This window comes from Bubalus kerabau, chromosome 11 (genome assembly GCF_029407905.1).
Source record: "Bubalus kerabau isolate K-KA32 ecotype Philippines breed swamp buffalo chromosome 11, PCC_UOA_SB_1v2, whole genome shotgun sequence".
NCBI lineage: Eukaryota > Metazoa > Chordata > Mammalia > Artiodactyla > Bovidae > Bubalus > Bubalus kerabau.
The window spans coordinates 80,876,958-80,949,046 of record NC_073634.1 but is presented as its reverse complement, the minus strand read 5'-3'; the positions used below and the strand labels follow the sequence as shown (position 1 = coordinate 80,949,046).

The 72,089-nt window shown below is 45.0% G+C and overlaps 1 long non-coding RNA gene across 7 annotated transcripts; it reads left to right on the top strand.

Annotated features, from left to right (window-relative positions):
- The first annotated feature begins 40,102 nt into the window (after nt 1-40,102).
- Nucleotides 40,103-67,479, top strand: LOC129623420 (uncharacterized). Of its 7 annotated transcripts, none has more exons than XR_008700540.1 (3): nt 40,103-40,168; nt 40,627-40,762; nt 46,255-46,592. It is a non-coding gene; the product is annotated as an uncharacterized LOC129623420 (long non-coding RNA). The 7 variants fall into 7 exon arrangements; XR_008700539.1 differs by lacking the exon at nt 40,103-40,168 and adding an exon at nt 40,186-40,404; XR_008700537.1 differs by lacking the exon at nt 40,103-40,168 and adding an exon at nt 66,718-67,479 and having other exon boundaries at nt 40,456-40,762; nt 46,255-46,444.
- The last annotated feature ends 4,610 nt before the right edge of the window (nt 67,480-72,089 follow it).

Here is a 72,089-nt window from a genome sequence, read left to right as displayed (position 1 = left end):
CTCACAGATTTTGATCAGTTGCTCAGTCATGTCTGACCCCTTATTACCCTATGGACTGTAGCCTGCCAGGCTCCTCTGTCCATGGGATTTCCCAGGCAAGAATACTGGAGTGGGTTGCCATTTCTTTCTCCAGGGGTTCATCCTGACCCAGGGATTGAACCTGTATCTCCTGCATCTCCTTCATTGGTTGCTGGGTTCTTTATCACTGAGCCACCAAGGAAACCCCACTCAAGACATGGTAGATTCTTAATAAATATGCTGTGAATGAGGAAGAAAAACCCTCACAGATTTAGGAGAATGGGTTAAACACATTCACAATAAATCTTTTTTGTTTTTTTAATGTGAAGAATCTGATGTTCAGAGAGGCTCAGAAGCACACCTAAGATCATACAGCTAAGAATGAGCCTCACTGCTATTTAAAGCAAGGTTGTATAACTAAAATCTTTATAAGATGCCATTGTGCCCCAAAGGAGCAATGGACATCTGCCAAAGAGGTCCTGAATTTCTTTTCTTTAATTAATTAATTAATTTTGGGGGCTGGGCTGGGTCTTCGTTGCTGCACTTGGGCTTTCTCTACTTGTGGCAAGCAGGGGCTACTCTTTGTTTCTGTGTGTGGGTTTTTCATTTCAGTGGCTTCTCTTGTTGCAGAGCAGAAGTTCTAGGGTGCAGCCTCAGTGCTGTGGTATAGGCGCTTAGATCCACATGGCTGGAGGCATGTGGGATCTTTCCAGACCAGGGATTGAACCTGTGTACCCTGCAGTGGCAGGAGGATTCTTAACCACTGGACCACCAGGGAAGTCCCTGGATTTCTTTCTGTTGTAATATGTCCTTCAACTTCTAACAGCATCCCCTGGGAAATTTAGGTCTATTCCATGCTTGGGTGCAGAACGGAGCCCTGGAAGGCCCATGGAAGGTCACCTGGTTCCTGTGGCTGACTTAGACAAGGTGGAAGATAACTGACCAAGTTCCCCAGTTCTGGTTTTGGAAATAATGCTGGATATATAATGTGAGCCATAATTAATTAAGAAATTTCTAGTAACTACATTAAAAAGGGAAAAATAAACAGGTAAAATTAATCTTAATCATATATTTTACTTAACCCAATATATCCAAACTATTATCATTTCAACATGCAATCAGTATAAAAACTATTAATGATATATTTTGTTATGTTTAATTAAAATACACTAAAATTTAAAATTCAGTTCCTCAGTTGTTCCAGTCACATTTCCATAGAGGACAGTAATAGAGAGTACAACACTAGACAAGCATTTAGGGCTGGTGGCAGTTCTTTGTGAGTCTCCGCATATAGTATCTCATTAAGGTGTTTGGAGCCTCTCCTCCATGGCAGCTCACATGCTTACTCAGTGGCTCAGTGTTCCAGAAAACAAGTTAGAAACTGAATACCTTTCATAACCTGAAAGTTACATCGCGTCTCTTCTGTTGTATTCTATGGTTGTCCATAAAGTTTTATTGGTACATAGCTATGCTCATTTGTTTACATACTGCCTATGGCTCCTTTTGTACTACAGTGGCAGAGTGGAGTAGCTATGAGGCAAAACCTAAAATATTTACTGTCTGGCCCTAGACAGAAAAGGTTGGCTGACCCTGGTTGTAGAATAGTAAACAGTTTTTAAACATCAGAGTAAAGTTAAGACAATGGTACTTTCTTGCCTTGGAAATATCCTCAAAGCAACAAAGAGAACAGAAGTCAGACATATAAACTCCATCTTTAACAAAAAAAGGAAACATCTATAACCTTGAACCACAATCTATGAGGAAATGCAGTGGAGATCAAACAGGGCCAAAGGAGAGACCAAGAGATTATACTTGTGCCTTGGATGTCACAGAGGAAGCTGGCAGAACACAATTCTTCAAAGTGGATGGCCCATCATGAAGAGCAAAAAATCAGCAATTCCTTACCTGGAACAATGACACTATCCTAAGTAGAATGAGGGCAGGGGCACTCTTGAACCTGATTTGACACCAAAGATAGGGATGTTAGTTGCTCAGTCGTATCCGACTCTGCAACCTATGGGTTGTAGCCCACCAGGCTCTTCTGTCCATGGAATTATCCAGGCAAGTATACTGGAGTGGGGTGCCATTTCCTACTCCTGGGGATTTTCCCCCAGGGATCAAACCTGGGTCTCTTGCATTGCAGGCAGATTCTTTACTATGTGAGCCATCAGGGAAGCCCTAGGCTTTCCAGGCAGTACTTGTGGTAGAGAACCCAGCTGCCAATGCAGGAGACATAAAAGACATGGGTTTGATCCTTGGGTTGGAAAGATCCCCTGGAGGAGGGCATGGGAACCCACTCCAGTATTCTTGCCTGGAGAATCCCATGGACAGAAGAGCCTGGCGAGCTACAGTCCATAGGGTCGCAGGGAGTTGGACACAACTGAGTGACTTAACATGCACGCACGCACAGGTATAGTCAGGGATGACAGGGCTGTATCCTAGGGCATTGGCATACTGTGAGAGGAGTGGAGTAGAGAGATGCTGTTCTGCAAGCAGCATCCCCAAATCTCTATTGGCCAGGAAACAATAGGAGCTAAAAACTGACACCCACAACTCTTTATTCCTTTGGAGTTGTGTCTGTTTCCCAGTGCTGGCTGTTACAAACTGCTACCATCTTGGGGACTTAAGACAACAGAAATTTATTCTATCACAGTTCTGGAGGCCAGAATTGTCAAATCCAGGTGTTGTTGGGGCCACGTTCTCTCTGAAGTCTCCAGGGAGGGGAATCCTTCCTTGCCTCTCCCAGCTTCTTGTGGGCCTGGCATCCTGTGGCTTTTTCACAGTTCTAGTCTCTGCCTCCATCTCCACATGACTTTCTTCCCTGAATCTATTATTTTAGGTATATGCCTATGAGTGGAATTGCTGGGTCAATGTGGTGATTCTATGTCTAGTTTTTTTGAGGAACCACCAAACTTTTCCAGAGTGTCTGCACCATTTTACATTCCCACCAACCAGGCACAAAGTTTCCAGTTTCTCCATGCTGTCACCAATGTGTTTCTGTGTTTTAATTACAGCAGAGAATTGGACTGTGAAGAAGGCTGAGTGCGGAAGAATTGATGCTTTTGAACTGTGGTGTTGGAGAAGACTCTTGAGAGTCCCTTGGCCTGCAAGGAGATCCAACCAGTCCATTCTGAAGGAGATCAGCCCTGGGATTTCTTTGGAAGGAATGATGCTAAAGCTGAAACTCCAGTACTTTGGCCACCTCATGTGAAGAGTTGACTCATTGGAAAAGACTCTGATGCTGGGAGGGATTGGGGGCAGGAGGAGAAGGGGACGACAGAGGATGAGATGGCTGGATGGCATCAAGGACTCAATGGACGTGAGTCTGAGTGAACTCTGGGAGTTGGTGATGGACAGGGAGGCCTGGCGTGCTGCGATTCATGGGGTCGCAAAGAGTCGGACACGACTGAGAGACTGAACTGAACTGAACTGAACTGAATAGGTATGAGGTGGTATCTCATTATGATTTTGATTTTCATTTCCTTAATGACTAGTGATGTTAAGCATCTTTTCATCTGCTCATAGTCCATTTGTAAGCCTTCTTTGGAGAACTAAAGTCCTATGCTCATTTTTTTTTGTTGTTGTTGTTGTGAGGAACAGATTTTATTTTTTTTATTTTTTAAATTTTATTTTATTTTTAAACTTTACATAATTGTATTAGTTTTGCCAAATATCAAAATGAATCCGCCACAGGTATACATGTGTTCCCCATCCTGAACCCTCCTCCCTCCTCCCTCCCCATTCCATCCCTCTGGGTCATATTGGGTTGTCTTTTGGTTAATTGATTATGGGAGTTGTTTATATATTTTGGATATTAAACCCTTATCAGATATGTGATTTGCAAATGTTTTCTCCCATCCTGTCAGCTGGCTTTTCATTTCGTTGATAGTGTCCTTTGATGCATAAAAATTCTTGATTTTAATGAAGTCCAGTTCATTTTTTTCTTTTGTTGCCTGTGTGCATGTTGATTTTGATCTTTATAGTGACTATTTGTTCATGTTAGGTAAGCAGAGTGGGTTTTGCTGAACATTTAGATCTTTGATCATGACTAGACTAGACTGAAAAACTTGTTTATGGAGCTATTTATGGACCCGCAGCACATTCACTCTGCACAGCTGAGCAGGCTGGACAGACCAGATGTCACCTTTGTCTCATCAAGGAATACTCTTTGGGACCAGTATTCTTTCAGTGAGTCCCAAATGGCCTTTGTTTGTCTAAGAGGCTGCCCCAATGATGAGGGGAAGTTATCTCCAGTCTGTTTTAAATCCTCTTTGAAAGTCCCTCTTATCTAGAACTTACCTTCTTAGAGATACATGAACACATAGAGAATAAACAGTAGCTAGTTTGTACTTTATTCTTCACCAGCTAAATTGAATCTTCTAAGGATCCTATCAGTTCAAATTAAAACTATTTTCTGTATCATCCAGAGGGCATCACCTGAATTGTACAACCAGTGATGTATTTTCAACTGAATTGTCTTCATTTATTCTAATGCCTGTAAGAGGCATAACATCATTAGTTTTATGGTTGATTTTTCTTCCCAAAGATAAACCTTTGTGTCTGTTTCATTTTTCAGTTTCTAAAGTGGACAATGAGTGTAGACAATAAGGTATGGCCGTTGTGTGCCTGTGTGTGTATTCAGATAAATGCCTTATCTGTGTAGGCAGGTGGATTCTCCAGGTACACCAGAAATACAGAAAGTCATCTTTTTTCCCTTTCTGAGCTTCAGATGTAATTTCTTGCCACATTTAGGAAACAAAAACACACTTGCAAAGTACATCCAAGAACCTATGGAAATATTTTGGGGGCCAATTCCAGATATGCTTTCTTTCAGAGTAGATTTAATTTGTGGAAACTGACGGTATAATGACAACTGGTATAGAAGTTAGAGGCAAACTGGACATGCATCTCATGGTTTCATTACACTCATATTCTCACACAAGAGATATCCACGTGGAAGAAGTGGTCTGAAAGAGCAGACTTGGAAAATATTTAAATAAGCCATTAGTCCTGCCAATTCATCACTAGGGCATCTTGACCGCACATTTGGAAGTATAAGAAACAAGTCATAAACCTCTGAACTCTGGGAACAATTACATCTGGCATGAGAAGAAGCAGGGTGGGGCCCTTCAAGCCAGCCATAGCTGATCCTCAGGGTGCATTTCCAGCTGCTAAGGGAGGGTAAATGAGCCAAGGAGCCTGCCCAGCCATTTGTCAGCAGGAAGGGAAGGTCAAGGTCACAAGAAAGGGCAACAGATAACCGGATAGGGTAGGCACAGGAGTACAAGTGCCCAAAGATGGCTTTGTGCAAGGCAGAGTCTGATGAGCCAGAAGGAAAGAGAAGGGGTAGAGCTTTTCTTTCTAGACACCCAGCTAAGAATGCGTGTGGTGTGAATAACTGGAGCTGGGGATCCAGAAATTCTGTGCTAAAACCTGTAATTCTCCAACTTTACTGTGTTTCAGAGTAACTTGAGGATCTTGGTAAAACACAGACTCTGATGAAGCTGGTCTGGGGTGGGACTGAGGTTCTAGATTCCTAACAGACTCCCAGGTGATGCAACACTGCTGGATTCCCTTTGAGCAGCAAGGCTGTAAAGTGTAAACAAGGTAGAAAAAGAATTAAGAAGGAAATGAAGGTGGGCTGGAGCGTCATAGACCCCAATACTTTCCTTGCAGCTCATGCCATGGTCATGTCACTTCTAGACGAGATCCTTTGCATTCCGGGGCAACTGAATTTCCTTAGTAGGGCCAATGACAGAATTCTCCTTTGTGACAATTGTAGCCTTTTGCTGTTTTTGAATCTGTGTGATGAGGGTGACACAGAATGTTGGAGCGATGAAATCCTTGAAGTGGAGACACTGGTGTTCTAAGGAAAGGCTGGAACAGAACTAAGTGTATGAGTGAGCATACGTAAGACATCCTTTGAGCTGCCTATCGAGTTTGCATTTTCTGACAGCAAGATGGAAGATTTTGGAGTCTGTTCTGAGGCCATTCTGGCCCAAGCATCACTGGAAAGTACAATTACTCAGAAACTGTAGCACGACTGTGAATGGTGCCAGATTCTTACTGCACACACCTGCACTCTTAAGGCGGTGGAGGGGTGTTTGGTGGCATCCTTACTCAGTTCCGTGTTAATTCTGTACAAAACAAAAACTGAAGCTGAGATAAAAATCAGAAACATAAACAAATCTCATCTTCCAGCATTTGTGACATCTCATATAATTAATGGACAAAAGTGAAAACTTAAATTGCACTCATAAAATGAAAATAGTTATTGGAATAAACTTTATTCCCCCCATTTAATAGGAATCATTAGACTTTTATTTTACATGGACAAGGCAGATCAAGGGCATTAAAGACCCATTATTTAAAGTCAAAACAATGTTTTATTGGGTTTTCATGAATTAAAATAGATAAAGTTCCTTTCAAAGTTCAGAAACAAAAGTGAATAAATTTAGGAAGAGGATGTAGCACAGGAGAGAAGAAAGTTAGTGTATTAGAAGTTCTGTAGTTAAAATAATAGTTCTTTGCCACTCCTCCAACTCTTGTATTTGATAGAAAAACAGAGATGAATCATTTTCATTAGCTAAGCATATTCTAATGTTCTATTAGCTAAATGGAAATCTTATTATAGTCCCTGGTGGAATAATTGAAGCTAGTATTCTTTATGTGGCTCTGCATATAAATATCTAACTTCAGAATTTTAACCAAGATCCAAATCAAACAAAATTAGTTAATTTCATCTTTCAGTAAGACACCGTTCAACTAACACACAGGTGTACTCTTTGGAAAGAAGCCAGCTAAAAAATACTTGAAACTCACTACAGAGAAATTACCAGAATTTACTAAAGACCATAGGTTACAGTTTTAATTACTTAAAGAGCAGTTTATTCAAATAGCCGGGAGGAGTTTAATCTCAGCTGAAAATATTTGGGTGGGTTCCATTTTAGTTTCACTTTATTCTAGAATCTAAATCTTGTGGGGGTTTTTCCTTCTCAAAGTACCATATTGCTTTTTGGGACATGCCAATAAATACAAAGTTCTTATTAGTTGAAATATGGGCAAACAAGAAATACTCACTCACTGTCTAAATATTCTTGATTCACATGTCTAAAGTACTTAGGATGAATGATACCCAGGCCTCTTTGTTCTGCAAATAGAGCTGAAAATCTCCAAAGGTTAGATTTTCTTGCAGAGCTTCCAATAATAATACTTGATTACACAAAGAATTGATGTAATAATAGTTTCAGATAATAATGCTTAGCACTTGAGCATTTGTCATCTTCAAAGTGTTTTAACTATTTATTCCTCATAAAACCCCTGTGAAGTGAAGAAGTCAGCAAGCAGTATATTATTTTCACTTCATAGTCTCGAACTCAAACCACTGAAGCATGTTTGTCTCCTCCTATATCACTTGGATCCAGCTGAGTTGGATGAACTGTGAGAAATGTCTCCTTCATCACTTCATTTTGTCTCACATAAACCATGAAGCTGGTAGAGAGCTGCTCTGTTTTTATTTCTGTTTCTTCTTACATTATAAATACTAGCTCAATTATCTTAATGTCACAAAAATATCTGGCGAATACCTTCTATAATACAAGTGGAACAACTCCAAGGTCCCTGCCTTCTAGTTCAAGAACACAAGATTTGAGACTGTCCATATCAGTTATTATGGAAAGTCCCTTTGCTTGAAAGTTAGTCTGGCTAGAAGAGGAACTTTGAAGACTTAAAAGCATTTAAACCTCATCCAGATTAAAGTGTTTTGTAGTTTGAACAAATCGGTCCAGATTTAAGGGGAAAATATGTCAATACTTTTAGTAAAATTGGGCTATAATCTGTATTTTACCATCAATTTGAGAAAAGGATAATAGAAGGCAATCATTGCATAAAGCCTGCTGCCCTTGACTCTGAGTTTAAAGCTATAGTTGAGGCTTGGTTTAGAGAATTATGAGGAATAGTCTTGGACTTAGCTAGGGCTTCCCTGGTGGCTCAGCAAGAAAAGAATCCACCTGCAATGTAGGAGACGCAGGAGATGCAAGTTCCATCCTTGGGTTGGGATAATCTCCTGGAAAAGGAAATGGCAACCCACTCCAGTAGTGTTGCTTGAAAAATCCCATGGACAGAGGAGCCTGGTGGGCTACAGTCCAAAGGATTGCAAAAAATTGAACACGACTGAGTGACTAAGCAAGCAAATCAGCCAGGATAGGGTAGGTTTTAACATGATAGCAAATTAATTGCAGCATTGCAATGTCTTAACATGGCAAAGGTTTACCCCTTGTGTTACCTGTCCATTGTGAGTCAGTAAAGGGAGGAGGTGGGAGAGGACTCTGCTTCTGGGATCCAGCTGATGGATACTCCATCACCATCTTGTTGCTACATTGTTTGGAACATCCCTTGTTCATCAGTGCAAAAGAAGAGAGAAGCATAGAGAATCACATCTGCTCTTCTACGATTGGGTCTGAAAGTGACAAGAGCATTTTTGACCAGAGTCCACTGGGCAGAAGTAGGCTAGAAGGAGAGCCCATGGACCTCGTGGTGATCATTACTGACCCTGCCACAGTTACTACATGATTTTCATAATATTTTATATAGAAATGTATTATAATTTATATACACAAAGCACATTATGTATATAATACAGTATTTTGGATATATGTAGTGGTTCTACATTGCATGTATATTGACTGTATTTTTCTTAGATTTGTTATGCAAAATTGAATATAAAGTAAATATGTCTTTCCCTTTTAATGTCCATGACCATTTAAGTGGGTAATCCACTGGGAAAATCATTTTCCCCAATAGAAAATATAAAGAATAGTTAAAAAAAAAAACTCATTCTAACATCTGTATTTTAGAACACTTCACCTCTATCCCTATAAGTCTGTTGAATGAAGAGCTTATCTCATATTTTTTGCACATTTAACCAAAACCCAGAACTGAGATAGTTCTGACTATGGAACTGAAAGTGATGCTGCTAAGGAAGGGTAATATGTTATATCTCAATCATTTACCGCATGCAATTGAGAGACAAACCAGGATTCCCTTACACTATGATGAGGCATACAATTTACAAGTCCAGAGTTACATATCAAGGAATAGTGTGCTAAAACAATAACCTAAACATTGTTTAATATCAGTGAAGAAAAGGGGGCGATGAGATCTATTTTAAAGTTATTTTATAGTTGGTAAACCACTGTAAGGAAGCACGACTGAACATCTATAGATGTTAACTGGGTTTTGCCTGGTTTTTGAGTTCACTCAAATTTCTAAGGGATGTCTGACATTTTGCTCCAAGAAACATAATTAAAATGCAAGAACTCCAGATCCATAAGTAGAATGACCATGTCTATTAAGAGTTTACTGTATGCCAGATATATTGCTAGATATTTATAGCATTATCTTATTTAATATAGATCCCACAATGATTATATGAAATATTGGATCCATTTTATTGATGAAGAAATTAAGACACAAACACTTTAAATGAACTTGTCCATAGTCACAGGCTGTAAATTACAGAAATTTATATATTTATTAACCAAATGGATGAAAGGATCTGGCCTGATGTGGAGTCCAGTTAGACTTGACTCCATTATTACCACATCACTATCACAAGGCTTCTTCAAGTGCATCTGCTTAAGGGGTCTGGATGACTCTCCTAAGTCAGCTTGAAAGGTTGTTGTTGAACCACAAAAAGACGCCGGGATTCTTGGCCTCTGGAGGAGAGGAATTCAATCCGGGGCCAGAGAGGAGGCTTGATCGCTCAGAGCTTTTGTGTAATAAAGCTTTATTAAAGTATAAAGGAAATAAAGAAAGCTTCTGACATAGGCATCAGAAGGGGGCAGAAAGAGTACCCGCTTGCTTAGTGTTAGCAATGGAGTTATATACTCTCCAATGAATCCAAAGAATGTCTGGAGGTTGTAAAGACCTCACCAGATCTACTCCCATAATTTACATTTTAAGTTAACAGGATTAGCCCGAAGGTTTAATCCAGAGACTGTCCTCAGGCAGGATACATTATTGTTATATAATCCTTGTAAAGACCAGACCTACTCCCATAATTTACATCTTAAAATAACAGGATTAGCCTGAAAGTTTAATCCAGAGACTGTCCTCAGGCAGGATACATTATTGTTATATAATCCTAAGGAATGTAGAGGAAAAAAAGTTTGTTCTTTCTTCCTCCTTGAGAATTCCAGACCCCTCTCTCCTTGGGGACCCCTAGACTTCTTATCAACCTGCCTAGGAAATGACGTTCTCAAGCCTAAGAGGAGGCTCAGATCTCAGAGAAGCTGGAGAAAATCTGAATTAGAGGCTAGGTATTCTCCAAAGACATAGCTCTTAGTCTTTTCTTCATTCTTAGCATCTTCATATAATTCCTCTTCATTTTTTAACGTACAGTTTGTGATTTTTTTTTTCTGTTTGCTGTTTCTTCCTTTTGATCTTACACTTCTGTACCTTCCATGTAAAAGCTATTCCTCTCATTCCTGAGTCTCTTTTTCTTGTAAGAGATCAATTTCTATTCCTTATTAAGATGTCACAATGACATTAAGATACTTCCAGATGGGGCTAGTGTTTTTTCAATCCCTCAAACCTTGTTCTCTTCCCACATCATCAACAAGTGCTCCCAGGAGGCCAAAAGCTTCTTTGAAAATGGTGTCTGCTGCCCCCCTGGATTCTGCCTGGGTCCTAACACTAGGACATTGAGCTTGGAGGGCAAGCATCTCTCGGTGTACCAAAGGAACTTGACTTCCACCCTGTTCATTTCTGCACACTTCCTTAGTCCAGCTCACCTCCTAATCACACCCAGTAGAAACACAAGTCCTAAGATAACCAGGAAATGTTAAATATCCCAGGAGCTACCCTGTAGGAACACCTAAGGGAGGACTTACAGAGTGAAATAAAGCTGGAAGAGTGTATGCTTTGGAATGAGGGCATCCTGGATTAGAAGCCCAGCTCCCAGGCCACTCATCAAAACTGAAGCTGAAAGTGGTCTCAAACTGTCCTCTGAAATCTGCTTTAAGTGCAAAGGAATTTGCCTGTGAGAAATTTGTCAAGTCTTTGAACTCTGTAGGCAAGTCTGTATCCTGTTCTGAGCTCCCCAGCTCACTGTCCACCACCACACATTCAGCTCTCACTGTCAGAGAAGATCTGGAACTCATTCCCAGGGGAAAGCCATCTCTAAGGGGCACTTGAAGGTAAATCTCTTTTGGGGTCTCGTGCTTTAAGCAGGTGCATGTGTGGACTCAATAAATGTATTTCATTGAATGAATGACTGTTGCTCACAGAGGACTGTTCCTCACAGATAATTGTTCCATGAAGAGGGACTTGCAGTGTAGGAGGTCTTGCTGGGCCTCCGAGAGTCAGGGGGGACTAGGGGAGAGGGCAGGAGTGTCTGGGCCACTTATTCAATGCCAGGGCTCCAGCCACAAGGCACATTGGATCTGCCAGGGAGCCTCAGAAATGCTGCCATAATTTCCCAAGGAGAAACTCAGAAATGGGGCATTTAAGCTTCTTTTCTTAGGGGCTTATTTCTGCAGGTGAAACCCACCTCATAATGATGGCTCTTGCCCCCTTGGGTTTCTTTCCCCTTTGCTTCTATCTTGGGCCAGCACAGATGTCTGTGGGCTGAAGAACAGGGGTGACCTTGAGCCAGGGTGCCTTCCTCCCCAGTGCTAGACCCTATGCCCCCTGTTATAGCAGCCTTGAAGCTTCTTGCTTCTTGGGTTTTCTGTCCTTAGAGTCTTGCTCGGGGCCTGGGGTTTGAGTCATGATCACATACTAGAAGCAGAGATCAAGATCCCACGGTTGCAGGTCTGAACAGCTTTAATTAGAGGCTTCTCCAGACCACCTGTCTGCCAGTTTCCCCAAGCCCCTGCCGTCTGTATCCCAGAAGGGTCCTTGTCACTGTGGGTGGCAAACCACAGCAGGACGCCTGAAGGTAGTCAAGTGGGCCAGAGACAGCCCTCAGACCTCAGCTGGTTTTAATCCTATAAAGCTGAAACTTAATATATGAGGCAGGCAAGATAAAAAGTGATTTTTTGTTGCATCAGTGTGTTCCACATTGGATTCCAGATTCCATTGAGTTGAAGTCAACGACAATAGTGAAAAGAGTAACAGTAATAATAGCCATCAGAGCAGTCAGATGATGACGAAAGCAGGAAGCAAGGGGAGCATGCTGACACTTGTCTGGCAATGCTTGGTGTGTGTTCACTGTCCTGGTTGAGTAAACAGGCCCAAGGGCTCAGTGGCTATGGTCCTCCTCGTCCCAGCCGCTCTGCTGGAGGCGAGGCTGACATTGCACCATCCTCAGGCCTGTGTCTGGTTGCCTGAAGCTGAGCCTGGGAGTCCAGTCATAATCCTGTTGCCTTCTCCGCAGCTAGGTTGGCCTGGAGGTTCCTGGAGGCCCTGGCTGAAAGGGCTGAGGGCATTTGTCAACGTTTCTTCTCAAGGAGACTCCGGCAGCTGGAGTCAGGGTAATCAATTCACAACGGAGAGCAAGCCACCAATAGCAGACAGAAGACTCACCAGAAAAGGCACTTCCTTGTTTCCTCTCGCTACCTGATAAACTCATGCATCTCTAGGGAGCTCTTTCATCCGGCCCCACAGTGGCCGTCCTGAGCTAGTCCACCTTGCCATGCCCTCCCCAGAAGCCCATTCTTCCTTCTCACCTCCCTCCTTCCTCTCAGAGCCAGCATTTCCTTTCCACACCCTCCCCTCTTCTTTCCAAGGACAGTCACTGTACTTTGCCCTTGACTTTTTCTCCATTTGTCCATATTTGGGGTGTCAAGTCTGTTGTGTATTTTCATCAGCTCCTCCCAGTTGGCCTATGAACATACTCATCACTCCTGCCTTCAAACAAAGTAGAGTCATGACCTCATATGTCTTCCATATCCATCCTTACCTTCCATTTATACCCCCCTATTTTTTTTTTTTACTGTTTTATTTCTTCATTTTTGAGGTAAAAAAATATGTAGCCTAAAATTGACCATTTTCAGCCTTTTGAGTATATAATTCTGGGGTATTAAGTAAATTCTCCTTGTTGTGCAAGCGTCGCCACCATTACTTGCTCTCTGAGTCGCTGTAATCGGGCTGCTGCCTACATCACTGCCTTAAAACTGTGCCTACTGAGCTCATAAATGGCCTCCTGACTGCTGAATCCAGGGGAGACCCAGCCAGAGTTGCCTAAATGACCTCTTTGAGACATGTGAAATTGCTTCCTTTTCAAATGGCTGCTGCCTTTCACTCCTCTTCTTCCCGGAAACCATCCGGCCACACACACTCTCCATCATGCAGTCCTTGTCCTCTGCTTCAAGTATCACAGCTCCTTACGAATCCATCCACAGCACTCTGTGCCTCCCCCACATGTCAGTGATCTCTTGTGCTTTGGTCAGGTCCCTACCATGAAAGGCATAACTGGACACTCCAGTCCCAAGGTGGAATGTACTAAGCCCAAGGCCTACTGCAGCTGAGAGAGGATCCAGAGAATATTATGCAACCAACACCCCCAGTCCCCTAAAGAAGCTTCTCCAGTATCCATCAGCTAAAATCTGCAGGTTACCCAAGTGCTCCTGGTGGTAGAGGAACTTGGCAAGTTGGGACATTTGGTCACTGATAGCTCAGACTGGAGATAAGTTAGTTTTTGTAGTTCTTATGAAGCAAAGAAGAAGTTTCCTGATCAACACAACGGGCAAAATAGTTGGCATGCCTATGTGGGAAAATATATTATTTTTGCATCTTTATACCATTCTCAAAACTTTTTCTGATTCATGTAAGTAGAGCCTCAGTTCCCCAGCTTCCAGCCTTATAACCCACTATTTGAAGAACAGCAGGAGGGAATCATGATGTTCCAGGAAGCCCAGTGTGAGAGTAAGGGAATCGAAAAGAGATCTGAGGTCAGATATGGGCAGGAGGTAGAGCTGATGGGAGGCTGGTCCATAGGGACCTACATCCTTCTTTTCAAAATTGAACATTGACATTAACACAGCCAGACGATGACTGGAAATACACAAGCCCACTTGCTCAATTGGTGCTTGGAGATCTTTATAGAATGTGATGGACCCAGAAGAGTCCTTGTCTAAGACTAGCTGACTCAGGGGCTTGGCGTTGGCAGAACCAACAAAACCCACCCACTCACTGCCAGAACATTGTGGCTACAATCAGCTCTGGCAGTAATTGTTGGCGTATTAGGAAAGGACTTTTGAAAGTTTAATATGGGTGTAATTGTAAAGTGTTTTGTGATCAGGTCTCTTGGGGAATAGAACCCAAACCCCTGGAAGTGATTGATAATTCTCTGGATAATTCCTGTACATCTTTTAAGGCTGAGCTTATGTGTACCCCTCTTTATGAGGTCTTCCCATCCCACACCAAATGAATTTTATAGCCCTTTCTCTGCACTCTCTTTGTATACTCTTCTGCTGTATAATTTCTTTCCATTTGTCATAATCATCTGTCAACCTCTACGTCATCTACTGAACTTCACACTCCTTGAGGACAGTCCATCTGTTTCTGATGCCTACCATTGTTTCTGGCACGTAGAAAGTCCTCAGGAAATTTTTGGATAAATGAGTGAATAAGTGATGAATAAATGAATAAAGATCTAAAGTGATTGGTTCTCAGGGCCAGACTGGGAAATCATTCCTTAATGATGGACACCCATTGTTGGGTGTGCATGAAGCCTTAGGTGGTTAAGGAACATCAGAGTGATGTCAACCAAGAGAGACATGGGGGTATGTAACCAGGAACTCAGAGAAGGAGCACATGCTCGAGATGACATGAAACATGGGTGCTCCCTGAATGACAGCCTCTTTCCAGTGTATGACCCACACTCACCAGAGCACTGAGCTGGTCAGGCCAACTCGTGCTGGTTTTGTTTTGTGTAGTTCTGAATTATTTTACTACTTCCTCTCCCCCTAAAAAAAAAAAAAAAAGGACTGATTGACTTAAGAAGAGTGTCTCTGATAAAAGCATGCTTATAACCTAATGAATTCAATACAAAACACTTAGAGAATGATTGCAGGTCCTGTCGATGATGATGGCAGGTGCTGGTTCGCTTATCCTGGGTCAGCTCCTTACCTGGTCTGAGCTAGAGCCCAGGGTTGCCAATGTAACATCCCCTCCACTGTACCGAATGGTCAGAGTGCTGGCCCGAAGATGGACAAACATTAGTCCTGTCAATTTATTTACTTATTTATTGTTTTTGGTCCCACTGGGTCTTCACCTGCTCACAGGCTTTCTCTAGTTGTAGTGCACAGAGGCTACCCTTCATTGCAGTGTGTGGTCTTCTCATCTTGGTGGCTTCTCTTGTTGCAAAGCCCAGGCTCTAGGCTCAAGGGCTCAGTAGTTGCAGCTAGCAGGCCCTAAAGCATGGGTTCAGTAGTTGTGGTTCACAGGCTTAGTTGCTCTGAGGCATATGGAATCTTCTCCAATCAGGGACTGAACCCATGTCCCCTGCATTAGCAGGCAGATTCTTATCCACTGTACCACCAGGGAAGTTCAGTCTTTTCAATTTTTATCAAACTGTTTTTTTGTGTGTGTTTGCTTGTTTTGTTTTCAAAAGAAGACTCCAGCAAAGGGGAGAAAGTATTCAAGTTGTGTGACTGTTGGGGCAGAATGAGAAAAAGGCAAAATCTTCACTGAAATGAATCTCTATCTCCCTGGCTCTGAGAGCTGAAGGTTTGTCCTGGAGCAGGGAAGGAAATAGAGCCCAGCTTGCTTGAGCCTGGTGGGCCTCTTAGCACCCCAGGTTGGAAGATCTGGGGCTGGGACACCCTCCCTCTTTTGCATTATTTCATTAGGCTGTTGACAAATAAACACATGGAAACAATCCATAGCCGGGAAGTGATTACATTTTCCTTCAAAGGCATGGCAGGCCCTGTGTCTTCTGTGAAAAATTATCTTAATCCCTCATTGACATCTAACCCACCCTCACATTTTCCAAAGTTTTGTAGTCATGCTTTTCAGAGGGTTTGATGGCTGTTCTGTTCCTTCTACAGGACTATGTGCAGTGTTCACCCCGCTCCTCTCTTCCATCCTGGAGTCACTCAAGGCAGGGGGGACAGCAGAGCTGATCTCCGGTACCATCATCCTCACGATGGAAGCCCTCCCCACCCCAGCCATGGTGACCCACTGAGTAACCCCACCCCAGCCATGGTGACCCACTGAGTAACCCCACCCCAGCCATGGTGACCCACTGAGTAACCCCACCGCCAGGAGCCATTGCTGCAGAGGCAGAGTTCGTTCTCTTTGCTCAGTTATATGGGCAAATCCAGAACCTTCTCAGTCAGACTTTAAACACTCAGTGTATCAGTACTTCTCTATTACCCTCTTCCCAAATACTCTGCAGGCTATACAATGGGTCCCAGTCTATGCCTTTTCATTCCCTGATTGAGGGTCCAGCGGCCTCAGTGGTGTATAGTGAACTAATTGTGAGCCTATAGAATGGTGGTTGTTATTCAGTTGCTCAGTTGTGTCTAACTCTTTGTGGCCCCATGGACTGTAGCCTGCCAGGCTCCTCAGTCCATGGGATTCTCCAAGCAAGAACACTGGAGTGGGTTGCCAGTTCCTCCTCCAGGGGATCTTCCCAATCCAGGGACTGAACCCATGTCTCTTGTGTAGGCAGGTGGATTCTTTACTGCTGAGCCACCAGGGAAGCCCAACTAGAATGGTACTAGTTATGTACTGGGATGGTCAAAAAGTCTGAGTTTTTCTGTAACATTGTGTGGCAATACCTGAATGAACTTTTTGGCCAACCCAATACCCTCTTTGGAAGAAGGGCAAAATGGTCACACCGGTCATTTTTCGTGTTCAGATGGTATCAGAACTCTCCTCAGGTTGAAGAGTTCATTCCCGTAGTGTCAACAGCAACCTAGAGTCAGGTTAACTTGGCAGCTTGCACAGCAATTTTCCACAGGGTCGTTGTAAGCGGGGACAGGAGGTGTTTCTGAAGGTGTATCATTCCACGTGTGTTTATGCAGGCTCTCCGAAAGCGCACAGGGCCTCAAGCTGACAGTCCATTTATGCACAGGCCTCCTGATAGACCATGTACCAGTTAAAACGTCCAATGTGGAAAGTATTATAACAGCTATGCAACCACCTTTGATTAGAAGCAGCTTTTGCTTCAGATATGATCGGGGTTACCAGAAAATTGGGCTTGTGCAGGGGCTGGCTTAACAACTGTATTCTTTTTTCGGCTCTTGTTTATCATTTTTTAACCTTGGGAGGTGAATTCTAAGGCTCTGCATTCCCTATACAGTGTCCCATGACATTTAGATGAAGGAGCACAGATATACAGACACGTGAAAACCATTTAGAGTAGCAGGTTAGTGTTGGAGCACGGAACTTTCTGAATGTTTCATTCTCAAGCTTTGGCTCCTTACTTGGGAGGTGGAGATCTCTTCCACAAAAACAACAAACCAAGGCTAGCCGAGGACTCAGGTAGCCCATGTTTGATGGCCTTGGCATTCTGCGTCTGGAGTTCCTTAACTACCCGGGATTACTGAGTGTGGAGCCATGCCCTCCTGCGGGTTCCCTTGTAATCTTATCTGAAGTACAACATGGTTTTACAGTGAAAAGTAGCTGGAATACTACTACTGGTCATGAGTTTATGTGAGGAGTAAAACTGGTTGGCAGAGGGGCTTGCTGGACTGGAATACAACCCTCCTTCTGCTTGCTGAGGCCCTGCTGTCTGCATCAGCTCAGAGGATGGGACATCCTTTTTGGAATTTGTTATCTCTGGGCTTCCCTGGTGGCGCAAATGGTGAAAAATCTGCCTACAATGCAGGAGAACTGGGTTCAACCCCTGGGTGGGGAAGATCCCCTGGAGAAGGAAATGTCAACCCATTCCAGTATTCTCTCCTAGAGAATCCCATGGACAGAGGAGCCTGGTAGGTACAGTCCATGGAGTAGCAAAAGAGTAGGACATGACTGAGCGACTAACACATACACATTTCTGGGCTTCTTTTTCCTGGAAGTGCTGCACAGTGTGCCTGCCATGTCGCTCACCACGCCTGGTTTTCCCAGAGACCTTGGCCTCCTGACGTTTCTCAAGCTTCTGTACTCCTACCCAAGGAGAGAGGACCAGGGTGGAGGAATTTCTCCCCTATTGCCATGCCCCCAAAGCCCCTCATCTCGCCTATTCATTTTTCAGCCTCTTGAGTGATAGTCAAATATACACATGCCAAGAATTTTCTTGCATATCCACACCCTATAGGAATGTGATAGATAGTACAACAGCATTGTGTGACATTTACTTCTGCGGGATTTCCCCCCGCCCGCCCCCCACCCTCCCCATAGTTCCATGTTTTGCCCATCCCTCTCTACTCAGCCAGTGTAAACAATGGGCTGTTCTGTGCTCACTCCCTCAGGAAAGGGCTGGGGAAAGCAGGAGGCAGAGGAAATGAAGAGTTGTCTTGACATATGTTTTCAGAAGCTGGTACTCTTAGGGGAGGAGTGAGGACTCTGTGTGTAGACAAGATGGAACAGACACTCTGAATGAGCACAGAGATTCCCACTTCTGCTTTCATTAGAAAGGGTCCCCCTGGGTGAAGGATAGGCAGAGTGTCTACAGAGTGTCTGTAGTCTAAGATTCTCTTGCCACAACATGGCATGAAATGAGTCCTGTGCCCTCCAGGGTGGCACAGGAAAGCTAAGGTGATAGTTGGAGCTAAAGTACTTTTGTGCCTGGAATGAGGGATGTCCTCCTTAGGACTTGTGTGGGCTGGAAACTGACAACCAGATGGGATGATGGGCACTTTGGCAATGTCTGCAGGGCATGTGACCTCCTGTCTGGCCCCTCCGCACTATGGAAACTTCCCAGGATATACACACAGTCCAGAACAAACAGAGGTATTTGAGGTGACCCTTCTGCCACCCCAGCACAGTGGAGCTCAAACATGAAGTTATAGGAAAGCAGGTGAATTGCGTACCTCAACAGTAAGCAGGGATCCAAAGCTGCTGTTGCTGTTGTTATTCAGTCACTAAGCCGTGTCTGACTTCTTGTAATCCCATGGACGGCCCCACACCTGGCTCCTCCGTCTTCCACTCTCTCCTAGAGTTTGCTCAAATCGTGTCCATTGAGTCAGTGATGCAATCCAAAGGATCTGTGTAAACCAGATGATGCTCTCTCTGTACTTTCCTTCTTCCTCATGGTACCCCATCTCTCTGCCCTTCTCGCAGTGGTTGTATCATGCACCCATGTTCCATCAAGGAGACCAAAGAATGTGGTGGGGCTGCTACAGTAGGGTGTCAGGTGAGGGACTGCAAGCTTGAACCCAGATGTCACTGGATGTAAAAAGAGTTTGAGGAAACGTCTGGGCATGTCAGCTGAATTTAGATCTTCTCCGACTCCCTCACCATGTGGCCAGAGTGAGATGTGGGCACATGTTTGAGCATTGAGAGGGAGTTCTGGGCCCCTGCTGCCTCAGGCAGTCCTCCACGGAGACTCCAGCTTTGTCTCAAGAGTCTGGACAAGAAGCTTCTTTGCTGCGGGTACTCCAGGTCCGGCTCTCTTGACTTCTGAGCGAGGTCTTCATAGCACCAAGGACTTCTCAGCCAGCAAGGCTGGTGCATCCAGGCTGCAACAGGATATGCAGAAGTGAGCTCTGGGCTGGAAGCAGGCCATCATCACCGAAATCTGAGTCCTGGCTCTGGGAGTGGCTTAAAGAGTGACTAGAGTATTTCCCCAAACTTCTCTGGGTCCCTGCTCCTTCCTTGGGAAATGAAGAGATGGGGCTAGAATAATCTGTCAGATTCTTCCAGCTCTTCGATGTCTGTAACTGACAATCCAGTATTCCCCCTCTCCCTATTTGGGGAAGCAGTTTAGCTCTTTTAAAAACCTCATGGATGGGTGGATGAGATGGGGAGGGAGGTGGTGTGGTGGATGTTCAAATGGGAGAGGGCATGGATAAACCTATGGTTGATTCATGTTGATGTTTGGTGGAAACTAACATAATACTTAAAACAATCATCCTTCAGTTAAAAATAAATAAATTAAAAACAAAAAACCTCGTGGAGATCCTGTCTCTTTTTAAATTCCTTAATGGGAACCCTGTTCTAGATATTTTGTATAAGTGGAATCATGTAATATTTGTCCTTCGTGTCTGGCTAGCTTAACTTAGTGGAATGTTTTCAAGGTCCACCCACACTGAAGCATGTTTCAGAACCCCATCCCCTTGTATGACTGCATACTATTTTAGTACACCACGTTGTGTTTATCCATTTGTCTGTTTGTGGATACTTGACTTGTTTCCACTTTTTCAGCTGTTTTGAAAATACTTCAGTGAACACTGGTATGCAAGTTCCTTTGGTCAGTTTTCTTAAATTAAACTGTCTGTTTCATCATCTGTAAAATAAGCACCAGAGAGTAACTGCCTCATAGGCTGATAATGGAGGTAAAAGGAGATCATGCATGTTTAGTCTTGAGTATGGGGACTAGAGGGACTTCACAGGTGGCTCAGTGGTAAAGAATCCACCCACCAAGCAAGAGATGCAGGTTCAATCCCTGGGTCAGGAAGATCCCCTGGAGAAGGAAACGGCAACCCACTCCATGGGAATCCCATGGACAGAGAAGCCTGGTGGGCTACAGCCATGGGGCTGCAAAGAGTTGGACAATGACTGAGCACGCACCAGGAGGGTATGGTGACTAGCACAGTCCAGGCTCAACAAATGCACCCATAAGTCTGTGAAGAAATTGGACTTGTTTTCCAATAATTCTAGTTTTCCAAGAGCTTACCTGCTATGTAAAGTTAGGAAAAGCTCTGTTTCTGTCTTACCATCTAATTATTATTATTGATAATACAAATCTCACAACTTTCCCCCCCTCATGTCTTTGTTCGTTTCCCCTGCTCGGTCTGTGAATTAAAGCATCTAGGACATGAGTCTGAGCAAGCTTCAGCAATTGGTGATGGACAGGCAAGCCTGGCGTGCTGCAGTCCACAGGGTTGCAAAGAGTCAGACACGACCGAGTGACTGAACTGAACTGAACTGATCTAGTTATTGGATGCACTTCTCAGATGATTAGCCTTCTACGGAAGCATGGGAGACAGGGGCATCAGGAGGAAGGGAGCACCACTGGGTGCGGGGGACTGTGACATGCGGTTTACTGTGGGCTCATTTTGTGATTTTTATGAATGGGTCTGTGCATGGGCTGGGGGATCCAGTCCACCTTAGTTTCTTGCTGTGATGATGGTGCTCATCATCATATATCCTCCCTTTGTCTAACTTATTAAGTGCCAGATGTCTTAGGGATATTTTCTTACTAATACAGCAAACACATGAGATATGATTTACTATTGACATTTATCAGATGAGGAAAAGTGAGACTCAGAGAGGCTAAGTTAATTAGCTCTGCATTGACAATAGTAAAGGCAAGTAGAAAGCTGTGCCAACACTTCTACCATCAGTCTTGCCATCTGTCCACACCCCTCCCTGCCTGATGGCCTGTGTTGATAAGAGAGAGCACTTCAGCGGCACTCTAGTGCTGACTGTGCTGCGTCCCAGTGATGCCTGGCTTGCCGCAACGAGAGCACCCTTCTGTCCCTTCAGTGTAGGCAGCTGTGCTTTCTGTGGTTGTAGTGGAAGAATTCCATGTTTTCCCCTCGGATTTAGCTCAGAACCTCTGATTCTAATGGGGCTCTGACACTTTCCTGCTGATTTTTCTTAACCAAGGTAACTATTCTAAACCTTTATTTTTCTCATGATACCCTGAACAACTCCTTCCTTTATTACTTTAAGGATATGACCTCCTTTTAAAAAAGTTTATTATTTTTTTATTGGAGTATAATTGCTTTACAATGTTGTGTTGGTCTTTGCTGTGAACAAAATGAATCAGCCATATGTATACACATAACCCCTTCCTCTTGGGCTGCCCTCCTACCTGCCTTCTCCCCATCCCCATCCTACCCTTCTAGGTCATGTCAGAGCACCGAGCTGAGCTTCCTGTGATGTATAGCAACTTCCCACTAGTAGCTTTTACACAGTAGCGTATATACATCAATACTCATCTCACTATTTATCCTACCCTCCCCATCCCCCCACCATACTCACAGGTCTGTTCTCTATGTCTGTATCTCTATGCCTGCCCTGCAGATAGGTTCATCTGAATCATTTTATGTGTGCGAGTGTGTGCCTTTTCATACTGTTCTTGGGTTCTCAAGGCAAGAATACGGAGGTGGTTTGCCATTCCCTTCTCCAGTGGACCACATTCTGTCAGAACTCTCCACCATGACCCGTCTGTCTTGGGTGGCCCTACATGGCGTGGCTCATAGTTTCATTGAGTTAGACAAGGCTGTGGTCCATGTGGTCAGTTTGATTAGTTTTCTGTGATTGTGGTTTTCATTCTGTCAGCCCTCTGACATATAAGAGGCTTATGGGGGCTTACTGATGGAAGAGACTGACTGTGGGGGAAACTGGGTCTTGTTCTGATGGGTGGGGCCAGGCTCAGTCAGTTGAGTTCGGTTGCTCAGTCATGTTTGATTCTGCGACCCCATGGACTGCAGCATGCCAGGCCTCCCTGTCCATCACCAATGCCCAGAGCTTACTCAAACTCATGTCCATTGAGTTGGTGATGTCATCCAACCATCTCATCCTCAGGCATCCCCCTCTCCTCCCGCCTTCAATCTTTCCCAGCATCAGGGTTTTTTCCAATGAGTCAGTTCTTCCCATCAGGTGGCCAAAGTATTAGAGCTTCAGCTTCAGCTTCAGCATCAGTCCTTCCAGTGAATATTCAGGACTGATTTTCTTTAGGACACTGGTTGGATCTCCTTGCTGTCCAAGGGACTCTCAAGAGTCTTCTCCAACATCACAGTTCAAAAGCATCAATTTTTTGGTGCTCAGATTTCTTTATAGTCCAACTCTCACATCCATACATGAAGTGAAGTAAAAATAGCTCAGTCATTTCTGACTCTTTGAAATCCCATGGACTAGTACAATACATGGAAATCTCCAGGCCAGAATACAAGAGTGGATAGTGTTTCCCTTCTCCAGAAGATCTTCCCAACCCAGGGATCAAACCCAGGTCTCCCACATTGCAGGTGAATTCTTTACCAGCTGAGCCACAGGGGAAGCCCAGTGGAATTGCAGGCAGATTCTTTACCAGCTAAGTCCAAGGGAAGCCAAAAGGGAATCCATATAACTACTGGAAAAACCATAGCTTTGATTAGATGGATCTTTGTTGGCAAAGTAATGTCTCAATAAAGGATGGAAATGGTATGGACCTAACAGAAGCAGAGGATATTAAGAAGAGGTGGCAAAAATACACAGAAGAACTATACAAAAAAAAAAAAAAATTCACAACTCAAATAATCATGATGGTGTGATCACTCACCTAAAGCCAGACATGCTGGAATGTGAAGACAAGTGGGTCTTAGGAGGCATCACTATGAACAAAGCTATTGGAGGTGATGGAATTCCAGTGGAGCTATTTCAAATCCTAAAAGATATTGCTGTGAAAATCAGATCAGATCAGATCAGTTGCTCATTCGTGTCCGACTCTTTGCGAACCCATGAATCGCAGCACACCAGGCCTCCCTGTCCATCACCAACTCCCGGAGTTCACTCAGACTCACGTCCATTGAGTCAGTCATGCCATCCAGCCATCTCATCCTCTGTTGTCCCCTTCTCCTCCTGCCCCCAATCCCTCCCAGCATCAGAGTCTTTTCCAATGAGTCAACTCTTTGTATGAGGTGGCCAAAGTACTGGAGTTTCAGCTTTAGCACCATTCCTTCCAAAGAAATCCCAGGGCTGATCTCCTTCAGAATGGACTGGTTGGATCTCCTTGCAGGCCAAGGGACTCTCAAGAGTCTTCTCCAACACCATAGTTCAAAAGCATCAATTCTTCAGTGCTCAGCCTTCTTCACAGTCCAACTCTCACATCCATACATGACCACAGGAAAAACCATAGCCTTGAGCAGACGGACCTTTGTTGGCAAAGTAATGTCTCTGCTTTTGAACATGCTATCTAGGTTGGTCATAACTTTCCTTCCAAGGAGTAAGCGTCTTTTAATTTCATGGCTGCAGTCACCATCTGTAGTGATTTTGGAGCCCAGAAAAATAAAGTCTGACACTGTTTCCACTTTTTCCCCATCTATTTCCCATGAAGTGATGGGACCGGATGCCATGATCTTTGTTATCTGAATGTTGAGTTTTAAGCCAACTTTTTCACTCTCCTCTTTCACTTTCATCAAGAGGCTTTTGAGTTCCTCTTCACTTTCTTCCATAAGGGTGGTGTCATCTGCGTATCTGAGGTTATTGATATTTCTCCCGGCAATCTTGATTCCAGTTTGTGTTTCTTCCAGCCCAGTGTTTCTCATGATGTACTCTGCATATAAGTTAAATAAACAGGGTGACAATATACAGCCTTTTCGAACTCCTTTTCCTATTTGGAATCAGTCTGTTGTTCTGCACTCAATATGCTAGCAAATTTGGAAAACTCAGCAATCGCCACAGGACTGGAAAAGGTTAGTTTTCATTCCAATCCCAAAGACAGGAGATGCCAAAGAATGCTCAAACCACTGCACAATTGCACATATCTCATACGCTAGCAAAGTAATTCTCAAGTTCTCCAAGCCAGGCTTCAACAGTACGTGAACCGTGAACTTTCAGATGTTCAAGGTGGGTTCAGAAATGGCAGAGGAACCAGAGATCAAATTGCCAACATTTTTTGGATCATCAAAAAAGCAAGAGAGTTCCAGAAAACATCTACTTCTGTTTTATTGACTATGCCAAAGCCTTTGACTGTGTGGATCACAACAGACTGTGGAAATTCTGAAAGAGATGGGAATACCAGACCACCTGACCTACCTCTTGAGAAATCTGTATGCAAGTCAGAAAGCAACAGTAAGAACTGGACATGGAGCAACAGAGTGGTTCCAAATCAAGAAAGGAACATATCAAGGCTGTATATTGTCACCCTGCTTATTTAATTAATAGGCAGAGTACATCATGAGAAACACTGGGCTGGATGAAGCACAAGGTGGAATCAAGATTGCCAGGAGAAACCTTAGGCAGATGACACTACCCTTATGGCAGAAAGCAAAGAAGAACTAAAGAACCTCTTGATGAAAGTGAAAGAGGAGAGTGAAAAAGTTGGCTTAAAGCTCAATATTCAGAAAACTAAAATTATGGTATCTGGTCCCATCACTTCATGGCAAATAGATGGGGAAACAATGGAAACAGTGACAGACTTTATTTTTTTGGGCTCCAGGATCACTGCAGATGCTGACTGAAGCCATGAAATTAAAAGATGCTTGCTCCTTGGACCAGATGTCATGATCTTAGTTTTCTGAATGTTGAGCTTTAAGCCAACTTTTTCCCTCTCCTCTTTTACTTTCATCAAGATGCTCTTTAGTTCTTCTTCACTTTCTTCCATAAGTTTGGTGTCATTTGCATATGAGGTTATTGATATTTCTCCTGGCAATCTTGATTACAGCTTGTGCTTCATCCAGCCCTGTATTTCTCATGATGTACTCTGCATATAAGTTAAATAAGCAGGGTGACAATATACAGCCTTGATGTATTCCTTTCCCAATTTAGAACCGATTTAAAAATTTCTAAATTTCCCGATTTAGAAATTTAGTCTGTTGTTCCATGTCCAGTTCTAACTGTTGCTTCCTGACCTGCATACAGATTTCTCAAGAGGCAGGTCAGATGGTCTGGTATTCCCATCTCTTTCAGAACTTTCCACAGTCTGTTGTGATCCACACAGTCAAAGGCTTTGGCATAGTCAATAAAACAGAAGTAGATGTTTTTCTGGAACAATCTTGCTTTTTTGATGATCCAAAGGATGTTGGCAATCTGATCTCTGGTTCCTCTGCCATTTCTAAACCCACCTTGAACATCTGAAAGTTCACAGTTCACATACTGTTGAAGCCTGGCTTGGAGAATTTTGAGTATTACTTTATTAGTGTGAGAGGTGAGCAATTGTGCAGTGGTTTGAGCATTCTTTGGCATCACCTGTCTTTGGGATTGGAATGAAAACTGACCTTTTCCAGTCCTGTGGCCACTGCTGAGTTTTCCAAATTTGCTGGCATATTGAGTGCAGCACTTTCACAGCAACATCTTTTAGGATTTGAAATAGCTCCACTGGAATTCCACCACCTCCACTAGCTTTGTTCGTAGTGATGCTTCCTAAGGCCCACTGACTTAACATTCCAGCGTGTCTGGCTCTAGGTGAGTGATCACACCATCGTGGTTATCTGGGTCATGAAGATCTTTTTTTGTATAGTTCTTCTGTGTATTCTTGCCGCCTCTTCTTAATATCCTCTGCTTCTGTTAGGTTCATACCATTTCTGTCCTTTATTGTGCCCATCTTTGCATGAAATGTTCCCTTGGTATTTCTAATTTTCTTGAAGAGATCTCTAGTCATTTTATTGTTTTCCTCTATTTCTTTGCACTGATCTCTGAGGAAGGCTTTCTTATCTCTCCTTGCTATTCTTTGGAACTCTGCATTCAGATGGGTGTATCTTTCCTTTTCTCCTTTGCCTTTCACTTCTCTTCTTTTCATGCTTCCCCAGTGGTTCAGAGGGTAAAGCATCTGCCTGCAATGCCGGAGGCCTGGGTTCAGTCTCTGTAATGGCAACCCATTACAGTATTCTTGCCTCGAGAATCCCATGGATGGAAGGGCCTGGTAGGCTATGGTCCATGGGGTCACAAAGAGTTGGACACAACTGAGCAGCTTCACTTCACTTTCACTTTCTCTTCTTTTCACAGTTCAGTTCAGATCACTTCAGTCGCTCAGTCGTATCTGACTCTTTGCGACCCCATGAATTGCAGCACGCCAGGCCTCCCTGTCCATCACCAACTCCCGGAGTTCACTCAGACTCACGTCCATTGAGTCCGTGATACCTTCCAGCCATCTCATCCTCTATCATTCCCTTTTCCTCTTGCCCCCAATCCCTCCCAGCATCAGAGTCTTTTCCAGTGAGTTAACTCTTTGCCATGAGGTAGCCAAAGTACCAGAGTTTCAGCTTTAGCATCATTCCTTCCAAAGAAATCCCAGGGCTGATCTCCTTCAAAATGGACTGGTTGGATCTCCCTGCACTCCATGGGACTCTCAAGAGTCTTCTCCAACACCACAGTTCAAAAGCATCAAATCTTCAGTGCTCAGCCTTCTTCTCAGTCCAAATCTCACATCCATACATGACCACTGGAAAAACCATAGCCTTGACTAGAGGGACCTTTGTTGGCAAAGTAATGTCTCTGCTTTTGAATATGCTATCTAGGTTGGTCATAACTTTCCTTCCAAGGAGTAAGCGTCTTTTAATTTCATGGCTGCAGTCACCATCTGCAGTGATTTTGGAGCCTAGAAAAATAAAGTCTGACACTGTTTCCACTGTTTCCCCATCTATTTCCCGTGAAGTGATGGGACCGGATTGCATGATCTTAGTTTTCTGAATGTTGAGTTTTAAGCCAACTTTTTCACTCTCCTCTTTCACTTTCATCAAGAGGGTCTTTAGTTCCTCTTCACTTTCTTCCATAAGGGTGGTATCATCTGCATATCTGAGGTTATTGATATTTCTCCCGGCAATCTTGATTCCAGCTTGTGCTTCTTCCAGCCAAGCGTTTCTCATGATGTACTCTGCATATAAGTTAAATAAGCAGGGTGACAATATACAGCCTTGATGTACTCCTTTTCCTATTTGGAACCAGTCGTTGTTCCATGTCCAGTTCTAACTGTTGCTTCCTGACCTGCATACAGGTTTCTCGAGAGGCATGTCAGGTGGTCTGGTATTCCCATCTCTTGAAGAATTTTCCAGTTTATTGTGATCCACACAGTCAAAGGCTTTGGCATAGTCAAGAAAGCACAAATAGATGTTTTTCTGGAACTCTCTTGCTTTTTCCATGATCCAGCGGATGTTGGCAATTTGATTTCTGGTTCCTCTGCCTTTTCTAAAACCAGCTTGAACATCTGGAAGTTCACGGTTCACATATTGCTGAAGCCTGGCTTGGAGAATTTTGAGCATTACTTTCCTAGCGTGTGAGATGAGTGCAATTGTGCGATAGTTTGAGCATTCTTTGGCATTGCCTTTCTTTGGGTTTGGAATGAAAACTGACCTTTTCCAGTCCTGTGGCCACTGCTGAGTTTTCCAAATTTGCTGGCATATTGAGTGCAGCATTTTCACAGCATCATCTTTCAGGATTTGAAATAGCTCAACTGGAATTCCATCACCTCCACTAGCTTTGTTCATAGTGATGCTTTCCAAGGCCCACTTGACTTCACATTGCAGGATGTCTGGCTCTAGGTGAGTGATCACAGCATCGTGATTATCTGGGTCATGAAGATCTTTTTTGCATAGTTCTTCTGTGTATTCTTGCCACCTCTTCTTAATATATTCTGCTTCTGTTAAGTCCATACCCTTTCTGTCCTTTATCGAGCCCATCTTTGCATGAAATATTCCCTTGGTATCTCTAATTTTCTTGAAGAGATCTCAGTCTTTCCCTTTCTGTTGTTTTCCTCTATTTCTTTGCATTGATCCCTGAGGAAGGCTTTATTATCTCTTCTTGCTATTCTTTGGAACTCTGCATTCAGATGCCTATACCTTTCCTTTTCTCCTTTGCTTTTTGCTTCTCTTCTTTTCACAGCTATTTGTAAGGCCTCCTCAGACAGCCATTTTGCTTTTTTGCATTTCTTTCCATGGGGATGGTCTTGATCCCTGTCTCCTGTACAATGTCACGAACCTCAGTCCATAGTTCATCAGGCACTCTATCTATCAGATCTAGTCCCTTAAATCTATTTCTCACTTCCACTGTATAATCATAAGGGATTTGATTTAGGTCATACCTGAATGGTCTAGTGGCTTTGCCTGCTTTCTTCAATTTAAGTCTGAATTTGGCAATAAGGAGTTCATGATCTGAGCCACAGTCAGCTCCTGGTCTTGTTTTTGTTGACTGTATAGAGCTTCTCCATCTTTGGCTGCAAAGCATATAATCAATCTGATTTCAGTGTTGACCATCTGGTGATGTCCATGTGTAGAGTCTTCTCTTGTGTTGTTGAAAGAGGGTTCTCAGAAAATCTTTAATCCAATTTTCTGTTAATGGGCGGGGCTGTATTCCCTCCCTGTTGTTGACCTGAGGCCAAACTATGGTGAAGGTAAGGAAGATAATGGTGACCTTCTTCAAAAGGTCCTGTGCAAAGGACTTCAAAAGGACTGTAAAGAAAGCTGCTGCTGCTACTGCTGCTTCTGCTAAGTCGCTTCAATTGTGTCCGACTCTGTGTGACTCAGGAGATGGCAGCCCATCAGGCTCTGCCTTCCCTGGGATTCTCCAGGCAAGAACACTGGAGTGGGTTGCCATTTCCTTCTCCAATGCATGAAAGTGAAAAGTGAAAGTGAAGTCACTCAGTCGTGTCTGACTCAGTGACCCCATAGACTGCAGCCTACCAGGCTCCTCCGTCCATGGGATTTTCCAGGCAAGAGTGCTGGAGTGAGTTGCCATTGCCTTCTCCATAAAGAAAGCTGAGCACCAAAGAATTGATGCTTTTGAACTGTGGTGTTGGAGAAGACTCTTGAGAGCTCCTTGGACTGCAAGGAGATCAAACCAGTCAATCCTAAAGGAAATCAGTCCTGAATATTCATTGGAAGGACTGATGTTAAAGCTGAAACTCCAATACTTTGGCCACCTGATGTGAAGAACTGACTCATTGGAAAAGACCCTGATGCTGGGACAGATTGAAGGCAGGAGGAGAAGGGGACGACAGAGGATGAGATGGTTGGATGACATCACCAACTTGATGGGCATGAGTTTGAGCAAGCTCCAGGAGCTGGTGATAGACAGGGAGGCCTGGTATGCTGCAGTCCATGGGGTTGCAAAAAGCTGGACATGTATGAGTGACTGAACTGAACTGAACTGTGTGTGTGTGTAAGGTGGCATCTCATTGTGACTTTTGATGAACATTTCACTAATGATTAGTAAGCATCTTTCCATGTGCTTATTGGCCATATGTGTGTCTTCTTTGGAGAGGTGTCTACTCAAGTCCTTTGCCCTTTTAAAAATTGGGTTGCTTGAAATAAATTTATTTTTAAAAATACAAATCTGACCACATCTCTTCTGCTTGAACTTTTCATTTTTTCCCACTGCCTACGGAAACCTGGCTGAAATAACCTCTTCCTTTGTTCTCCTTTGACTCATCGGAGCCTGTATTTTCTGCTGCATAATCTCTTCCTTTATAACTCAGGCCCACCTCACTCATCAGTTCCACTGGGAACTTGTTTTCGTTTACCCTAATTGGATAACAGAATTTTCTTAGAGCTTGCTTTGATTGTTAGGTTTATTATTTTATATCATAAGTAGCTGTTTTCTTCATCATACTGTGAGCTTCCTGGGGGGACGTCTGTATCTTATCCTTCTCCATTTCCCCAGTATTCATCTGAGAGTCTCCTATGTAATAAGAGGCTTAGTAGGTTCGATGAACAAGTAAATAATATGACAAAATTTCTGTAGAGTAGCAGTTTGCAAACATTTTGTCCTCAGGAGCCCTTTATACATTTCAAAATTATTGTGGACCACAAAGACTTTTACTTATGTTGGCTTCTTTTTTAATTTTTACTTTTTGATTGTGCCATGCAGTATGTGGGATCTTAGTTCTCTGACCAGGGGTTGAATCCATGCCATGTGCTTTGGAAGCATGGAATCTTAACCATTGAGCCATCAAGGAAGTAGCCAGAATTTCTAACTTAATGTGAGTTTTATCTATCAATATTTACCATATTAGAAATTAAAACTGAAAAACAAAAAATGATTAATTCACTAAAATGCCAGTCAAACAAATTGTGCTAAAATAGTGTATTTTAATGAAAAATAATTCTAGTTTTCAAAAATAAGTGAGAAGGGGGACATTGTTTTACATTTTTGCAAATGCTTTAAAAATATGGCTTTATAAAGGACTGTTCGGTTTTCATATTTGTTTCTACATTTAGACTGTTGAGATATATTGTTGTGGTTGAAATAGTGAAGAAAATTCAGGCTTGTACAGACTCATCACTGGAAAAGGAAGGACTATTTTAAAAGCTTTTTCAGATAATTGTGAATAGTCTTCAGTGATTCTACACCAAAAGTCAACCAGTGGTGTTTTTGAAAACCTAGCTGCCATGTGGAATTTGAAATCACGTTAACTAATTTTTGTACTTGGTTACACTATTGATGCTTTGGAACTGTAGTGCTAGAGAAGACTATTGAGAGTCCCTCGGTGGATCAGACAGTAAAGCGTCTGCCTGCAATACCAGAAACCCAGGTTCAATCCCTGGGTCGGGAAGATCCCCTGGAGGAGGAAATGGCAACCCACTCCAGTACTCTTGCCTGGAAAATTCCATGGACTGAGGAGCCTGGTAGGCTATAGTCCATGGGGTTGCAAAGAGTCAGACACGACTGAGTGACTTCACTTGGATATCAAGGAGATCAAACCAGTCAATCCTAAAGGAAATCAACCCTGAATATTCATTGGAAGGACTGGTGCTGAAGCTGAAGCTCCAATCCTTTGGCCACCTGATGCAAAAATCTGACTCATTGGAAAAGACCTTGATCCTGGGAAAGATTGAAGGTGAGAGGAGAAGGCAGTGACGGAGGATGAGATGATTGGATGGCATCACTGACTCAATGGACATGAGTTTGAGCAAACTCAGGGAGATAGTAAAGGACAAGGAAGCCTGGCACACTGAAGTTCATGGGGTCACAAAGAGTCAGACACAACTTATCGACTGAACAATAGCAACACTGTTCCACTGGTCTTTCTTTCCCTTTAAATAGAAACTTTGCACATTTACAGTTTTGTAGCACACTATATGGCCATTTTGAAAACACTGGCATGCTGAGTTATACCAATCTTCTGAATGTTTGACTGAGGCATTTCATTACACAGTATCAAAATGACATTCATTAATATCACCATTCACCTCCCCAGAAAAGTGTTTAAGTGTTGGAAAGCAGTCATGTTCTGAATGGCAAACACAAGTTTTCCAAATGTCTCATTTTTATTTAAAAGCTTGAATCTTATCATTGGCGATAAAAACCATGAGTTCTCCTTGAAATGATAGGTTTACTTCATTTATTTTCAAAAAAAATATCTTGTCAAGTACCCAAGTCTGAGTAACTAGAGTCAGTCTTTCTGTCAAGTAAAAGTGATGTACTGTTAAACAAAAATGACATTTAGCTTGCAACTGTAACAGCAGTACAACTGTTTGTTTTTAAATTTTTATTGGAATATAGTTGCTTTGGGCTTCTCCATTGGTTCAGAGATAAAGAATCCGTCTACAATGCAGGAGGTGTGGAGATTTGGGTTTGATCCCTGGGTCAGGAAGATCCCCTGGAGTAGGAAATTCAACCCACTACAGTACTCTTGCCTGAAAAAAATCCCAGGGACAGAGGAGTCTGGCAGGCTACAGTCCAGAGGGTCACGTCCAGAGGATGACTAAGCAACTTAATATTCAATATCTTATATTAATCTGTAATGGAAAGTAATCTGAAAAAAATATGTATGTATAACTGAATCACTTTGCTGTATGCCTGAAACTAACAAAATATTGTAAATCAACTATATTTCAATAAAACATTTAAAATTAATAATAATAATAAATAAATAAACCAAATAGTTGCTTTACAATGTTGTGTGAGCTTGTGCTGTACAGCAAAGTGAATCAGTTTTTTTCTCGAGCCAACCATGGTACTTTGGGACACAGTATATGTGTTAGCTAATCACGTCCCATTTCATTACATGGAATATTGAAAAGATCAGCTTTAATAAAATTAATAATTTTTACTGCTCATTCAAGAACATTCTTTTTATATATTTTAATCCAGTAATAATAATACTCACTATATTATTTCAACATTTAATCAATATGAGATAATTATCAAGAAATTTTACATTTTTTTATTGTGTCCGGTCTTTGACATCTGGTGTGTTTTTTACACTCACAGCCCTTCTCAATACAGACTAGACACAAGTGTGCATAAGCCACTAAGACTATCGGATTAGATAACACAGCACTAGATCTTTCAAGAACATTTTGAATCAAAGCTGTTATTTTTTTCCTGTGAGTGTAAGTAGGTGAAGATCAGATTCTGATGCCCTAACTTTGGCATTTTGCTGCTTATGTGAGGCAACAATCCAGAACCACTTATTCCAAGGATCATGTTTGTATCTCTTCATTTTGGACACATCTAAGACTGAGTCCTGTCCATGACCTTGCAGAAAAAAGTTAACTGGGTCACTTCCAGAAAGCAGCCTTGAGAGCTGATTTCAAAGCTGGCTTTGTATTGTGGGGTATCTGCGAATCCCACTGAGGGGAAGAACCACAGAGCTGGCTGATGGCTTGGGAAGCAGTTATGAGCCTTGCTGCAGCTTCCACGTGAAAGCCAAGATCAGGACAAAAATGTTAGTCAGCCCCAGTGCCAGTGAGCTTATAACATGTGGGTCAACGGAAGGGGTCCTCTGTGGGAAGCGTGGACAGGCCAGGTGGCAGCAGTCTTCTACGAGCCTGAGTCCCCAGCAAGCCTGTCCTTGCCTCAGTTTCCATCAGGAGCCAACACAGGGGAGGTTGTGTTTTGGCCTGTCCCATGCTGGTGTATGGCTGCATGTTTCTAGGTTCTTCCCCCCGTCTTTTAAAGCTTTTAATTTTGTATTTGGGTAACATAAGCAGAAGATATTAAGAAGAGATGGCAAGAAAACACAGAAGAACTGTACAAAAAAGATCTTCACGACCAAGATAGTCACGATGGTGTGATCATTGACCTAGAGCCAGACATCCTGGAATGTGAAGTCAAGTGGGCCTTAGAAAGCATCACTACAAACAAAGCTACTGGAGTTGAAAGAATTCCAGTTGAGCTACTTCAAATCCTGAAAGATGATGCTGTGAAAATGCTGCACTCAATATGCCAGCAAATTTGGAAAACACAGCAGTGGCCACAGGACTGGAAAAGGTCAGTTTTCATTCCAATCCCAAAGAAAGGCAATGCCAAAGAATGCTCAAACTACCGCACAATTGCACTCATCTCACACGCTAGGAAAGTAATGCTCAAAATTCTCCAAGTCAGGCTTCAGCAATATGTGAACCATGAACTTCCTGATGTTCAAGCTGGTTTTAGAAAAGGCAGAGGAACCAGAGATCAAATTGCCAACATCTGCTGGATCATGGAAAAAGCAAGAGAGTTCCAGAAAAACATCTATTTCTGCTTTCTTGACTATGCTGAAGACTTTGACTGTGTGCATCACAATAAACTGTGGAAAATTCTGAAAGAGATGTGAATACCAGACCACCTGACATGCCTCTTGAGAAACCTGTATGCAGGTCAGGAAGCAACAGTTAGAACTGGACATGGAACAACAGACTGGTTCCAAATAGGAAAAGGAGTACGTCAAGGCTGTATATTGTCACCCTGCTTATTTAACTTATATGCAGAGTACATCATGGAAATGCTTGGCTGGAAGAAGCACAAGCTGGAATCAAGATTGCCGGGAGAAATATCAATAACCTCAGATATGCAGATGATACCACTCTTATGGAAGAAAGTGAAGAGGAACTAAAAAGCCTCTTGATGAAAGTGAAAGAGGAGAGTGAAAAAGTTGGCTTAAAACTCAACATTCAGAAAACGAAGATCATGGCATCTGGTCCCATCACTTCATGGGAAATAGATGGGAAAACAGTGGAAACAGTGTCAGACTTTATTTTTCTGGGCTCCCAAATCACTGCAAATGGTGACTGCAGCCATGAAATTAAAAGACACTTACTCCTTGGAAGGAAAGTTATGACCAACCTCGATAGCATATTCAAAAGCAGAGACATTATTTTGCCAACAAAGGTCCCTCTAGTCAAGGCTATGGTTTTTTCAGTGGTCATGTATGGATGTGAGAGTTGGACTGTGAAGAAGGCTGAGTGCTAAAGAATTGATGCTTTTGAACTGTGGTGTTGGAGAAGACTCTTGAGAGTCCCATGGAGTGCAAGGAGATCCAACCAGTCCATTCTGAAGGAGATCAGCCCTGGGATTTCTTTGGAAGGAATGATGGCTCAAGCTGAAACTCCAGTACTTTGGCCACCTGATGCGAAAAGTTGACTCATTGGAAAAGACTCTGATGCTGGGAGGGATTGAGGGCAGGAGGAGAAGGGGACGACAGAGGATGAGATGGCTGGATGGCATCACTGACTCGATGAACATGAGTCTCAGTGAACTCCGGGAGTTGGTGATGGACAGGGAGGCCTGGCGTGCTGTGATTCATGGGGTCGCAGAGTCGGACATGACTTAGCAACTGAACTGAACTGAACTGAATAGCTGGTTAACAATGTTGTGGTAGGTTCAGGTGAATAGTGAAGGGATTCAGCCATACATATAGCTGTATCCATTCTCACTCAAACTTCCCTTCCATCCAGCTGCCACATAACATCGAGCAGAGTTCCCTGTGCTATATAGTAGGTCTTTGTTGGTTATGTATTTTCAATATAGCATGTTTAAATATAACATGTCTACCCCAAACTCCCTAACTATCCCTTCCACCCATCCTTCCTCCTGAAACCATAACTTCATTCTTTAAGTCTGTGAGTCTCTTTCTAGGTTCTTTTTTAAAGATCCATTATCTTGTCTGATTTGTCACCCATTTTGGAGCGATACCATTTCATAAGGGATTTGATCTAGGCCATACCTAATGGTCTAGTGGTTTTCTCTACTTTCTTCAATTTAGGTCTGAATTTGGCAACAAGGGGTTCATGGTCTGTGCCACAGTCAGCTCCCAGTCTTGTTTTTGCTGACTGTATAGGACTTTTCCATCTTTGGTTGCAAAGAATATAATCAATCTGATTTCGGTATTGATCATCTGGTGATGTCCATGTGTAGAGTCTTCTCTTGTGTTATTGGAATAGGGTGTTTGCTATGACCAGTGTGTTCTCTTGGCAAAACTCTATTAGCCTCTGCCCTGCTTCACTCTGTACTCCAAGGCCAAATTTGCCTCTTATTCCAAGTGTTTCTTGACTCCCTACTTTTTCATTCCAGTCCCCTATAATGAAAAGGACATCTTTTTTGGGTGTTAGTTCTAGAAGGTCTTGTAGGTCTTCATAGAACCGTTCTACTTCAGCTTCTTCAGCATTATTGGTCAGGACATAGAATTACCTGATGTGAAGAACTGACTCATTTGAAAAGACCCTGATGCTGGGAAAGTTTGAAGGGAGGAGGAGAAGGGGATGACAGAGGATGAGATGGTTGGATGGCATCACTGACTCAATGGACATGAGTTTGAGTAGACTCTGGGAGTTGGTGATGGACAGGGAGGCCTGGTGTGCTGCAGTCCATGGGGTCACAAAGAGTCAGACATGACTGAGTGACTGAACTGAACTGGGAGAGATACGCAAGGCAAACCTTATTCTCATTTTTTACCAGGAAGAAGCCCAGAAGTCTTCCCTGATAGCTCAGTTGGTAAAGAATCCACTTGCAATGCAGGAGACCTCACTTTGATTCCTGGGTCAGGAAGATTTTCTGGAGAAGGGATAGGCTACCCACTCCACTATTCTTGGGCTTCCTTTGTGGCTCAGCTGGTAAAGAAACCCAGAAGAGATGTGCTTTGCTGAAGGCCACATAGGCAGTCTCCTAGTGACTTTCCCAAGGCACCAGCAGTAGGGGGATTGGAATGTAGACTTCCTCCAGATTTCAGGTGTCTGAAGGCTTTTTCCACTGTCCCCACCTGAGCAGGTGTGGATGTTTTGAAGCATCCTTGGGCCACTATAGTGTGTGTGTGTGTGTGTGTGTGTGCGTGTGCGCGCATGTGAGACAGACAGAGAGAGAGAGAAAGTGAGCTGTTAACCCTTCAGGTCTGTGCAGAAAGACTTCTCCTGGCATCTTGGGTGGGGGTTTTCCAACCCAGGTTACTCCTTGGCATGTGTGGAAGAGGTGGGTGGAAATAGGGCCCATTTGTCTCTGCCTGGGGAGTTCCCTTGATAGAAAAGCAGGCTTTGATTGAGAGATGTTCGATCTGTGGGTGCAGCTGTCTTGAACTTGGTTTCCTGCTGGATTTCAGACGCATGGTGAGACAGCTCAGAGTGTTGCATGGACTTCCCGGCAGGTTCCAGCTCTTTTGGTTCTCATCCTCCATACACAGTGACACAGGCCTGGGAAGGATCTGCGAGTGGCTGACCCCGGCCTCTCCCTATAGAAATTTCTCAACAGTCCTGCCATCTAGACGCTTCATGATTACAACCTGCCTCGTTATATTTTATTAGATGTCCAGGTCTTCACTTTGCTCTCTGTGGACTCCGGAGGTAACTTTAACGTTTTTCTCAGGGAAAGTGTCTGGGTGACAAAGAAACAATTTTCAACAAGCCATGGCCCTCAGCTGACCGCTTCCTTGCCTTGCTCAGCTCACACACAGAGCAGACTGCCTTGCCTCCCAGTTGCCTCAGCTCAGCCATTAAACCCCGTTTGAAGTTTTATTTCCCTCTATTCTTGCTATCTCAATGGGCAATCACTCTTAGGACATTTTGTAACAAATAGCATTTCCAGTTCTGCTGAGAACACAGACCCCTGGCCTGCAGCCTGGTTGTATTGAGAGCCTAGCCCATCTCCTCCCCCAAAATCTGAACCTTATTCTTTCTTGTTCCTTGTTGTTTTTTCAAAAAATATTATTTTTTCTCCTAAGAGCCTCAAGCATATGGAATTGAGGTATACGTATGCTCCAGTTCACGTCACACCAGCGTTAAGGCCTGTCTTTTATTTTTCCCCATCTCTATCTCATTCTCTCTCTTCCCTGGAGCCTACTTGTATAGTAAGGCCTGAAGTGCTGTTTGCTTCCTGGACACCTCTAGAGCCTCACAGGGCGCCCCCAGGGCCTACTACAAGGTCCCAGCTCCCTCACCAGATATGCCCATACCTCGAGAGAAAGACGACCCCCCATCCCCCCACCCCGCTCCCACTAGTTCTCCTATCAGCTGGACCAACCACCTCCTACCAGTCCTCAGCCTCCTGCCAGCCTCTGAAACTATTCAAGCAAGCCAACCACACCTTCCTGTGGGCACGAGGGAGCACCCGCCCTCCTGTTACCATAAAGCCCACTTCCCACCGTCCCTTCTGGTTCTCTTCCCTCCCGAGTGCAGCCCTATGGGGCCCTCCATGCTGTGTGGCGACTGTCAGGGTATGTGACTGATAAACTGCTGTCAGTCTCAGCTCTTCAGTGTTGAGGGAGTTGGGGGAGTCCCTTTTTCACCAATACACTGGATAGTAAGTGGTGAGGATGGTCCTTCAGCGCTGGGGAGATGAGGGGTTCCTTGGACCCAGAGAGCAGGGACCTGCGCCTGTGCTTACCGGGAGTCTGGGCCATGGATGACTTTCTCAGGAAGTCCTCCTCAACACCCACCGTGTGCTTTCCCAGCTCCATAGCAAGGGGGCTCCCTGCCACTGCCTTCACTCCAGCTCAGCACCCCTCCTCTGTAATTACTCTAACCTTGTCCCAATAGCCCCTGCCTGCCCCCGGCTCTCCTGTACACCTACTGCTGCTACTGCTAAGTCACTTTAGTCGTGTCCGACTCTGTGCAACCCCATAGACGGCAGCCCACCAGGCTCCCCCATCCCTGGGATTCTCCAGGCAAGAACACTGGAGTGAGTTGTCATTTCCTTCTCCAATGCAAGTGAAATGTGAATGCAATGAAAGTGAAAAGTGAAAGTGAAGTCGCTCAGTCGTGCCTGACTCTTAGCGACCCCATGGACTGCAGCCTACCAGGCTCCTCCGTCCATGGGATTTTCCAGGCAAGAGTACTGGAGTGGGGTGCCATTGCCTTCTCCTCCTCTACACCTACTGAATTCCAAATAGACTTTACTTCTTAAATGCAAATCTAGACAGCTCTTGACGTTTCAAAACCCTTCAAAAGCCCCTTGCTTTTACTAATATTTTGGTCATCTAGGGAGGATAATTGGTTGGGGTCATTTTAGCTTTGCCGTTGCTGTTTAGTTGCTTAAGTCCTGTCTGACTCTTGCGACCCTGTGGACTGTAGCCTGCCATGTAGCCTAGCAGGCTCCTCTACCCATGGGATTCTCCAGGCAAGAATACTGGAGTAGGTTGCCATGCCCTCTTCCAGGGGATCTTCCTGACCCAGGGATCAAACCTGAGTCTCTGTGGTCTCCTGCTTGGCAGGTGGTTTCTTTACCACTGTACCACCTAGGAAGGCCATTTTAACTTTATATGATGGATAAAAATATATATGTTCCTCACTGCAAAAGAGAAGTTTATATACCATTTAGTTGTTTAGAATTGTGACCTTTTAGGTTATTAACATTTAAAAATCTTAAAAAGGAATTCTTTTTATATTACTGAGATTGTTTTTGGATTACACTAGTCTGAAATGGTTACATTCTTTGTTTTACATATTTATTGTTCACAACTCTGGATCTGAATTTTGTTTTTTTAAATCTGCCAAGTATAGAAGTGAGAGGTTAAAATAAAAAGTTGCTCCTTATTTCCTTTTTAAAAATTTATTTTTAATATTTATTTATTTGGCTGCACTGGAATCTTTAAACTTGGTTGCGGAATGAGGGATCTTAAGTGGTAGCATGTAGGATCTAGTTCCCCGACCAGGGGCCCCCTTCAGTGGAAGACTGGAGTCTTAGCCACTGGACCACCAGGGTTTGCTGTGTGTGCTTAGTCACTCAGTCATGTCTGACTCTTTTCGACCCTATGGACTGTAGCCCACTAGGTTCCTCTGTCCACAGGGATTCTCCAGACAGGTATACTGGCGTGGGTTGCCATGCCCTCTTTCAGGGGATCTTTCTAACCCAGGGATCGAACCCAGGTCTCCCGCATTGCAGGTGGATTCTTTACCGTCTGAGTCTCCAGGGAAGCCCATCCTCCTCATTTCCTACAGCATAATGTCCCTTTATGGATCAGCACACAAGATCCTCCTTAGATTGGCCCCAAACTCTCATTCCTTGCTCTACAACCCTCCCATCTACCCTTTGTCTCTCCTTCAAGCCTAGGGCATCCTCGCATCCATGCATTTGCTCCAGGGGATCCCTTTGTCTTGAATACCTTCCCATTCTTTCCTTAGGGGTCAGTTCCACTGTGAAGTTTCCTGGATTCCTAGTGGGTCCTCCCACTGAGTTTTCTGAACAGGTGGGGCTTGAAATCACAATGAAGTAATTAACCAGGTGACCGACTTGTTTGAAAAGACCCTGATGCTGGGAAAGACTGAAGGTGGGAGGAGAAGGGGATGACAGAGGATGAGATGGATGGATGGCATCCCCGACTCAATAGACATGAGTTTGAGTAAACTCCGGGAGTTGATGATGGACAGGGAGGCCTGGCGTGCTGCAGTCCACGGGGTCACAAAGAGTCGGACAGGATTGAGTGACTGAACTGAACTGAACTGAGTAAAGGGAAAGCAGAGCGGGCATCCCAGGCCAGGGGAACTGCAGGGGCTGAAGCCTGAGGTGGGAGGGAACACCAGCAGGAGGTAGTTCGGGAGGGCTGCAGAGAAGAGTGGGTATCATGGACATGTTGGGGGACCAGGGTGGCCAGGAATGAGAACAAAGAGGTAGGGGTGGACTTAATAGTTGAACTCTGGCAATGGGAGCCCGAGAGGTTAAGCAGGCCGGAGCCTCGCCAGCTTGTGATTAGGTTTCATCAGTTCGTCCTGTGGTTCCACTCAGCAGCTTATCCAGCTGGGACCTTTTTCTTGCCTCCTCTGCCTCAGTGAGCTCCTCCTCATCCCCGGGCAGAGAAACCAGCCCTCCTTGGCTCCTGAAAGCTGACTGCATCGCCCCCAAGGTCCTGGATAGCTGAATACAGGTAAAGGCTGGACTCACTCGTGAGGCTTCAGCCTGTGTTAAAGTTGCCCCTCGTCTGAGTGGAGTGGTTCCCGGGGAGTTGGGATGAAGGAGTAGGCATGGACACTCCGTGGCCAGGGGAACTCCACAGTGGAGCTGAGGCCCAACTACCTTTTGTGTCTGTACCACATGCACTGCTTGCGTCAAATGGCTTTTGAAACTCAGGCCCTAATCTAGGTGCCCCCAGGAAGAAGGACAAGGAAACAAGGACCCCGCCTGAGCCGTAAGAGCCCCGTTGGGACGAGCTTGTGCTTCAGGGGCCCCACAGGAGTCTGTGTTTTCATTACTAAGCAACTTAGAAGGAGTTCATCTTGGGGGAAAGAAAGACGGTGGGTAATAAGTCTGTAATAATGGCTGCCATGTGGAGGGAAGGCAGTGTTACCCAGCTAAGGACTAGAAAACATGGTTTATATTTTCAACAGTTGGAGGAAGAAATGAAAACTGAATATTTGCTGCACCTGTGAAAACATATTTGATCATGATGGCAAGTCCAGCGTTCTTAGTGCAGGATTCATATTTCATAACTCGTGTTCAAACAAGAAAAATGATTATAATGTTAAGTATTTCCTGAGTTTATTTTGATGGATGACAGAATAAGTACTGTATCTTTCACTCATTAAAATACAGATTGGTGTAATTTAATAAATGAACTTAATACACAGATGTTCCAGGCTGTTTTAGCAGGGTGTATATTAATCAACTTCTTTATATATGATCCTCTTTTATATTTTTTAAAGAAACTTGCAGGAGCCAAGAATTTATTAGATTTGCATGCTCTAGGACGAGTATCCGATGTCAGGTACATGCAGGAGTGTATTAAGATGAAACGGAGCCAGAGCCTGCAGACCAGCCAGGTCCCCACAAGGGTCGTCCCTGGGCTCCCGGCTGGCTCCCAGGGTCGTCTCAGAGCCCCAGGCCTGTGCCAGGTTCCTGGGTCTTTTTGCTGAGCTTGCTTGCTGCTTCCACGGCCTCAGGGCCTCTCAGAGGTGCCTCCAGAGACCCGGATGGAAGGTGGTGGCCTTGGAAGCTTTGGTGGCCCGGAATGGACAGTGGCCCTGCATGGGCAGAGGCTGGCAGCTCAGGGGGGCCTCAAGGGCCCTTCTTGTCTTCCCTGACCTCCCCCAGCAGGCTCATTCTCCCTCTCCTCCCTTAGCTGCACCCTAAGGGGCTGTTCTTTGTTCTGCTTATGCTTGTTCCACATGAGGGAAGCTTGCCTCGCTGGCCCTAGGCTCCTGAAGGTAGGGGCAGTGCCTTCTACAGCCACACAGTCTGTGCTCAGTGAACTTGGTAGGTGTGTGCTGAATCCTCGTGTCAGAGACTCAGAAACCCTTGTTCAGCTGTCCTAGAGGGTGTGAGTTGGGAGGAAGGAGGCAGCCTGAGGACGCAGTGCTAACTGACCTTTCTGGAGAAAGGACAGAGAACGTGTGAGAGCAGAGGCTTCACGTCAGCCACCCAAATGGCCGTCGCAAATCCAGGCAATACAGGGGTTGGTGGGGGGTGTTATGTCGGGCTGGCAGCAGTGGTGGGTAGTAGGGAAGGCTGAGAAGGGGAGGTGTCTGAGGCCAGGGAACTCATTTTTGCAGCCTGCTCTATCTGCTCCCAGCACTTAGCGGTCTCTCAAAGCATCGTGCACCCTTTTGCTAGTTATGGAACTACAGGCTCCTATGATGTGCCACACAGGATAGGAACCTGCAGGTCCGGGGGCTCCAGCTCTTCCATTTCAGCACCTTTTTCTCATTAGAGTTGAACTCAGGCCTCCCAGATCTCCTTCTATCGCCCAGGTAGCTACTCAGTGCCGGCCGGCTTATGAGTTGTACATGAGGTCAGCCAGCCACCCAGAACACAGGCCCTGGCCTCCCTCCAGTTCTCCCCAAGGATGGGTGCTGCCTTGTGGCTGCAGCCTGAGCTGTTTCCCCTGCAGCCCGTCCGCATCCCTCGGTGGCTCATCGATCACATGGGCAGGTCCTGTGGGAGCGTAGTGGCTCTGCTGTCACATGCCTGTTTGCAATAAGCACTGGCCATAGTCATTAATCATTCACGGAGGCTGTGGTTAGCGGCCCTCAGTCAAGGGGATGGTTTCAGGTTTTTCAGGCTAAGTGCCTCTCCAGCAAGCATCCTCCTCAGCCCTTTCATATCCGGCCATTTGATGTTCCGTGCACACTGAGCCAGCCACCAAGGCCAGGCTTTGTTTTTGGAGGGTTGCTCTGAATGCTTCCCCCCCGGCCCAGTAGCAGAGAGTTCTGGGTTTCCAGCTCCTCATCTACACAGGAAATAGAGCTTGGAGAATGAGTCTCTTTCTCGAGCACTTCCTGGGCACCTAGTTCTCTGCCACACCGTGGCGATCTGTGAAGCTACTCACTTTGCCCTCCGTGCCCCATTTAGGGGCGGTGCTCAAGCAGGACAGTAGGCCTGCAAGAGTGAATCCATCTGGGTTAAGAGGTCCAGGACAGCCCTCCAGCCTGCAGGTTTCTCACAAGGGTGGGTGCTCAGGGCTGGGTGGTGTGGGGAGGGGCCAAGAGAATCACAGGCTAGGAGGCCACAGGTGTGTGCAGGGCGGCTTGGGTGGCTCTTCTGTATGGCCTGAGCTGGTCCTTGAATGCATATTGAGACCTATGGATAATGGTCTGGAAACAGAGGCAGCGATTAAAATGCTTCCCACCCACCCCCCCAACTGGGAGAAATGTGAAAAAAATGAACTTTACATTTAATCTGCAGACGATAATATTTTCTGCAAGTTACTAATACGGTTATATGTGTTACTTGAAAAGATACATAATATATCTGTGTGAGATAGAATTGGGAGAAGCTCTAACTGAGGCTAGAGTTCATTTGACTTCAACAAATACTGCTCAGGCACCTCCTAGGTGCTTGGACCTCAACCTCAGGGACAATAAGTGTTCTGACGATACACAGTCTACCCATGTGATATCCAGAATCACAGCTCTGAGGGCAGGGATTCTAGTGTCTGGAGCTACAAGGGCAGGGGTGGGGGTGGAGGATGGCCCTGCTGAAATGCAAAGTTGACACACAGCTGTTACTGAGGCTGATGCCTATCCTCCATTTCAGCATCTTTCCCAGAAAACGTGTCTTGCGTGTTCAGCTATTGAGGCCTTAGAGTGAACAAATCAAAGAACTTTGGGTGTTCAGAGGCAAGAGAGATGACATCTGGTTGAGAGCATCAGGAATGGCTTTATAATGCATGGGTGGGATTTGGCAGAATTCTGAAGTCCAGGAAAGACTTCTCCAGGCAGAAGTGGGCAAGGAAGAGATTGCCAGGTAAATGGAGAAGGGGGTGTAAAGGCACAGAGGGTTGCCTGAATTGCTGGTAGCTGGGGTCTTGGGCCAGGGTGGTGGCATTTGGAGCTGGGAGGGCAGGGTGGTATCACCTGCCTGCTCCATCCCTGTGTTCTCAACACAGCCCTCTCATTCCTGCTCTGCCACCTGAAATGTCATTCCCCTGAAACTTTTCTCTCTGTGCTCTTCTCACACTGTCTCTGCTTGGGAATCTTTTGCTTTCTTTGCTGCATGGAGCATTTCTCCTCATCCTGAAGAATTCAGCTCCAGTGCCAGCTTCTCTTTGCAGCCTTTCTCTCACTGGCATGGTCTGTGCAGATGCTGTGGCCCTGCCTCTGGAAGCCCACACTGGGGAGCTGGCAGTACTGTTCACCACCCACTGGGAGTTTGTTTTAGGGTGAGAGTGGTGAAGATCTGAGACCTGCTTCTGCCATTCACTGCCTAGATATCCACCTTGGTTTTCTCATCTGGATGAAGGCAAAAGATTGCAAAGAGTTTTGAGAAGCAATAAATAGAAGAAATCAAGTGACATGTGTCATGCCAGCTACTGAGCCAGCAAGGAGTAGATGCTCAGAGGGGTTGAGGCTCCTTCCCGCTCCCCAACCTCATTCTCTCCCACTGTCAGCCATCTGCAGGCAAGTCTCTGCAAGTGGAATGTGAGATCCATGGGGCAGAATCTGACTCTTGCCCGGTAATGGACAACCTGCTTCTGCAGGACTTCCCTGTGGAGGAAGATCCGAGCTCTTCAGGGTGATTTGTAGACTCGGGAATCAAGTTTGTTTGTTTGTTTTTCTTAGGAAGGTTCTGATTAAGCCAGAAACTTCCTGAAGTCATACAATTCTCCTCTCCCCGGAGAAGGATTTGCATAAAGTATCCTCTTGCTGGAAGGAAAATTAGAGATAATTAGTCCAGTGGTTTTCAAAATTTGTAAAGGACTGGAACCATTTTTTGAAATGAAATTTTATGTGGAACTTGAAGCTACACAAGCAGTCAAAGCATTGTTTTTGAATATATTAATATTTATTAATTAATGATTAAATCACAGTAGAAACATGGGCAAACGTATTTATCACATAATTTCAAGCTTTTAACAAAAAAGCACAATGAGACTGTTCTGATCAATGCAAAAATTAGAAATTAAAGCCTTATGGTGATTTTGTTTTTCACTTTCAGAATGAGTTCACTTATGTATTTTTTTAAATATAATTTTACTTATTCATTTGCTAGCTGTGCTAGGTTTTCATTGCTGCTTGGACTTTTCTCTAGTTGCACTGTGCAAGCGTCTCATTGCAGTGGTTTCTGTTGCTGAGCACAGGCTCTAGGTGCACAGACTCAGTAGCTATGATTTCTGGGCCTCTGAGTGCTGACTCAGTAGTTGTGGTGCTCAGGCTTAGTTGCTCCTCAGCGTGTGGGACCTTCCTGGACCAGGAATCAAACTCCTACATCGGTAGGTGGATTCTTTACCACTGAGCCTCCAGGGAAGTCCTCATGTATGTATCTTATTTCATATTCACAGTGTATAGGAAGTCCTGATTCACAGTGACAGGTTAATTCAAATGATTGCCATTTTTAAGTTTTGTCAGTTGCAGTCTCCACGTCCTTCAGTTAATCCAACAGGTGGTAGGGGAGCTCTGATTTGAAGTGGCCACAAAACTGAGTGAACTTGGCCACATAAGTTATTGTCAGTCTGCATGGCGTTAAAAGTGGCCACCCTTCTTGTTTTTAATGTCACTCTTTCATCAATGACTAAAAATATTTATAAATATAAATTTTTGAAATAAAGTAACTTCTGGGGTCCTTAGGGCTGAGAACGTGTGATAGGAAATTGCTGATTGAATCCACCCCCTTTTAATGCCACGTGTGTAAACTGAGAGTGGACTGTGACAAAGTCATGTCAAGGCTAAATGAGAATGGGTGCTGGGCTGGCGGAAAACTTAGGTCTCCTGCATCTCACCCCTGAGACTTTTCGACTATATTCTCTACCTTTCTTTCCTAATATGAATTAATAAAAAAGCATCCTTGTTGTTATTGGTTTACACTAGCCAGGACATGGAAGCAACTTAGATGTCCATTTACAGATGAACGGATATTTGTCTTTAAATAAGTTAGACACCCCGACTCTCTAGTTTGATTTATATTCAAGGCCTTCTTATATTCCAGGGAGGAGCATGAAACAGGCCGCTTACTGGAATGAATAGTACGACCCGGAAACCTCCCTCCACGTCTTCCTGTCTCACCAGGAGAATTCTGTTCGGGTGATAGATAATTGGAATGGATTTGGCCAGCCGGCCTGCATAGAAATGATGATGCTATGTTTGTTCATCTGTCAGGAGAGTAAAGAGCAAAGCTGGTAATTTGTGTTAACTAAGCACTTCCATTATAAGAACTCAAGGGAAAGGGTGGGGAACCGAACATCTTGTCATCCAGCTGCCCCGGATCCTAAGGCTGATTTGTGTAGTTAAGAAGAAATTCTAATAATGTTGAGCGTATGGAAAAGTTTAAGGCAAAGATGATGGGTCATTTTCTAAGTGTTCGGGTTGAGTATCAAGAGCCGTCAGCTTCCTTTCCCAACTCCTGCTCTTCCTGGCGGGGCGCATCTCACACTGCGCCTCCCACGTGCTGCAGATGGTGTCACCCCAGTAAGCTAAGAGTGTGAGTGTCACAGAGGGAACCCCAATCTCCCCCTCTTCACCCTAGAGGGCAAGAAAAAGCCTTGCCCTGGAGTGCATTGGATGCTTCTTCACAGCTGTTACAGTTTCTTCTCCAACCTCCCCTGACCTCAGGTTCTTCCTGGCCAGGTGCTTAGTATCCAAATCCACAGAGCATTTTAGGGGTGACCGCTTTGTCTTAAGGCAGCCCTTTCTGAGATTTGTTCTAACCTATAGGGAGAATTGGAGAAGGCAATGGCACCCCGCTCCAGTACTTTTGCCTGGAAAATCCCATGGACGGAGGGCCTGGTGGGCTGTAGTCCATGGGGTCGCTAAGAGTCGGACACGACTGAGCGACTTCACTTTCACTTTTCACTTTCATGCATTGGATTAGGAAATGGCAACCCACTCCAGTGTTCTTGCCTGGAGAATCCCAGGGACGGGGGAGCCTCGTGGGCTGCCATCTATGGGGTCGTACAGTCAGACATGACTGAAGTGACTTAGCAGCAGCATAGGCAGAATAGGCTACTGGTCCCCATCAGACCCCTCTGTCCTTGGCATTCTTTCTCCACTTGCCCATCCAAGAAGTCTTGAAACACTTTCCCCAGAGATAGAGCTTCTTCTGCCCTAGAATTGAGCTTAGGGATGCTGGTACCCCATAAGAGGGAGACAAGGGTCTAATGGTCACACTGGGGTGAGTGGCCTGCATTGCCTCTTCCTTTAGAGCAGACATTTCTCAGGGATGGAAAGCAGGGGGGTTCAGAGAGGCTGGAATCCCAGGACAAGATCATGGAGAAGAGAGGAGAGGAAATAAAGTGAGGGGAGGGGGTTTGAGATCCTCAGATGGACTAGGCTGCCTGGCTTGTTTTGCCCAAGGAGAAAGCAGGTGAAGAAAAAAACCCAGTCTTGTGGGGGACTTTGAGGCGGGGCTGTTTTCTGCTCCTTGGAACAAGGATAGCCTAGGTCTTACCATTTCATTCTTAACTAATAAAAGTGATGGTTAATTCTTCAGCTTTAGTCTCTCTTCATAAAAAGGCTCAGAGCTGAGATTTTTAAAGAACAAATTACAAATAGGATTTGAGTCAAATACAGAGAAAATGATTTACCTTCATACTTCTAAGAGCACATCTGTTATGAGATGCAAAATTCTAATTGGACCTCAAAAGTAATCAAATAAAAACAAAGCATTTTTTTCTTTGTTAGAGAAAAAGGCATCTGTACCTATAAACTACCTTTGCTCATTCTGAATGGTGTTACATTTGACTCAGATGCAGGGACCCAAGGAGGAAGAGAGTGTGAGGAATTTGAACTTATTGGTCTTCAGTATGGGGTACCCATGGAGCCTTGAGTTGTAGCTGGTCCTGTATGGATAAAGATACAGCTAAAGATGCAACACAGAGTGATGTACCACAAGCCAACTTGAAGGAGAATGTTATCCATTGAGACCAACACATGCATCATTTCAGCTGCTGTTTGATCACAGCTGTGGATGAATAAACCTCTCCAACATAATTTCCTAGGCTAATTGGGAACATCTTCCCTTTATGGCCAAGTCTGTCAGGCATTTGGAGATGAAGGCAAAGCTGAAGGTCTCTCTCTCTACTGGATTCAAATCTTCTTTATAAAGACTTTGTATATGAAAAGTTAAAGGTAAGCTTGACAGAATAGACAGGGATCAACAATGTTTGCCTGTGAGTCTTTGTTAAAAAGGAGTGCTTTTTCTCTTGAAGCCTTGGTTGAACTTCAAGGGTAAGGAGGTGGAAATGTCCCCAGGAAATCTTAAGAATCTCAGAGGAAGCTGTTAACAAGCTTCCAGTGAACTGGGTTTTTGCTTGTGCTCTGGAGACAGTGTTAGCTTGTGCTCAGGTTGAAGAAGAGACTGAGTAACAGATGGACTTGGACAGACCTTGGGCAGATGAGCATAATCTTCAAAAGGTAGTTTTCTTTCATTTTGCTTTTTCACGAGTGGTGTTACAAGCCCATGCTGCAGTGTTTCTCAGCACTATGGTGAGATCCTGGTCTGTTGGATGTTTTTAAGAAATTATAAAGGGCATATAGCTGGAGTCAAGAGTCCTGTGTGTCGAGACTTGTTGGTAAGCAGGGATGACCAAAAAAGCCCCTCTGTATCTCTGAGTTGTTGTGAAAACTGGATGGGACCCTGGAGAATGGGAAACACTTTGTCAGCAACTCAGATGCTGTGATGACTCAGCAGTAGGACTCAGGAGGGTCATCACACAGAGAGCACAGGGCTAGAGCTGAGGGAGCAGAGGCAAGTAGAGGAGCAATTGCGTTAACTCTGAAGAGAAAAGGCAGTTTCTGTGACTGCCCAGACATAGCTGTCTTCACATGGAGCTCCATCCCTCCATCTAGTTTTGGCTTAGAGGCTTCTGGTCAAATGGGAGCAAAGAGCAGCCCTGGAGAAGAACCTAGTGTATTGATCTCGGAGTTTCCTGAACATGCGACCAGAGGCAATATCTCCTCCCCCAAATGCATAAGGCCCTGCTGCATTGAGCCAGAGGTCAGTTGAAGCCTTCATGTCCCTGAAGTCCTTGCTTCCCAGTTCATCCTCTGATGCTGGGGCAGAGGATGCTGGAAAGTTCACAGTGAGAACAGAAGAGGTGGGCTCCACTAACAAAGAGCAAATGACAAGTAGTTCAGAAAGATGAGGTAACTCCCAAAGGTGACTTAACTTTTCACTGGCAATTAACCTGAAATGAAACGATGAAAGCTGTGGAATTCTGTGCGGTCTGAGCACAGAACCTTGAGGGAGCACTAGTTTTTAGCATCAAACTGGCTTGGCCAGGACTCATGATCATGACCATCTGCCTCTCATGGACCATCTGAGCCCCTGAAACCCAAGTCTGGGACCTCAGGGCCATTCGTGTTTTTCAGATTCCTGAAATCGTTAGGCTGGTTATCTGGTTAATGAGATGTACAGCATCAACCCTGTCCTTCCCTGCTACCACTCCCAGAAGAGTCCAGGACTCTGGTCCAGTTCACTCCCCAACAGAGGTCAGAGCTCTCCAAGGTGCTGATGGTCCAAGCTGGCTTATCCGGAGGGGCACATTACACTACAGTTTTGCCTTGAAGCCCAACCAGGTCACCTAGGAAACCTGTTTCTGCCTCTCTTGTTGTGACCAGGAGGGCCCTCTGATACAGTTAAATGGAAGAAGATGCTGGCTAGGCTGTCTAGATTGGTGTGGGAAGACTGACCAAAGGCTCCAAGCAGACCTGAGAATATAAGAATGATGTATCTACAAGTTGCTTGGAGCCTGGCTGAAAATGCCTTGGAAGTAGCTACCCTTGAGTCAGATATGTTCACACCAGCATATTATCATCAACCCTGAGAAGTGAAAAATGCTGCTTTTTAGAATCTAACTATGAAGGGGGCAAGTTGGGGCATCCTCCTGGTAGATTTTAGATGGGACTAATGAAACAGATTGGTGGCTGTTTGAGTAGTTAGACCAGAGATGAGTGCTGAATTAGGACAGTAAGTTTATCACTGGGAATATCCTCACAGGTGACACCAGCAGGAGTTCATGATTATTGGGTGGGTGAGTGGGGGGAGTGCAGAAAGGAGTTATCCTTGACTCTCCAATTAGTGGCTTGGGAAACTGAATAGATGGTAATGCCATTCACCAAGAGGAGTATCAGGGTTTCTTTAGGGGTGGCGAGGGAGGAATGGTAAGTTCAGATTATATTTGTTGAGTGTGAGGTATCAATGGTACTCTGAGATGGGTTGTCCGGTAGGAGTTGGGGATACAGTTTTAGAGCTCAGCAGAGAGATCAGGGCAGTGATAAATGATAAAGATCTGGGAATCACTGAAGAAGAGGACATGGTTGAAAAGATGGGAGATGACAGATGAGATCAACCAGGGGAAAATGTGTAGAGAGGAGAGGAAGGCAAGGAGTGGGCCTTGGTGGAATAACTGCATTTTCCAGGTGTGTTGAGGTCCAGGTGCTGATAAACAAGCCTGCCAGAGGGCTCTCATCACCCGCTTTCAAACCACTTCACCACCAATCTGATTTCATCCCAATCACTTCTTCCCATTCTCCCTCTTCTGATACATAGATAGATATAGAACTTAGAGTTAGATTTAGCTATAGATACTTAGAGGCAGGTTTATCTTAAGGAATTGGCTCCTGTGATTATGCAGGTTGGCAAGACCAAAATCTGCAGACTTGGCCAACAGTCTTGAGACCCAGAGAGGAGTGGACGTTGCAATCTTGACCTGTAAGCAATCTGGAAGCACAATTCCTTTCTTGGGGAAACGTCAACTTTTTTTCTCTCTTAAGAATGTTGGAGTGAGGCCCATGATGGAGAGAGCAGTCGGCTTTACTCAGAATCTACTGATTTAAATGTGAATTGTGTCTAAAAGAACCATCAGAGCAGTACTGAGTGCCTAGTATCTGGGTGCTATGGTCATGTTGATACATAAGATTGGTCACCACAAGGTGGGGCACCCCCTGGGAGCCTCACATCCATGTTCAGATGAGAGTAAATAGATACTAAAGCAAAACCTGTCTCTTTCCCAGTTGCTTTAATGACCCAATGGCCCCTCCTTCCATCTCCACACACACACGCAGGGCATGGAGGAGCAGGGGGTATTGGTGTCCTCCTTGGAATCTGTCCACATTTCTGTTCACTACCATTTGCTCATTCCAACCTGATATTTCCAGATTCTCCAACCTAATTCTCACCTCAGTCCCACTTTGGACTCTCTTCTTTGTTCTTACCTGGAGAGTCTCACCTTTGATTGCGGTATTTGGTACCTTGCCCCTTCCAGCAGGTAATGGAAGCGTCAGCTCCCCCTCTGTCCCATCCAGCCTCCCAGGCACAAGAAGGTTTCGAGACAAAGAAATTTCTCATTTCCATTTCAAAGTTGGAAAAATGTGAGCTAGAAAGGAGTTAAATTACTTGCCGCAAAGATCTTTCAGAGAAAGTCTAGTGTTGCCAACAATGGGGTTTTCTGCACAGCCACACCATTCCCCATCTGTGTCAGAATCCTTGGTGCATTTTTCAAGCTTAGTGTCCAAGACATCTCCAGCCCTAATAAGAATAAGGTGCCCCAGGCTGGTTCCCAGCCAGGGCGGGAATGAGCAGAGACGCATTCCTTTGAAGCTGGTTTCAGGTTCTGGAATGCTTTCCTGGAAACCACACAATCTCAGGAGAGATCCATCACCTGCCAATGCTGCCTTAGGTCCGTGTCAAGACAGGGGCCCTGGACCTCCGAATGAGACAGTGTCTGCCCCCGATTAGCCGCTTCCTGTGTGGTGGCTGCAGGATTTACTCAGAGCTGGTCTGGGCAGACCTGGCTGAAACTTGGTATGAACCCCCTACCTCATCTTTCTCCCCACACTTCTCTCCCAGCTCAGCCCCATCCCTCCTCCAGAGATTTTTGTCCTTGGATATCAGAACAGAAGGCCCAGGACCCAAGGCACACACAGAGAAACACTTCTCTGGCTCTAGACCTAGAAACATCCTCCTGTCCAGGGCCTGGGGAGAGGGGTGGGCTGCCCCCTTGCATGATGGCACTGAGGTGTCTTAAGAAGGCAGCTGTAGACGCAGTTACATGAGTACTGAACAAGGAGTCAGGGCCCTTGAGACCATGACCCCTGATGCTGCTGTTCCCTTCCTGGTGACCTCAGGCAAGTCACAGAGTCAGAGAATGGTAATGCCAGGCGTGCCTTCAGAAATCATCTTTCTACTTCCTTCACTTTAGAGGTGAGGAGGCTCCAAGAAGGCAGGCCAATGGCTTAAGGTCCCAGACTGAAGTGGCATCAGAACCAGAAATAAAATATCCTGACCATTACACTTCCAGTGATTGCCTCTGTCCCTTCTCAGTTTCTCTGGACCTTAAATTTTCTCACCTGTCAAGTGGGGGCCAATGACATCTGCCTCTTGGGCCCATTGTATAGATCAAATGCGATTGTGGATAGAAAGCAGTTCTAAAAAGGTGAAAGAGTTGAGTTCTCAGGAGGCTCTTTACTCCCAGGAGTAGCACGGGTTGCCTTCCCATATCTGATGCAGCCCAGAAAGGATGAGGGTCTGAATTCCAGGATGAAGGATGCCAGTGATGATGCCAGCTGATGCTTGTGAATGTGTCCGTAACTGTTTAGATACTGAAACATTTGTGGCTCGGGTCTCCCTGTCTCCCTGTCTCCCTGTCTCCCTGAGTGCCCTTCTGCTGCCCTGCCCCTCCCCCAGTCATCACTGGGCCTCACATTCTGGGAGTTAGAAGGTAAACATCTGGCACAGCAGGAGGTCTCTAAGACTCTGCTCCATCCCTACTGCCCATCAGCATCCATTCTGATTGGTCAGGGCTCATACAGTACCTAAATGTTGGTTAACTATTGATATGCAACAAAACCACTCTGAAACTCAGTGGTTTAAAAGATGAGTTTATTATCTCTCAAAAGTTCTGTGGGTTGACCAGACTCAGCTGGCTGGTTTCCCGCTATAGTCCCACATGTGATTGCACTCAGTTGGTGCTTGGGGCTAACATTGTTTGAGGCCTCAGCTGGGCGGGTTGTCTAACACGGCTTAGTCATTTCTAAGGCTGGCATCAGATGGCCGATGGCCCTGCCATCAGCTGGGAGCTCAGTGGAGGTGTCAACCCTAATGGAGTTCCTATACTTGGCCTCTCCGTGTGGCTTGGGCTTCTCACAGCAGGGTAGCTGAGATCCCAGAGAGAGCGTCCTGAGAGCCAGTGAGCCAAAGGCAGGAAGCCAAACTGGCCTGGTGCCATGTCCACCACGGTCGACTTGTCAAAGCCGTCAAGAGCCCTCCTGGACTTAAGGGAGTGGGAGAGTGCCAAGATCAACTTGCAGAAAATCCTGTGGGTGGCAAAGATTGTTGCATTAATCTTTAGAAAAGAGAGCCTGCCCCTATCCCTGAGGGAGAAGCTCACCTGGCTGGCATGTGGTCTGTCTGATGTCCCCCTGCTCTTCCCGTTGCAGCCTCTTCTCCTTCCCAGGAAGGCCACCATCAGCTCCAGTGGGAGCATCCCTTCCGCTCTCCAGCGCTTGCTCTCCTCTGTTCTCATGTCTCCATCTGAGAACAGAGCTACCAGCCCCTCTTTATGCTCTCACACCAAAGGCAGGTACTTTTGACCAGACTCGCATCGGTGACAACATGGTGCCCTTTCTCCTGGCCAAACCAAAGGGTGATATTGACCTTGGGAACCAGCATGGAAGCTCATCCCTGTATGTGTGTTAGTGAGGGGTGGGGGGCTTGGCAGAAAGCACTGCTGTCAGTGGTCTTTGGGCAAAGATTGGTTCCTGCCAGAGACGTGAGATCTGAGAAGATGACTGAATTCTGAGATGAATCCAGTGGTGCGTCAGGAACAAGCAATCTGAGAGGGCATTGCCCTCCCCAACCACCCTGTATGCTTGTCATCCATCCTTAGCCTTGTTTGCAGGCTTGTCAGCCTAGGCTGAAATCTGGGTGGTGTCTGGACAGTTTCTCTTGTTGCTCAGAAAGGCTCTGTTCTCATTTTCTGCAGGTTTGAGCAGGGCTTGGCATCCCTATCAAACCACCATTGCACTTTAGAGCATTCCATGTGCCTCATTTCCCTCTCCCGCCTTGAAATGTGGCTGCAGCTGCAACCCGGATTTCTGCCATGGACTTCCTAGCAATTCTCTGCCAGCCTGTCTTTGGGAGAAGACTTTGTATGACCTTCCATTCCAGTGAAGGAAAAGCAAGTGCCTCTAGGTCTCTCTCCCATCCACCCAACCCCCGATGTACTTTTTAGCTGAGGGAAAAATCTGTTATTCATAAAGAAAAACAAAGGATGATAAATTATAGGACCTTGTAAAATATATTAACATGCATCCACACTTTCTTCTGGATAATTGAATTTAGAGCGACAGCGGCCAGGCTCTGCAGCTTACGCAGGAAGGCCAGCTTTGCTCGGTTGTTTTTCATTCTTCTGGGGTGATCCCACAAAGGCCTGGCTAAGTCCGAGGCCTCCACTGTCTCTCGGCCAGCATGTGTTGTAACTTGTCTGCAATTTCATTTCTCTCTGAATTAGGGGCTTCATTAAAATGATATGTCTCTCTCAGCGTTGTGAATGACAAGTGACCTTCTAACCAAATGTGGCCTCATTAGATGACAGGAAAGAATTAAATGTCAGGATGCAGGGTGGTAAGGTTTTGATATTTATGAAGGTCAAATGAAGGGTGAGTAATATAACGAAGTATTCCACTTAAAGTCAGACCAGTCCTCCTGGGAACCACTGCCCTGGCTGCTCTTTGGTGCTGTAAGAAATGGATTTTCTGTAGACTTTGCTTGCATTGCAAGGTTGTGGACTGTTCAGGGTTTGCGTGAAACCACAGCTATATTCTAATTGTAATTGGAAGACTGGTTGGAAAAAAACCTGGAAAACGTCCAGAAATAACTTGTTTCTGCCATCTGTCTTAATCTTCCACTCCAACCAGTTATTGATTGGTTAATTGGTGTTTTGCCAAAGAAGAGGTCTCAGGAGGCAGGCAGCTTTGCTCATCCAAGAATCCCTTTGATTTGTCTCTGCTAGATTTCCTGTCTTCATAGACCTTGTCTTTATCTCTTCGGGTAAATAGAAGTCTGTTTTTAAAAGCCATGCTCAGTGCTGTTCACTGGTTTGGGGCTGCTCAGTGGGATGAGGAAGAGGCCTTGGGGCTGTAGGGGACTTGCTTTCTAATTGGCCTGACCCTAAGATCTGGAGGCCATGGGAGTGGGAGAGAGTTGGGGATAAAGGAGGCTAAGACTCACTGGGGTGGTCCATTCGAGGTCTAAGAAGTTTGTCTCCTAAGGTTCCCAGACCCTGGGGATTCAGAGAAGGGCCACCATGAAGGATTTTGTAGTTTTTGTACAAGAGCATCTAGTCAAAGGGAGGAACAGTGGATGGGTTTTAGCCTGTGTCCCATTTACCAAGCGCTGGTGCTGGGCTGCATTCACCTGGAGCAGTGGCTAGGAAACAATAGTCCATGAGTCGAATCAGGTTCACTGCCTGTTTTTAGAAATAAAATCATTTTGGAACACAGCTCTCCACCCATTTGTTGATGTGTTATCTCTGGCTGTTTTCATGTGACAATGGCAGAGTTAAGGAGTTGTGACAGAGACCTTCTGGCCTGCAAAGCCTGAAATATTTACTACCTGGCCCGTGATAGAAAAAGTTTGCAGACCAGTGATCTGAAGGTAGGGGCACCTTTTTCTAATTTGGAAAGGCTCTGTCTGCCTGCCAAGCCAGAATTACATCTGAACGATGGGGGCTGGCTTTTTCTGATTTGCACAAAGGTGACTTGTGAGCAAGTAGGGCCCTAAGGAGGAGGTCCCAGTCCTTCTTCTGAGGGTGGGCGCCTGTGGAGCAGTGCTCACAAGGCCTCACCCCAACCCATCACAGGCTGCTGGCAACTGGGAGTGAGCGCTGCTCAGTAGAACAGCTACAGGCTTGATGCCCGGAGGGGCTGTCTGAGTAGAGTGGGGCTGGTTGTAGAAGCTCCCAGAGGTAAAACAAATGCTTCCCTTGTTCTTTTTCCAAATAACCGTAAAAGAGCAGGTTGGTATGGGGAGTCTTTGTCACTGGCCACTCCGTAAAGAAATGCAAACTGTCTCAAGAGGTATCATCAATCACATGTTTACACAGCGGGGCTGATTGACACGGTTTATTTTTCTGCGGTTTTTCTCCTAATCGAAAAGTGAAACATGAACTAGAGAATTCATGGAGTTCCCTTCACCTCTTGCAGCCCAGAACATGCAAAGGAGGTGACTGTTTTCACTTGTACGAACACACTAGGCCCCATCTGATCAGGTCGCACATCTATGAGATATCTGCTCAGCGATGCCTGCAGGCGCTCTTGTCCTCCCCAAGGAATCCATGTGTGAAGCAGGACCAGTGACTGTAGAACATCAGGCTGGGAGGGAACTCAGAGTCGTTGTCTTTTCACGACTCTGGGGTCCCTCCGTTGAACCCAGGAGAATCAGCTCCAGTGAGGTGCAGTGACTTTCCCAAGGATTCACAGGACCCAAGAGTACTTGCTCTGGGCAAGCTCCAGTAGGCGGGATTTGAATTCCAGGCAGGACACGCTTGTGGTGGGAAAGAGGCCCATGATGGTCCAGATAGCAGGGACCTGGTGGGAATAATTCTGTTAACTTCAGCATGCCCAGCACCAGATCATTTACAAGGCTGTTATCTTTCATGGTCTCATTTACTTTCCCCCACTATTCCATGGTGGCTCAGTGGTAAAGAATCTGCCTGCCAGTGCAGGGGGTTTGGGTTCAATCCATGGGTTGGGAAGATCCCCTGGAGTAGAACTTGGCAACCCACTCTAGTATTCTTGCCTGGAGAATTCCATGAACAGAGGAGCTTGGGTGGCTGCAGTCCATGGGATCACAGAGTTGGATGCGACTGAGCATTCATGCATGCATACACTATCCAGTTCCAGTTCAGTCGCTCAGTCGTGTCTGACTCTTGGCGACCCCATGAATCGCAGCACTTCAGGCCTCCCTGTCCATCACCCACTCCTGGAGTTCACTCAGACTCATGTCCATCGAGTCAGTGATGCCAAGCAGCCATCTCATCCTGCCGTCCCCTTTGCTTTTTAATATGCTGTTTAGGTTGGTCATAACTTTCCTTCCAAGGAGTAAGTGTCTTTTAATTTCATGGCTGCAATCACCATCTGCAGTGATTTTGGAGCCCAGAAAAATAAAGTCTGACACTGTTTCCCCAACTATTTGCCATGAAGTGATGGGACCAGATGCCATGATCTTCGTTTTCTGAATGCTGAGCTTTAAGCCAACTTTTTGACTCTCCTCTTCCACTTTCATCAAGAGGCTCTTCAGTTCCTCTTCACTTTCTGCCATAAGGGTGTGGTCATCTGCATATCTGAGGTTATTGATATTTCTCCCGGCAATCTTGATTCCAGCTTGTGCTTCTTCCAGCCATGATGTACTCTGCATAGAAGTTAAATAAGCAGGGTGACAATATACAGCCTTGACATACTCCTTTTCCTATTTGGAACCAGTCTGTTGTTCCATGTCCAGTTCTAACTGTTGCTTCCTGACCTGCATATAGGTTTCTCAAGAGGCAGGTCAGGTGGTCTGGTATTCACATCTCTTTCAGAATTTTCCAGTTTATTGTGATCCATACAGTCAAAGGCTTTGGCATAGTCAATAAAGCAGAAAGAGATGTTTTTCTAGAACTCTCTTGCTTTTTCCATGATCTAGCAGATATTGGCAGTTTGATCTCTGGTTTCTCTGCCTTTTCTAAAACCAGCTTGAACATCTGGAAGTTCATGGTTCATGTATTGCTGAAGCCTATCTTGGAGAATTTTGAGCATTACTTTACTAACATGTGAGATGAGTGCAGTTGTGCAGTAGTTTGAGCATTCTTTGGCATTGCCTTTCTTTGGGATTGGAATGAAAACGGACCTTTTCCAGTCCTGTGGCCACTGCTGAGTGTTCCAAATTTGCTGGCATGTTGAGTGCAGTACTTTCACAGCATCATCTTTTAGAATTTGAAATAGCTCAACTGGAATTGAACCACCTCCACTAGCTTTGTTCGTAGTGATGCTTTCTAAGGCCCACTTGACTTCACATTCCAGGATGTCTGTCTCTAGGTGAGTGATTACAGCATCATGATTATCTGGGTTGTGAAGATCTTTTTTTTTTTTTTTTAATTTTATTTTATTTTTAAACTTTACAATATTGTATCAGTTCTGCCATATATCGAAGTGAATCCACCACAGGCATACATGTGTTCCCCATCTTGAACCCTCCTCCCTCCTCCCTCCCCATACCATCCCTCTGGGTCGTCCCAGTGCACCAGCCCCAAGCATCCAGTTCTTCTGTGTATTCTTGCCACCTCTTCTTAATATCTTCTGCTTCTGTTAGGTCCATACCATTTCTGTCCTTTATCGAGCCCATCTTTGCATGAAATATTCCCTTGGTATCTCTAATTTTCTTGAAGAGATCTCTAGTCTTTCCCATTCTGTTGTTTTCCTCTATTTCTTTGCATTGATCGCTGAGGAAGGCTATTGTATGAGACTAACACACACTATCGTGTGTTAGTCTAAGGCATAAGACTAATACTTTTTCCCATATTCCATTAGTTGTTATATAGAGTTTAGAGGTAATCTCAATTCCAGCGAGATGGGATGGAATGATACATCTAATGGTCTGGTACAAATTAAGGGAATTATACTATGGGTGCTTTTTCCTTTTTTTTTTTTTTTTTGACAAAAGCAAATATAACAACTCTGCAATTGGTAACTGTGAAATAATCTAATTTTTAAAAGTTGATTACACAAAGTCAAAGCAGGAATGGCCGGCTATGGAAGAGGCCATGAGGACAGACCTGGGGACCTGTGATGGGGGAGCGTGTATCAGGATGAAGGGGCGGCCGTAGATGACACTTGGGACCTTACATCCAGAGATGGAGGAGAGAGACAGTAAGCTGGGCAGGATCCTCAACCCCCAGAACATTAGCAAGCCACTTGCTGGGGCTGCCGTCACTCTTGTCAGATCCCAGGGAGACATACTCCTCACTTCCCTCCCTCCTCTCCTTGTGCCACCAGCTGGCTCCGTCTCTGGATGTAAGGTCCCAAGTGTCATCTATGGCCGCCCCTTCATCCTGATACACGCTCCCCCATCACAGATACACCCTACTGGAAATGTGGAAGCCTAGAATTTGGCCTGGGTGTGTTATAGAGGACATTATTGTTGTTGTTCATTCACTAAGTCATGTCTAACTCTGCGACTCCATGGACTGCAGCATGCCAGGTTTCCCTGTCCTTCACCATCTCCCGTAGTTTGCTCAAACTCATGTCCATTGAGTCAGTGATTCCATCCAACCATCTCATCCTCTGTTGCCCTCTTCTCCCACTTGCCCTCAATCTCTCCCAGCATCAAGGTCTTTTCCAGTGAGTCAGCTCTTGGCATCAGGTGGCCAAAATGTTAGAGCTTCAGCTTCAGCATCAGTCCTTCTGATAAATATTCAGGGTTGATTTCCTTTAGGATTGACTGGTTGGATCTCCTTGCAGTCCAAGGGACTCTCAAGAGTCTTTTCCAACACCACAATTTGAAAGCATCAATTCTTCGGTGCTCAGCCTTCTTTATAGTCCAACTCTTACATCTGTACGTTCAAGATGTATGCAATCCTAATATCTGTTTGGAGCCTACTTCCCTTAGGATTTCATGGCAATTGTCCAGTGCCCCCCATGTTCACACATCCCTTCGAATATACACAGTGTTACTCACAGACACTGTATTGACTTCAGAATCTTTTGTAGAAGGGTGGCTGGCTCTGTTTCAGTTAACATCTTTATCATAAGTAGAGCACACTAAGTAGCCTTACTCAGCAAGTGAATGAATTCCCCCAAAGTAAGCTGGGGAAGTAGCGATGCTCTAAGACATACTGGGCTGGATATGCTTGTGATCATGTATGTGTGTTTGTGTGTATGTGACATTTCAACTGAATGAGGCAGGCTTTGAGGCTTGGGAGAGGATGGGAACATTGGGACATTTCCTGGAAGACATCTCTTATTCTGTAAATCCCAACTTTGGGAAAGGATCTTATTTATCTGGGAGGTTTGACTGGGCTTTTGGCCTGCTCAGAGGCAACAGAAGAATCTGTTAGTCTGTGAAGGCATGTCCTGCTCAGCAGTAGAGAACAACCAAAGTTCCTTACATTCAAGTTGTCTATGAAATCCACACTTGGCTCTATAGCTCTAATCAGAAGCAATTCTGGCAGGAAGCTTTGTCTTTGCAAGGCCAGCAGTTGAGAGTCCTCTGAGCAGTTCTTCCCTGGGAGCTGACTGATTCATCTGACTTCAGCAAAGGCCACTTTAGGGCCCCAGAGCACCAAAGCTGCAGTTTCTGGAGCCCAAGAGCCGGGATTGTGGTTCTTTTGCTTCTTATGAGGAAAGAGCCCAGTCCTGGGGTTTGCCTCAGCTGGACAAGGGTACCCACCATGATTTACTTCCCCTGAAGTCAGAGCTAAAGGTTCTGAGGGTGTCATTCTGGGCTGTGCTGGGAAGGAAGGTGTGAGCCCTGATGCAGGGCAGGAGAGATCAAAACAGATTCCAGCCCTTTTCAGAGGTTAGAAGAATTTCTTCAGCAAACAGTTTTGCACTATGGAGATTCACCTAGCTATGGAAGCACAGATGCTCACATGTACCCAAATTTTCTTCTGAGTCAGACAATTTTATACAGTGAACATGTCCATCCATCCCTCTGCAAATACACTGCAAGCAGGGTGCCCCCCTCCCAAATCTCAAGTGCTGCCTCTCCCACCTCCCTCCTTCCCCAGGCCTCTTCTTTAGGAAGTCTTCCCTGGTGGTCCTAAGTCAGAGTATTCACCCTCCAATAGTATGGAGTCTCTTTGGTCAGGAGTGCCTGACAGGGTGAGGCCAGCATGGGAAATAGCTCAGATTTGCTTCCAGACTTCTCTTATAGAAGGTCTTCTCTTTCCTAAGGAACTAAATCTGGGCTAGTTTAAGGGGAAAAGAGACTTAGATCCAGGAGATTAATTAGGTGGGTGGGGTTGATGGAAATGAGGTCACGTGTACCTTCTCGGGACACCTGATTAGGAAGGTCACACTGACTTGCCCACCCAGTGCCCAAAGTGTGGTTTGATCCAGGCTCCAGATGCCCACGGATGGATCTCAGCTCTTCCCAACATCCCAAAGCCTTCTGTCTTGCCATGGGTGTAATGGAAAATTTTAGGTCCCAGGGCTACATCTTTGTTAAAATCATCAGTATTTTAAAGAGATTATTTATGCCAACAACTGTTCATCTTTTCCCTTAAATGACCTGGGGTCATGACCACAGTTGCTTTTAACCCTGCTTCCTTTGGCCTCTGGGGTTTTAGGAGCTGGTGAAAGCTTCCTGACACTGAGAGAGCCTTTGAGCACTGATTACACGGCAAGGAGGTGAGGGCATCATAGAGAGCTTGGGCGTGGGGTATGGAGCGTTTGTCTCTCCAGAGACCGCATGAATGATTTTTACTGTTTGATACTTGGATTGCCTTTTCTTCTGCTATTGGACATCACCAAACATTTTGGGAATGAGGGAAAGACAAATATCAGTCTCTTGCCATTTGGTATAAAGTTTTTTCCTTCTTTCTTTGGTTTCAATGTCTGCTGCCTCTTATAATGCCTGGATAATCAAAAGGCATCTGACTGATAAAAAAATATTTCTCTCTGGAGCCCAGAACCATGAGTTCAGAGATAGTCCTTGCCAAGAGTGCATAACTGCATAATGGCTGGCATGTGTGACAAGGGCTTAGTAGTCTCGCTGACAGAAGAACCCATTAGTCCAAGGAAGATGGAAAAGCCTTAATGTGGCCAGCAGTCATTTGGATTCTCACTCAGTGCATGGGAAGTCACAGGACATATTGCATGAGAAAAAGATGATTCAGAGGGACTAGGCATGGTCTTTAAATCTCTCTAAAGAAAGAAGGAGAGGAAATAGGCTGTGTACCCTGGAGGGCAGGTGTAGGACTTGCAAGATAGATGTGCAGAGAGGCAGATCTGATGCCAATAGCAGACAAAACTTTCTAAAGGTCAAAGGGCAGTGTTGCCTCCAATCTGGAGAAAGATAGTAGAAGCTGGAGGAATTCTCATCCCTGATGTTGCTCCAAGTGTTCCTATCACTTGTAAGAGCTAAGAAGCCAAGTATGTAGCAAGACCATACAATGTGGTGGTCCTTAATAAAAGTACACACATACTAAAAAAACCCCCAAAACAACAAGCCTGATGATGCCTGACCTTTTAAAAAATAATGATGCTGCTCATGTTTAGTGCAAAAATAATGAAGCAGGAGGGAGGAAAGAATGGTACAAATTTAGAAATTTACAAGACGTTTGATTATCATGTATCTTGTAAAAGAAGTGATGATTTTTCATCCAAAATTAGAGTAACACTGGCAATCTTGGCCTGTATTCAGCTCAAGGGTGAACAGCTCCTACTTGAACAAAGTCAAGCCTGTCCCAGCGTGCTGGAGGGGAGGATTCACAGGACAGATCCCTCTGGGAGATGAGGGTGGCTGTCTCAGTTTCCATCTATACCTCCTGCCACACGCAGCCCATTCCCAACATACGTGACAGCAGACAGGCCAAAGAAGGCTCCCGAGGACCTCACCACATGGCAAACCTCAAAGGCCCACCTGGTGTTCTCCATCACCCCTGCCCCCACCCCCTGCCACGTGTCCCCTCGTCTCGGAGATAACGCTGGTTGTTGGGTTGCAGTCCCATCCTGCCGCTGCTACACAAAGGGCATACTCAGGCAACTCAGCAATAAAAGCAACTCGAAGGGAGACCAGCTGGACTTATAAATAAACATCCCGAGCACATTAATCTGCTGAAGGTTTTTATGAGGGGAAGCATAAAATTTCAAATAAAGGGCTAATGGGAAATATGTCCAAAATGTTGGAACTGGTGATGCTCTACAGTAGGGAACTGCCCAGATAGAGCCATAAAACAAAACGTAACTAACAGCTGATTCAGTTTTAAAACCCCAGCCCTCTCACTCCCACACCTGAGTTGTATATTTTATCTGAAGGGCTGTTTCATGTTCCAGAGCCAGCTCTGCTTGCAAGCGAGCTGTCACAATTTTATGGCCCTGACTTTAAAGAGCAGGACATTTCTTTCCTGGAGAAGAAGGCTAATAGGAGGTAAACTGCAGGGATTATGGGTTCTCCCACAAATCCAGGCTAGCAGATGCGCCTCTTTTCTGTAATCAAAATGAATGTTTTCTTTGGACCCAGCTAGGAAGGCCCCTTAAAACATCCCAGGCACAGGAGACATGTGCCAGGCCAGATCACAGATTGGAAGCAGACGGTGAGGAAAGCAGGTGTCTAGCCCTTTGGAGTACCTGCTCCTTTCCCCCTTCAGGAGAGGTAATTTTAAAAAATGACAAGGTGATTTTCTTCTTTTTAAGTGAAAAATGGGAGATGGCATCTGGTTAGCGTTGCTCCCTGCCCTACCCTTCACCTCCGTTAACAATCTGCTTTCTTCCCCTGGCTGGGACTATGAGGAGCTCTCTTTTGTGTTCTTTTCCTCCTTAACTTTGTACCAAGCCATTCAAGTCTGCAGAGGAGGACACCCTGCAAATTGGGAGTAGTGGAAAGAGCTTGGGTTGGGGAGTGAGACTGTGTTCAGATCCTTATTCTGCCACCTACCTGCTTGTTGGACAGATCCCTATTCTTCTTGTTGGACCTTAGGCAGGTCACTTATTTTCCATTTTCTCACTGGGAAGAAAAGGGGGATAAAACCCATCATCACAGGTGCATTGTGGGCAATTCATGGAGGCCCCAGAGAAAGCTCCTGTTGGTGCAGAGTCCAACTGCCGAAGGTCAGAGTTTGACTGTTGATCAAAAACAAATACTTCCCCGCTCTGAGCCTCAGTTTTCTCATCCATAAAATGGTGATAATGACCCCTTACCAGGTTGTTAAGAAGATTAAAGAAAATATGCACAGGAGGTGCTTAGTCCCGTGCCTGCCACGTGAGAGCTATAGCATCTTGACCATCATCACTGTTAGTTAAGCAGAGATTAGGTTGTTTGGCAGACAGTCTGACTCACCCAAATACCACATGGCTTAAATTCAATAAAGGTAAAACCAAGCATTCCTTCCCCTGCTCCCCTTGCTCGTGATGGAGCCCTTGTTTGATTACAGTTCAACCCACATCTGCCCTTTGGCTGCTTCTCACTCTCAGGCCAGCCTGTACATATGGAGCTCAGCGTATGAGCTTTGTTTGCCAAGATGAGTGGCACTCTGTGCTGTCCTGGGATTTGACTGGGACACCCTTTGGGCTGTTTCAGCCCCCAGATACCTTAGACAAGGACTTATAGATTAGCCTAGTCCCTGCATACCACATACCAGCTTTGCACTGCCCTGCCTCCTTCAGGTCAGTGACCTCAACCCCACAAGAGAAGAACAAATGCTTACAGGTGGGCAGGAATTAGTGCATCCTGGATCTTTCCTCTCCAATCCTACATGGGGGGCCAAACTCCTTTCATCACCTGCCCTACTCACTCCAGTTTGACAGCAACACAGAACAAAAGGAACACAAGCAAAATAAACATCCTTGCTCACAGCAATGAAAAAAAAATGGCATCACTGAAGACAGTGCCAGTGGTGTAAGTTTGTGATGCATTCCCAGCATATTCCCTTGGTGGGTTCACGCCTCCTCCAGGCTGAAATCGACTCATCTCACCCTCTTTGCACACGCTGCCTCCTGGGGTTCTTTAGGTCTTCTTGATTTTTTTTTTAATGGTGCCATCTCCCAAGTGGATACCATGATCTAAACCTCCTTGTTCACTTTATCTCTCATCACAGAGCAGAACCTTAATAAAAACTGAAGTAAGGGGAGCCCAGGTCACATGGACAGGTTGTTCTGGGGGTGTTCAGTTGGAGTCCCAGTTTCTTCCCTTAGTAGAAGAAGCCTCAAAGACGTCTTCTGCCCCAGCCACTGCCTGCCCACAATAGCGTAAGAGACCTGGCTGAGAACCATCTAGCTGGGCCCATTCAACCCCTCTACTGCTAGTCACTCAGTGTACGACTCATGCAATCTAGCCCGCCAGATTCCTCTGTCCCTGGGATTTCCCAGGCAAGAATACTGGAGTGGGTTGTCATTTCCTTCCCCAGATCTTTCTGACCCAGGGATGGAACCTGGGTCTCCTGAATAGCAGGCAGATTCTTTACCATCTGAGCCACCAGGGAAGCCCAAGTTTTTCTAGGCAAAAGCACAAAAGGCTCAGAAGAACAGCAAGGGACCCATAAATAATAATAATAAGCAATCATTGTATAATGCCATTGGGTTGAAAAGGCTTTTTGAGTAATACTTACATCACTAGTCACTTAAACAGCACTTTGGCTGTCTGTATGGCTATGAGAGCCATAAGCCATGCCCCTTGGAGAGACCTAAAGTGCTACCACCAATTGGTGGTGGGCAGTGGTTCCAAGCTGCAGCAGCAGCCTCCTGACCGACCTGCATGCCTGGCCTCAGGGCTGCCAGGGAGCCTGGGCAATGGAATTCCTCTGGCTGGACACCTTGCCTGGGGAGGCACTGGCTGCCTGGCCCTTGGGGAGTGACCCACCCTTCCTTCTCCGGCAGAGCTGGGAAGATATCCAGGGCCAGCTGTGTGCTTTGGAAAGCTACTTCTCTAGCTCCTCAGCTCTCTCCTCTGTGCAGCAGAGAGCTGCACAATTAACCTCCAGTTTTACACCCTGGAACTCCAAGTACCAAAGAAGATTCAGGGTTTTTCAGGTGCAATTTCTTTTTTTGACTTTTAGCAAATGGAGACAATAATAGAATTCAAACATGCAGGTCCTCGGGGGTGAATCTTATAACCACAAATGTAGAGGGGTTTCTAGTTACCTTTGGCTTGTGTGTAAAGTCCTTGGTCTCCCTGAAGAATGGGTGTGAAGGTTCAAGTTATGCAATGGTCTGGGAATGGAGATTTGGAAGAGAGGACTGCGGTTCCTCAGAATTATAGAACATGCCATTAGCCAGCAAGCAGGTGGTCAGACAGAAAGGATAGGCAGGCAGGGCTGCCATGGGGGGTTGTGCAATAAGCATGGCACACTCTGTCAAGGTGTGTTTTCCATAGCTGTACTCAGCCATCAACCCTGCTGTGTACTGAATGTGTGTGTCCCTCCCACACTGATAATTGGAAGCCTTCATCAGGGATGAAGGTCATGTGGGTGGAATCCCCATAATGGATTAGTGCCCTTATAAGAAGAGAAAGGGACCAGAGCCCTCTCTGCTATGAGAGGGCATAGCAAGAAGATGGCCATATACAAGTCAGAAGGTGGGCCCTCCCTAGACACCAAATCTGTTGGCATTTTGATCTTGAACTTCCCAGCCTTCATTTGTTTAAGTCATTAATATTTTAATTAAGTATTTAGTTACGTATTAATATTTTGTTAAAGCCACCTGTGCTATCTAAGACAAGCCCTAAAATCCTACATTTAATTTTGTTTCATGGGCCCAGATGAACCTATGAGATTCTCACTTCCAGCCAGATCTGCTCACAGTTGAAGACCCTCGTGGTTTGGGACTTTGTGACTCCATACAGCCACAAAGCTGTGTGGAGAATGCCCTCCACATCGTGAGTGTCCCACCTTGTCGAAGCCTTGACTTTCAAATCAGAAAGACATTGGCCTTTACTGGACACTGAGTCCATCTACACTGAAGGAAGTGAAGAACAGAATCAATTATCCAGCTAACCCACCAAGCAAACCCCATTGATATAAGAGGGAACTTCTTGACAAGGATTGGTTCTCTATAGGGTTGGAACTCCCTGGATATATGCTCAGGATTCCATGGCACTTTGTAGGGATTCAGCCAGGGATGTAAATAATCATGCCCCTGTGTAATGGAGCTCAATTCTCTTACACCTTTAGAATTCACAAGAAACCCAATTTCAATGGCTTTGCAAGACAGACTACAAGCTGTGTGATCTTGGATGACTTACTTAATCTCTCTATGCTTCAATTTTCTCACCTGTAAAATAAATAGTAGCACCTCCCTCATGGGATTGTTATAAGGATTTTTATTTCATTCTCTATCTTAGAGAAGTTTTTGGTTGTTAAGTACAGTGCTATTGTTTGTCATTATTTTTAATGAAAACTTTTAGTTGTCGTTGTAACAAGCCATGGGAAGCTTACAGCCTTCCAAAGTTCACAAAAATGTGTTCTATTTTGACAGCATGTTGTTTAATCAAAATTTGAATTTGTGCTTGATGAGGTACCCACTCTCCATCTTGTCACAGTCCCCACCACTTACATTTCAGACATTTTTTGTTACCAGCTATGTCCCTGTAGACCCTAGGGTTTGTAACATATGGTCTTCCGGAAAAGTTAATTGGACAAATTGAAACATAGCATTAGAACCTGATGCAAAGAGCTGATTCATTGGAAAAGACCCTGATGCTGGGAAAGATTGAAGACAGGAGGAGAAGGGGGCAACAGAGGATGAGATGGTTGGATGGCATCATTGACTCAATGGATATGAGCTTGAGCAAACTCCAGGAGATGGTGAAGGACAGGGCAAGCTTGGCATGTTTCAGTCCATGGGGTTGCAAAGAGTCAGACATGACTGAATGACTGAGCAACAGCAACAGAACATAGCATTCATGGGTGTAAAGGTCTCTAGTAAGCGAGATGAGGTTTGAAGTCAGTGAAGGCATTTTTGGAGTGCATGGGTGCAGTCTGTCACGTTCCCTCTTCTCCTGTTGCTGCACACCTGCATGTGGTGGAAATGATAAAAGTCTGGAGAGTCTGAAGGGGTGACTGCCCAGGACAGACACATGTGTGTGCACCAATGGTTCAGTCCTAGTCTGAAGGCTGGAAGAGACCAATGTTCCAGTTCAAACAGAGGGGCAGGAGGAGTGTCCTTTTACTTAAAAAAAGTCAGCATTTCTGGTCTGGTCAGGCCTTCAACTGATTGGATGAGGCCCGCCTATGTTAGGGAGGGCAATCTGTTTCACTCAGTTTGCTGATTCACTTGTTAATATCATCCAAAAACACCCGCCACAGACACAGCCAGAATGATGTTTGGCCAAACATTAGGCACCCCATGGCCCAGTCAGGTTGACACATAAAATCAACTATCACACATACCTTTATACCCTCATAGATATACCCCTACTGCATAGCTATACAATCTGGCATTGTGGGCAGTGCATGCTGTGTGGCTTCTTCAGCAGCTGCACTGATCCACTCGATCAGTGGATCCAGTGGATCCAGCAATGGATATTCCTGGTCCTGACATGCACTGTGATGCCTGCTCTCTGGGGGCCATTGTCAGCTCCAGGAGTGGAGCTTTGTGACTGAGGCTTCCCACTGATAAATGGCCCTTAGTGAACAACTTCTCTTTGCTGTGGTTTCTTCACAGGATGATTTTCTCCAGATTCTAGTGGGATGGAAGGGGTATTTCCTCACCTGCCACAGTAGCTGGGGAGTGAACAGACAGGAGGGTGTGGCTTAAAAGCCTTTTATCTTCATTTGTAGCTCTGAAGCACGAGCTGTGAAGAGCAGGACATGGATTTTCCTGTCCTTGGACATGTCTGCCTCTAGCATTAGAATTTAGCAGATCCAGCCTCTTCAGAGATCAGATCAGATCAGTCACTCAGTCGTGTCTGACTCTTTGCCACCCCATGAATCGCAGCACGCCAGGCCTCCCTGTCCATCACCAACTCCTGGAGTTCACTGAGATTCACGTCCATCGAGTCAGTGATGCCATCCAGCCATCTCATCCTCTTGTCTCCTTCTCCTCTTGCCCCCAATCCCTCCCCAGCATCAGAGTCTTTCCCAATGAGTCAACTCTTTGCATGAGGTGGCCAAAGTACTGGAGTTTCAGCTTTAGCATCATTCCTTCCAAAGAAATCCCAGGCCTAATCTCCTTCAGAATGGACTGGTTGGATCTCCTTGCAGGCCAAGGGACTCTCAAGAGTCTTCTCCAACACCACAGTTCAAAAGCATCAATTCTTCGGTGCTCAGCCTTCTTCACAGTCCAACTCTCACATCCATACATGACCACAGGAAAAACCATAGCCTTGAGCAGACGGACCTTTGTTGGCAAAGTAATGTCTCTGCTTTTGAATATGCTATCTAGGTTGGTCATAACTTTCCTTCCAAGGAGTAAGCGTCTTTTAATTTCATGGCTGCAGTCACCATCTGTAGTGATTTGGGAGCCCAGAAAAATAAAGTCTGACACTGTTTCCACTGTTTCCCCATCTATTTCCCATGAAGTGATGGGACCAGATGCCATGATCTTCGTTTTCTGAATGTTGAGCTTAAAGCCAACTTTTTCACTCTCCACTTTCACTTTCATCAAGAGGCTTTTTATTTCCTCTTCACTTTCTTCCATAAGGGTGGTGTCATCTGCATATCTGAGGTTATTGATATTTCTCCTGGCAATCTTGATTCCAGCTTGTGTTTCTTCCAGTCCAGCGTTTCTCATGAAGTACTCTGCATATAAGTTAAATAAACAGGGTGACAATATACAGCCTTGACATACTCCTTTTCCTATTTGGAACCAGTCTGTTGTTCCATGTCCAGTTCTAACTGTTGCTTCCTGACCTGCATACAGATTTCTCAAGAGGCAGATCAGGTGGTCTGGTATTCCCATCTCTTTCAGAATTTTCCACAGTTTATTGTGATCCACAATAGTCAAAGGCTTTGGCATAGTCAATAAAGCAGAAAGAGATGTTTTTCTGAAACTTTCTTTTTCCATGATCCATCAGATGTTGGCAATTTGATCTCTGGTTCCTCTGCCTTTTCTAAAACCAGCTTGAACATCAGGGAGTTCACAGTTTACATATTGCTGAAGCCTGGCTTGGAGAATTTTGAGCATTACTTTACTAGCGTATGAGATAAGTGCAATTGTGCGGTAGTTCGAGCATTCTTTGGCATTGCCTTTCTTTGGGATTGGAATGAAAACTGACCTTTTCCAGTCCTGTGGCCACTACTGAGTTTTCCAAATTTGCTTAGTTAGTAAGTTTTTCCTCATCTCTGATCCTTCTTTTGCTCTTACCTCTCCTGCATGTGTGTTTTGGGATCTGGCTACTCAAAACCTACTATGCTGATAGCCCACCGGGCCTGTCCACTCTCCCCAAGAGTCTTAGTTCCAAAATCAGCCTCTTCCCAAACCCACCAAAGCATGACACCAGGTCCCCACTGGGTGAAAGGTACCCATTAGGGAAAATTCACATTAAGTGGGAAAACATAGATAGCCAGCCTTACTCATCCTATGGGTCCTTTTCATCATACAATGATAAAAAAAAAAGTGGGCATCTTATTCACCTTATCCCCTGCCTTCCAATTTCTTTCTCTAAAGGAACCAGTTTCTTATGTGAACTTCTAGGAGGAGTCTATGCATATCTAAGCACATATATTCTTTTTTTTTTAAGAACATAGTAGCATTCTGTACAAAAAAAAATCTGCATCTTTATTTCATTTTACTTCCTTGGAGATCATTTTATACTAGGATGTATAGAACTGCCTAAAAATATTTATAGCTCTGTATCATTACATTGCATTGATATACTTCAATTTATCTTACTGGTTGCCTGATACACATTTGGCTTGGTTCTAATCTTTTGCATTTATAAGAGCAGTACTGCCCTGAATAGCATGGATCTCAAATCCGTGGGATAAAGACCTAAAAGTGAATGTGCTGGGTCAAAGGTAACTGCTTTGCAAATTTGACTCCTACTGGCTCACTGCCCTCCATGAAAGCTACGTCGTCTCCCCAGCAGTGTCTGAGAGCACCACTTGCCCACACGTGTACCAACACGATGTGGTGACAGAATGTTTGACAATTTGATGTGTACAGAGTGATATTTCATGGTGGTTTTAATTTGGATTTTTATATCATGAGTGAAGTTTTGCATCTTTCATATATGTTTGTCTATGTGCCTGAGTTTTCTTTTCCCTCCACTGTCTGTACAGATCTTTTCCCGTTTTTCTATTGTATTATGCTATTTTTCTACTGACTTAGGGGGGCTTCCTAGGTGGCACTAGTTATTGGAACTCATCAAAAGAGGATGAGATGGTTGGATGGCATCCCTGATTTGATGGACATGAGTTTGAGCAAGCTCCAGGAGATGGTAATGGACAGGGAAGCCTGGTGTACTGCAGTCCATGGGGTCGCAGAGTCGGACATGACTGAACGACTAAACTGAAAGAGGAGGGAGGATTTATTTCCCTTTTCCATGCTTTATATTTCTGAGTTCAAGGACACCAGTAAATGTAAGTCTTGTTCTCTTTCTGACCCCCACCCCCGCCCCCACCCCCGCCACTCATTTCAACTGTGGAGAAGAGAAGTAAATTACCTGGTTGGTGAGTCCAGGATGAAGAAGGGGATGGACTTGCCTCTCTCTCTCCCTGCCCTTTGGGATCTGCTTACCTGCAGAACACAGGTGCTTCTGGTGGCCTTTGGCTCTGCTGTCAGTTTAGTGACAAAGGCCCTGCTCTGGCCAGGTGAGGCCTGTGGGTTTCCAAAGCTGTCTGTGATCTGGGAGGAGATCTGCTTCACTCCAGGGTCTGGCATTAGGGACCTATGGTTTGCACACCTAAACCGTGTTCTCCAAAAGCTCTGTAAGGGGACTTCCCTGGCAACCCAGTGGTTTAAACTATACACATCTGATACAAAGGGCGTGGGTTCAATCCCTGGCTGGGGAGCTATGATCCCACATGCTGTGTGGTATCGGCCAAGGAACAAATAAATAAGATTAATTAAAAAAATACTTTAAAAAAGCTCTGTCAGTAATAAAGCTGGTTTTGGAATCCTCATTTACCTATTCCGGTGTCTATTACAAGTTGGTTTGGAATTTTGGTAGGGAAAGAGATTCTGTGATAC